The sequence below is a fragment of the Chionomys nivalis genome, chromosome 1 (assembly GCF_950005125.1).
Source record: "Chionomys nivalis chromosome 1, mChiNiv1.1, whole genome shotgun sequence".
Taxonomy (NCBI): domain Eukaryota; kingdom Metazoa; phylum Chordata; class Mammalia; order Rodentia; family Cricetidae; genus Chionomys; species Chionomys nivalis.
The window spans coordinates 79,455,589-79,527,677 of NC_080086.1; the positions used below are offsets into that span (position 1 = coordinate 79,455,589).

The 72,089-nt window shown below is 42.4% G+C and overlaps 2 protein-coding genes across 2 annotated transcripts in view; both read right to left on the minus strand.

Moving 5' to 3' along the window:
• Positions 1 to 445: 445 nt before the first annotated feature.
• On the minus strand, positions 446 to 39,462 carry Chmp3 (charged multivesicular body protein 3). The gene is made up of 6 exons (XM_057788246.1): positions 39,286 to 39,462; positions 27,978 to 28,038; positions 22,550 to 22,729; positions 5,751 to 5,872; positions 2,480 to 2,594; positions 446 to 968 (listed from the first exon to the last, which is right to left on the minus strand). The coding sequence occupies exons 1-6, from the start codon at positions 39,328 to 39,330 to the stop codon at positions 817 to 819; spliced, it is 675 nt and encodes a 224-aa protein (XP_057644229.1). The 5' UTR covers positions 39,331 to 39,462; the 3' UTR covers positions 446 to 816.
• Positions 39,463 to 68,917: 29,455 nt separating this feature from the next.
• Positions 68,918 to 72,089, minus strand: part of Rnf103 (ring finger protein 103) — a 16,564-nt gene continuing 13,392 nt past the window's right edge. Inside the window, exon 4 of the mRNA XM_057788235.1 lies at positions 68,918 to 71,239. Within this exon, the coding sequence (XP_057644218.1) occupies positions 69,673 to 71,239 (1,567 nt within the window). The 3' untranslated portion in view covers positions 68,918 to 69,672. The remainder of the gene's footprint in view (positions 71,240 to 72,089) is intronic.

Sequence of the window (72,089 nt, forward strand, 5' to 3'; positions counted from 1 at the left end):
CGATGTATAACCAAAGCTTCTTGCTGGTTAGTTCTTGGTGTTTATGGTTAGGCTATGTCCCTGTACGCAAGACACTTGGCTCCAAGCAAGAATGGGGTGTAAGAGTCCCGATCCCAGTGCTGTCTGTTCTGCATGACCCTTGCGGTGGGGAGAATGCCTAGCAGCTGCAAAGATTTCCCCATGCATACGCCAGTGTGTGATATGGTCCCCAGCCAACACAGCACATTACCAACATCCATCTGTTAAAGGGATGACAACCGCACAAGCGTGGCCCCCAAACCCTGTCTGTGAAGATTAGGACCAGGCTGCAGAGCAGAAGGCACTTCTGCTGAGCTCCCACGTTCTGATGCCTGGCGATGGCACCTCCTCTTTCCAGGGCCAACACTGGGACATCATCTGGGAGATCAACACCTTGAGTGGACTGCATGTGACATTTACAGTGAGACCAAGAGCTAAAGCAGAAGTTTATTGACATCCACTTAAGTAGTATTCTACACACACCAGCAGAGAGTTGTCAACATTCAATCGACTCCTCTCAGAATTGCTTCATGAGAAAATGGGTTTCTTTGCCCTCCCCCAAGGAAGATACTTCTATTTATGCTCTTGAAAATGATGCGTTTGATCACACCACTTTCATGAAAACAATCCTTAAAGCCTCTGCCGACAGTGAAGATATACTAGCACAGAACCCTCTCCAAAATGCAATGCTTCACCGCAGAGGTGTAGTGCAAGAGATGCAGGAAATGGCGATTCCTCGGAGGCTGTGCCCACACCTAGAGGAGGGCACCAGAGAGTTGAGGCCCCAACTGGGTGGCCCTAGCTTCGGAGTGTGGCCAGCCGGGACTGCATGGCCTCCAGGTCCTCTTCATCTTCCTCATCATCTCCCTCTTCTGAGGCAGCCATCGCTCCTGAAGGTTCAGGCTCAGGAAGGGCATCAGTTACTTTACTGGGCGCCTTGCCCAAGGCTCCTGAAGGGAGAGTGAAGAGCTTAGAACACACCGCGTAAGAACAGTTCCTCGGTCTTCCCAGCCTCCTCTCGTCCCAGGACCGAGGACTGAGGCAGTGGAGCTGCTGTCAGAGTGGGAATTTGCTTCCTCTGACAATGCACATCACAGCTGAGAGCAGGAACTGTGCAGATGGACAGATGGACTTGTTATGTTGCCCTTGAGGGAACCAGCCTCAGACTTCCAAGTAGCTACTACTACAGGAGTTATCCACATCCACCCCAAATCATAAGAATTTTAATTTCTAGAAAATTGGGCATGGTAGTGTAAACTTGAGTCCACATACTTGTTACTTTTGCTCAGGATTTTGAGGCCATCTTAGGCAAAATAGTGGGACCTCATCTCAAAAAAAAAGTAAAAAAGCCATAATTCTGAAGCTCCTAATTTAAATTCCCAAATACTACTGAAAATCTCATTTTTTAATTGTTGAAGCTAGACTGGGTGGCACAGGTCTCAGCTAACTGGGAAACTGAGACAGGACGATAGAAAACAAGTTTACCTACACTACAGAGTAAGTTCAAGGGCAGCACGGGCAACTTAACGAGTCCCTATCTCAGAATGAAGGCTGGGAGTACTGCTCAGCAGTAGAGTGCTTGTTTCATGTGCAGGAGGCCTCAGGACCAGTCCCAGTGCCACAGAAACCAAAGGCAAACAACCACATTGTTAGCCAGGTATGGGGTGCACATCTGTAATCCAGTCCTAGCCAGGTATGGGGTAAACACCTGTAATCCAGTCTTAGCCAGGTGTGGAGTGCACACTTGTAATCAATCCTAGACAGGTGTGAGGTGAACACCTATAATCCAGTCCTAGCCAGGTAGGGGTGAACACCTGTAATCCAGGCCTAGCCAGGTGTGGGGTAAACACCTATAATCCAGTCCTAGCCAGGTGTGGAGTGCACACCTGTAATCCAGTCCTAGCCAGGTGTGGAGCACACCTGTAATCCAGTCCTGGCCAGGTATGGGGTAAACACCTGTAATCCAGTTTTCCAGGTTAGGCAAGAAGAGTGTCTGAGACCACAGTGGATTGTAAAATGAAACACTTCAAACACCAAAACAAATCAAATAAATAAATAAACAAACAAAAATCTAAACCATTTCCAAATTTTCACAAAATACTTTCTCAAAATACCTTCCTTCTCCCAACAATTTAAAGCAAAATAAAAATGAAATCCCACCATTTTATTAGCATAAAATTTAGAAAACTCAGAATTAAAAAGTTATGAAGTTCCTAGAAATAACTATTTTGTTTATCTCTATGTTCAACACAGACATGTTTTATACTAAAGTCAGGTCTATACTAACTCAAATTCCTAGAAGCTGTTTTCAGCTATTGTGAAAATCAGAAACTAAGAATTCTCTGTTCCTTGAAAACTGGACATCCTTTTACTGCACATCCCTCAAGAAGTACCTTGCACATTCCAATAGAGGAAAGATGCAATAGCCAGTGTTGACTACCCGTGGGAGGAAGGCCCATACCTGCTGTGATTTCAAAGAGGATTCTGTCAATCTCCATTTCTGCTGCTTCTTCCATTTCTTCCTGATCATCCATGCTTTCAAACGTATCCTCTAACATCTCCTCTATGATTCCAGCCTGAGTAGACAACAAACCGCCATCTCTCAATGTTACATGTGTCCCAACACCTCTAGACAGCACCAGAGGGAGCTGTAGTCTCGCTGAGTCTAGTCCACCTTTCCCAGGCGACAAGTGAGTCAGCGGAAAGGAAATGCCGGAGGACGGCCTCTCTCAGACAAGGACCCAAAGGGAAACAGTGCTCTCGGTTCACAGGACTGGAGGCCACAGCTACTGGTAGCAGTTCCTGCAGAACCCTGACGATAGCAGCAGGTCTCAGGAGCACACCCTTGAGCTGCCTGGAAAGCACTGCCCTAACACAGCAAATAGGACCTGAAACAGGATGAAACTGGCTGGAGCCACAGGAGACAACAGGATAACAAAGGCATGAGGCGTGAGCAGGGAGGGAGTCCAGAAAAAAAAAAAATCCCAGCGTGGCAGGTCACAGCTGCTGGTAAAGTTAATCTGGTGGGTGGGTGTGCTGAGTATCAATCCGTCACCAAACCCTGATCACCTCTCTTACAGGAAGTCAAGAGTCAGTCATATTACTGGAAGTCTGTGTCTGGCAGCCTGATGCAGCTTTCTTTTTCAGAAAGAAGCAAGGAGGTGTAGAGATGCCTCAGTTGATAAAGAGCCACAAAAGCTTGGGGACCTTTTCAAATGCCCAGCACCCACTTCAAGAGCTAGGCATGGACAGCCCACATCTGTACCCAGCACTGCGGGAAGGGAGGGTGTTTTAGCAGAGGCAGGGTGGTCTCTGAAGCTAACTGGCTGGCCTGATGAGCTTCAAGTTCAGAGAGAGTCTGTCTCAAAAACAAGTGAAACTATAGAGGAAGGTACCCAATGCTAACCTCTGCTTCCACATGCGCACAGCACACATCCATGCAAATGTGTGTATATCATCATGCAACAGTGTTCATACATGTGCATGCACATGCATGCAAACACTTTTTAAAAAGAAAATAGCAAGGGAGCACTGTGAGGCACAAACAAAAGGCTCTCCAAAGCCCTGAAATTGTCCTGCTTAACAGTGTCCCCAACTCCAGAGGAGGCCACTCGGTGTCTGTTAGCAGAGCAAAGGGTCAGAAAAGCACCTTCCCATGTCAGAAAGGGGTCCCAGACAAAAGGCCAGAAAGGAACCCTAGTATTCTACAAACCAAGAGGCACAGCTCTTTTACACAGCCTGGAGCAGGCGGCAGTGACAGCTGGCCTCTGCTCCTGTCCCAGCTAATCACTTACCTTGTGCTTCCCGACCTGAGGTGACTCTCCATGACACAGATCTACTAGTGCCTAGTCCAATTTGAGCCCCTTTCCCTACCCTATGAACAAGCTCATATCATGGTCATCAAGGTGGAGCCCTATAGCCTAGGTAACTGAAGTTATTTCGATGCTGGAGTCTACTGTTCAACAAACAGCACTTGGCAGGCTGAAGCATGACGACTGTTTGTCTCAACCAAAAGAAAACCCCACAGACTAAGGAAAACCAAACACTCAAACAAAAAGAGGATCAATAAATAATTGCTGATTGGTTAAAAGGACATGTAACAGCCCTCCTCCTTCTGGAGAGAGGGTATCATCTATCTATTGGTTCATTCAGTCATTCATCTAATTCCTGACACAGCCAACAGAGCAAGGTACTGGGGACAAATGCAAAGTCTAAGAACATGTGCCCACTCTTTCAGAGCTGGGTCACCATGGGCAGCCTCAATATACACCCGACCATGCATCACTATTGGCACTCAGTCCCTAGCATCTACAATACACAAGCTTCCTTCAAAACAAACTTTAATGTTCATAAGCCACTGTGAAAGGAGCTTACAGGATTTTTTGTTTTACTAATTCATTCACTCAAATTTTGGTGGCCACCTAAGTTAAAATGTGCAGGTCTGGTGCCCACATCCACCTCTAATCTCCAGTCTGAGTACACACCAGATATAAAGGGCACACTTGACCCTGGTAACTGCTACCGACCAAGATTTTCTTTCTTTTTCTTTTGGTTTTTCTGTGGCTTTGGAGCCTGTCCTGGAACTAGCTCTTGTAGACCAGGCTGGTCTCGAACTCACAGAGATCCGCCTGCCTCTGCCTCCCGAGTGCTGGGATTAAAGGCGTGCGCCACCACCGCCCGGCCAAGATTTTCTTTCTAAAGAGCTGGGCTCTGGACTTTTACGATATTTTCCTACTGTTCTTCTCCAGCCCGTCTGCACACCCCTTCTGGCTACTCCCAGCGCCCAGTGTATGGTTCATGTTCACAGATAAGACACTCTGGTAGGTAGGAGGAGAGCCACACACAGGATTTGAGTTGCATACTCTTGGTTATCAGAACTAAGAAACAACACTCATACAAGATGTCAGCTCAGATGATGAGGGCAGACACACCTGTGGTCCAGCTCCAGATTTACTTATAATCCAAGAGATCTTGGGTTGCCTGGTAGCTTTAAAACTCAATGTCCTGTGTAAAATACCCCAAGAGAGGGCACCTGGAGAACAAGACAGGCGAAAATGCTACGTGCTATCAGCTGTGGTTCAGTAGCAATCCATCCTCGGATCCCTGGCCCTGTCTGGAGACCCCTAGTGCAGTTCCTGCCACACCCTCATCCCAGGGTGGCAGGTGTCTATATATTTTCCATTTGGTTCTCAGTCTCTCCTTTTTTGTGGTTAAAATAGGCATAAATAACTGCAGTCTGTAGGCCAGATCTGGTGTTTCATAAACAAAGGATTTGGGTCACAGTTACTTTGTTTAAATGCTATCTAGGGCTGCTTTTACAATGACAGGCAAAGTTGAGAGGTTACAAGAATGACCATCAAAGTGTAACATGCATTTTGCTATCTAACACTGTAAGAATGAAATCACTTTCCTTGCCAGCTTCACTAGTGCCTTCAGAGCAGACAGTGAAAAGGCGTTTGTCTCTTCCCTCCTGCTGAAGCCCACAGACCCCATCACTGGATGGATCCCTTCTGGAGATCTAGGCAAGCTGTGCTTCTTCCCAACACTTACGATTCCACCCAGCCTCTGCTATGCTTGCACAAAAATGGTTTCAAGCAGATAACAACATCTGTTCCTTTTCTCAGAACACTTGTGGGAGCAGTTGCTCTCTCTCCAGTCCCATCCATGCAGTCCCAGCCCCAGCTCAGAGGACTCTCAAGGGTTTGGAGACAAAGCAGAACCAGCACAATCACCTTCATCATCTCTTTGGACAGCTCCCGCATGGTGGCCTGGATTTCTGGGATCTTCACAAGACTCTGCATAGCCTTCATCACTTCTGTGCTCTTCTGCAGGGAACCAGCTACTCTCAGAACCGCTGAAAAGGAAAGGCTGCATCAGCCAGGACTGCTCAAAAGACAGAATGTGGAATGAGAGCGCCCAGCTCAGAGCTGCTCTAGTGGGTCGACTACCAAACTCACTGCCATGTCTTTATGGTATATCACTGTGCTAGATGGCTGAGAGGTCATTCTTTGAAACTAAGTCCCACCTGGGTGTGCTGGATAGTTTCATGTCATCTTGACACAAGCTAGAGTCATCTGAGATGAAGGATCCTCAATTAAGAAAACACCTCGCTAAACCAGGCTGTACACAGCCTGTAGGACATTTTCTTAATTAGTGATTGATGGGAGAGTGCCCAGCCCATTGTGTTGGTGCCATCCCAGGACTAGTGGTCCTTGGTTCTATAAGAAAGCAAGCTGAGTAAGCCATGATGAGCCAGTCAGTAAGCAGCATCCCTCCATGGTCTCTGCATCACATCCTGCCTCCATGTTCCTGCTTGAGTTCCTGCCCTGACTTCCTTTGATAATGAACTATGATGTGGAATAATCATAAGCTAAATAAACCCCTTCCCCAACTTGTTTTTTGTTGGGGGGGGTGTTTAATCGCAACAACAGAAACCCAAACTAAGACAAGGATATTATGGTGTGAACTCTCTGAGCAGGCACACCAATGGGCCACTGTGGAGAGTGACCTGAAGGTCTGCGTGCAGCTGACCATCAGGGAGGGGGACTTAGTATGACACCTGGAGACAGCTGCAAATGAGAGGCAGGGTTCTAGACTAAGGTTAGAACCACAGTGGAAAACAGAAGGCTTCCAGCTACCCAGGTAGACTCTCCCACCCACTAGATGATGGACAGTGCCTGCTCTGTGAAGAGCCTGTTGCTGGTCCTCAGAAAAGTGAGATAAACAGAGTTAAAACTGAGTAAGTTTATATGGGTCAACACACAGCTACAGTCCCTTGCTAGGGAAAAGCCTTCTGTGATCTCATACTATATACATCTTCTTTCCAAGAAACTGCCAAAGAAGCAAATGGCCATTCCCCTCTCTGTGTTCATCGTTAACATGTCAAGTAAAGGGTGAGTAACCTGATTTAAACTTCCTAGAATCACCTCTCACTATAAAGCAAGCAATTCACTGAAAGTTCTACACACTCTTCCTGCACTGCAACACCTGGCTAAGCCAGGAGGCAATAAAAACTTAACTTTGGCAGAATCCAGACTATAGGAACCTTTCACTACTAACAGAAAACATGAGTGAGCAGGAAAATGCCTGTCTAACATACACTGAGGATATGTGAGGTGAGGGAGGTGCTAGGGGCAGAGAGTTCTTCAGTTCTCTGGCACTGGAAAAGGAAAGTCAAACATTAATTTATGACAAGTAGAATCTGAGGAAGGGTCAAGAATCTATGAGGGCTGAAACAAGCAACAAAGTACCCACACCATTTTAAATGTATATAAAAAGACAGGAGGGTCTCTGGGGCTTGCTGGCCACCAGCCTAGCTCCAAGATCAGCGAAACCCTGTCTCAAATAAGGTGAAACAGCAGGATACCCAACATCTTCCTCCGAACTCTGCACACTCCCAGGTGTGTGCTCCTGCACACATGCACATACACTCACACACATACCCAAATACACAAAAATAAATAAATTGCTAAAGTTACTGTTGATCATTGTTCAAGTGCATACAAAGAAAAAGAAGATAAAAGGCAAATCCCATGTGTCTCTGAGTTATGAAAACATGTTGTCTGTGCGGCCTGTGTCTTACTTCTGCAGCAGAGTACACTAGCACTTCTGCTCAGTGATCACTCAGTTGAAATGCAAATAGCAGATTGCTGGCTCAGGCAGTACAGTGCTTGGTGAGGTGACGGTCTAGGAGTACACAGGACCACAGGGAATGGGACCATGGAAGTGTGTGCTGGTCTCACAAAGTGCGTTAGTTCTTCGTTCTCTAAAAGGTGCAGTCCTGGCTCCTGAGCCTCCCCATGAAATTTTTCTCACACATGCTGCTGTTAATGAAGTCACTCATCATGATGCCTTCACAGGCACCAAAATGATGAGACTTCTAGATACCAAAACTGCCAAGTACAAAATCATCTTTATCAAGTACCCACCTCAGGGATTCTGTTATAGAAACAGAGAGTGGACTAGGATACATATAAAAATAGTGTAAAATAGCTGAGGCCAGATGGGTCAGCAGACAGACACTTACCACCACGCCCAATGGCCTGAGTTTGATCCCTGAAAGTCACACGACCAAGGGAAGCACTAATTCCTATGATCTGTCCTCTGACCTCCACATGCACACTTATGTATACAGACACAAACTAATACAACAATAATTTTCAAAATTAGTACGATTAGAAATGTCAACTGAGATATAGATCATTATTGGTTCTTCTCTGACATTTACAAGGCTCTGGGTTCCAACCCCAGCACCACAAGAAAAACCAAGAGACATGGCGGGTAGTGGCTTGGAACTCGCTGTGTAGGCCAGGTTGGCCTCAGGCTCACACATCCTCTGCCTCTGCACCCCAGCACTGGGTCTGGAATACTGGCTGCCAGCTATTACATGGTGCATGTGCTCATTGAGAACAAGCTAGTGAGTCTGCGCTAAATAAAAATGAAATAAATAATATAAGTGTAAAATAAATAATAAAAATGAAATAAATGAGTGTTTTTTGAGAAAGTTATGATTAGTTATAAAGAAGAGAAGAAACCTGGTGCAGTAGGAGGGAATAAGAGGTGATCTTGGAAATAAAACATAAAAAGACAACTTTAAAAACCAAAGCAGACCAGAAAAGCTGCTTTCTTCATTTGTTTTTAATTACGTGTATGGATGTATAGATGTGAATCTGTGCATATGAGTGAGGCTGTCTGGTATATGAGGAGATCAGAAGAGGGCATTAGACCTCCTGAAGCTGGAGGTGCCACTGAGGAGAACTCAATTTAACTTTTATTTAGAGCAGACTCACTAACTTGTTCTCTAGTTTGGTTATGTGTCAAGTGAGTCTCATGTCTGTCTTCCTATTGGCTGCTTCAGCTTCATCAGTGAAATGTCAGTTTTCTGAAACCAGCACTAGGGCGCAGAGGCAGAAGATGTGGGAGCCTGCGGTCAGTCTGGCCTAGGTAGTGAGTTCCAAGCCACTACCCACCACGTCTCTCAGGGGAATTGGTATTTTTTATTTGTGGTGCTGGGTGTGGAACCCAAAGCCTTGTACACACCAGACAAGCACCAACAATGATCGCTATCTTCAGTCCAAAGAGCACGAGTAGAGGTCAGCAGAGAGCAACTCTCAGGAGTTGGGTCTCTCCTTCATAGTGGGTTCTGGGGATGGACTCAGGTCACCAAGCTGTGCAGCAAACACTGAGCATGCTTGACAGCCGTGGTGTTGGCTCTTGAATAGCTGACACCACTGGAAAACAAGCAGGAAAGAAGTACCTATCCATACCTCCTGTGTGCTTCGCATCCAGAAATCCAGAGAAACAATACATTCCTAGACATGTTGTAGAATGTTATTTGACCGAGGCAAAAATGTGTTACATTTGTTTCTGCTGCAGAATATGACTTTAACTATGTGAAGGTGTGTCACATTATTTCCGTCGCCTTTGTTAACCACGTAAAGATGTGCTACATTTGTTTGTATTGCATTTGTTTAATTGTTTACTCATGTGAAGATGTGTTGCATTTGTTTCACTTTGCCTACCTAAGGCACCCAACTGATCTAATAAAAAGCTGAAGAGCCAATAGTTACGCAAGAGAGGGACAGGCGGGGCTGGCGGGCAGGAGAGAATGAGAGGAACAAGCCCAGGGTCAGAAGTCAGGCAGTCACCAGTCATCCAGACTTGAGAAGCAGAAAAGATACAGAAAAAAAAGAAAGATTAAAAAGCCCTGAGACAAAATGTAGATGAAGAGAAACAGGTTAAGTTCTAGGAGCTAGTAGAGATGAACCTAACCTAAGGCAGAGCACTCATAACTAATAATAAGTCTCTGTGTCATGATCTGGGATCTGGTCGGAGGCTCAGAAGAAAGCCTGCTACAGACGCACATTACCTACTGAGGAGATTCAGTCAGTAATAAAATGTCTCCCACTAATGAAACACACAGGACTGGGCAGCTTAATTCCTAAATTCTACAAAAGGGTTAGGTGGATTAATTATTCTCAAACTTCCATAAAATTAAAGTGAATATCTCCAAACAAATTTCTGAGATTAACATTATCCTGGTACCAAAATCAGACTAGGGACCTACATGAAAAATAAAAGCTAATGTCACTAAGTGAACAGAAATGCAAGATTTCTCAACAAAATATTGTAAATAAAAGTCAAGCATATATGAGCCAGAGGAAGAAGGGGGGAAGGAAGGGAAAGTGATTACTAATAATTCACCGTGATCAAATGGAATTTATCCTTGGGATGGAAAGATAACTCAACATACACAAAATAGTATGACACCATTTTAATAAAATGAAGGGTAAAAGTGGACTTATTTTAACAGATAAAACAAAAAACCCCACATCCTTCCATAGTAAAAACAGTGATGGAGGAGTTACAGTTACTTTCATTTAATAAAGAAACTGCCATGGCCCATTTATAGGCCAGCCCTTAGGTGGGTGGAGTAAACAGACAGAATGCTGGGAGAAAGAAGCCGAGTAAGGGAGTCGCCATGATTGTCTCACTCCAGACAGACACAGGTTAAGATCTTTCCTGGTAAGCCAGCTCGTGGTACTACACAGAATATTAGAAATGGGTTAGATCAATATGTAAGAGCTAGCCAATAAGAGGCTGGAACTAATGGGCCAGGCAGTGATTAAAAGAATACAGTTTCCGTGTAATTATTTCGGGGCATAAGGTAGCCATGCGGGCGGCTGGGTGCCGGGGACGCAGCCCCGCCGCTCATATTACAACAAAACAGCCTGGAAGAGATTAGGTAGAGAAGGGACATATCTGTAATAAAGGTCACGTGTAGCAAACTTGTAGAGAAAGGAGATGGCAAGACCAGTTAGGGATAAGCAGGCCCACTCTTCCCACTTAGTTTCTCCTCGCCCCACCTAGGTAGGGAGACAAACTGAAACTAGAGCTTCAGATGCCAGGCCAGGGTTCTGCTCCTGAGCTATAGCTGTAGCCCAAAAATACTTTGGAGGGGAGGGGGGACTTTTGTTTATAGACAGAGTTTTACTATGTAGCTCAGACTAGCCTAGGACTCACTTTGAACTCATGGCAACCCTCTGCCTTAGGCTCCCAGGTATCAGAATTACAAGCATGAGCCACCATGCCCACCTACTTCTTTCTAGCACAGTACTGGCGATCCTAGTCATCACAACTACTCAGGAAGAATAAAAGGCATCCCAAGAGGAAAGAAAGAAGTGAAATTTCTGTATGCTGTTCATCATATACAGAGAAATTCTTAACTCAAAGAAACTATTATATAATTAACAAATCCAGTAAACTTACAATTAAAAAAAAATTCAACAGAGCCTACTCAGGGCCATGAAGAGTGGGAGACAAAGACCCAAATGCCCACCCAGGGCTCACTTACTATAAATATAAAGCAAGTTGTCTGCTGAAAGTCAGACCTGCCCTGTACTACAGTACCTGGTTAAGGCGGGAGGCCCTAAAAATTTAACTTTGGCAGAATTCATATCCTAGGAAGCTTTTACAGCTGCATAGGGTGGAGAGCTTGCCCTGGTAATGAGGACGAGGGAGAGCTTGCAGGCTGACCAACCAACTCAGCAACCACCAGGCCCAGAACCAACACCCATCAATTATCTGCTGGAGCATAAGAAGGGGCTAGTCCTGCAGATCCAAAGTTGCAGGACCTCCATGACACAGAACAACAGGATATCCAAAAATCAGTAGCAGTTCTTTTTCTTTACTTCCTGGCTTCTTACCAGCGTTTATCTCACCCAAAGCTCAAAGCAACAGGGCCAAGTAACCAAGGATGAAACCTCCAGAACCATGAGTCTGGAGTAAAACAAATTTTGTTTCTATGAACAAATAATGAATCACCCAGAAAGGAAACAAAATAATCTTATCTATCTTATCTAATAGAATATGAAAATTTAAGTACTTAAGAACTTTTATCATAAGAATATAAATTAGTGGCCGGGCGGTGGTGGCGCACGCCTTTAATCCCAGCACTCAGGAGGCAGAGGTAGGCGGATCTTTGTGAGTTCGAGGCCAGCCTGGTCTACAAGAGCTAGTTCCAGGACAGGAACCAAAAGCTACGGAGAAACCCTATCTCGAAAAAGCCAAAAAAAAAAAAAAAAAAAAAAAGAATATAAATTAGTATAACTATTACACAAAATATAAAGGCTATTCCTGCTGACGCATACTATAATTCCAGCAATTGGGAGAGAAACAGAAGGACCACCCTAAGCTTGAAGCCAGCCTAAATTTACATAGAGTCCTAGGCCACTTAGGCTACATAATAGCTAGGCTATAATGCAAAACTGTCTTTGTTAGGATTACTACTGCGGGGAAGAACACCAGGACCAAAGGCAACTTGGGGAGGAGTCTATTTGACTTGAATCATAATAGTCCACTAAGGGAAGCCAACAAAGGAACTCAGGCAGGACAGGAACCGGGGGTGGGGGTCGGAGGCAGGAGCTGGTGAAGAGGCCATGGAGAGCAGTGTTACTTATTGGCTTGCTCAGCCTGCTTTCTTATAGTGCCCACAATGGGCTGGCCCTCCCCCATCAATCACTCATTAAAAAATGTCTTACAGGCTCGCTTACAGCCTAGTCTTACAAAGGCGTTTTCTTAATTGAGGTCCCTCCTCTTGGGTGGCTGTAGCTTGTGTGAAGCTGACATGAAACTAGGTGACACAAAGAGTCAACAACAACAACACAAAAATACAATGAAATGGTATAAAGATTCTTAAAAACTACGAAGTATGTGATCTAGTAAGCCCACTTCTAGGTATACAGAAAAATTAGTGAAATGAGAATGTCAAAAGGGCATCTCATTTCTCATGCTCACTGCAGCCTCACAATAACCAAGATACTGAAACAAACTCACCCGCTCATCAACATATGAATGATAAAGAAAATCTATAAACTTGTTAGGTTTAAACCTCAAGTGTTGTATGCCCCAGCTCCAATCTGCTTTGGCTCAGTTAGCATCAGTCTAACGATGCCTAGTAGCGGCACTATTTGGGAGTATCTGGAAACTTTGGGAACTGGAGTCTGCCTGGCAGAAGTGGGTACTATGAGAGATCCTCCGTAAGTTAGATCCAGCCCCTGCTTCCCGTCTTGCTCTCTGTAACCTCTTCACTCCAATGTGCTCTGCTCTGCTCTGCTCTGCCCTCCCTACCTTAATGGACCAAAGAGTCAAAATAAACCTGTCATCCTAGGTCAGGTATGTTGGCTACAGTGGCACCAAACTAACATAACATAGTAGAAAACTACACTCCGCCTTAAAGGGGGAGAAAGTCCTTGTCACTCATAACAATAAGGATGAATCTGAAAAACATAATTAGTCAGTGGAGTAAGGCAGACATGAAAAACAGAAAATACACATACCACCTACATGGACATGCTAATAAGCTAAGATTACAGAAGCAGAGAACAATGGTTCTATCTCATGGTTTCCAAAGGATGCCAGCCAGGAGGAACTTTGAAGGGGATAAACGAGTACTGCTGACCAAAAGGTAGGAATTGCTTTTGAAATGCATTTTTCACAGTGAGTAACTATAATCATAATAACATATATTTCAAAGTAACATAGAGTGGGGCTAGAGGCACAACCCAGTGGCTGAGGGCCTGCTTAGCATATGCGCAGCCTGGGGCTCAACCCTTAGCACTGTAACAATGAAAACAATCCAGGCAAGAGAGAAGATGAATATGCTAACTGACCTAGCAGGTGAAAACCACATTTTATCCTAGAAATGTTTACAATTTCGGTCTGTTGATAAGGAAAGTAAGAACCCCAGCGACGTCACAGAGAACAACGTCCTGGCACGCGGTGACACAGCTGTGACCACTCACAGCAGGTAGACAACAGCGGCATCTATTTCAGAGCCTCACAGGAAATGGAGACGCTGACTTCCCAGAACGACCCATGCCACAGGTAGAGCCACAATGAGACAGTGATCTTCCACACACAGGTCATCTTCCAGGGCCAAGGATACCATGAACTTATACTATGTGCACGCTGACCAAGAATGTCACACAGATGGACAGAGTGGCCCTATCCTCCTCTGCAACAATTGAAGATTCTGTATTTAGAGAAAGTGGAGTTGATTTCCAAGCAAGGTATAACATACCATTTTATAAATGTCTGCTGCATTTTTAAATAATTAGCCAAACTCTAGGTACTTGGAGATCCAACCTTTGTTAGGAGGTGTGTTTAAGGCTCATCTATTGTAGCATATATCAGAGTTCTCTCCCCTTTTAAGAATGAGTATTCGAAAAACCAAAAAAAAAAAAAAAAAAAGCCGGGCGGTGGTGGCGCACGCCTTTAATCCCAGCACTTGGGAGGCAGAGGCAGGCGGATCTCTGTGAGTTCGAGACCAGCCTGGTCTACAAGAGCTAGTTCCAGGACAGGCTCCAAAGCTACAGAGAAACCCTGTCTCGAAAAACCAAAAAAAAAAAAAAAAGAATGAGTATTATTTTGTATGTTCACGGTGTATGTTCACAAGTATGCTCGAGTTTGCATAGCTTGTACATGAAGAGGTCAGACACTGGGTTTTGTCTTCTATTGCTACTTACTTTATTTTTTGAGACAGGGTCTCTCTCTGAACATGAAGCTTCCTATTTTGCTGAGCTGGCTGGCCAGCCAAAATAGTTCCTAGGATCTGCGTATCTGTTAACGCCCTGAGGCTGCATGCATGAGTGGCCATGCTCAGCTATTAATGATTGCTGGAAATTCAAACTCATGCCCTCTTGTTTGCACAGCAAGCATTTTTACCCACTGGGCCATCTTCACAGCCCCAAGCTGAATAATATTTTAACATGTGTAGGAAACATTTTATCTCTCCATCCACTAATGGGCACTTGTGTTGCTTCCACCCTTTGGCTACTACAAATCACTAGGGACATGATGGTACACACATCTGAGCCTCTGCTTCCAATTCTTGAGTACACACCTAGAAGCAGAATTGCCAGATCATATGGTAATTGTGCTCCTGCCCCACCTTTGAACCTCTTCCTTAACTCTTGCCCCCATCAAAACATGCTCATCATCTGTCTTTTTCTGCAAGCAGCTGCTGTCAGAAAGCTGTTGCTTGCCAAGTAACTAATCACGACAATATATTAATAGCTGACAAGGTTTAACATCACTCACCTGGAGACAGGTACATTTTAATAGGAGAACAGTCTAAGAAAAAAAAAGATCACTTCTGAACAGTCACAGGCTGGGGCTGGGATGCAGGACACTGGGGCCAAAACTGACAAACAGTGCCTGGGAGTGCTGGTTATACTATTTCCTTTTTTCCACTCCCAGAACAAAGACTTCCCTTTGCCTCCTTCTTGGGTTCCATCCTGTTACCCCTCAGCTGTATTAAACCTCCTGGCATACAACCCTCCACCACAGCCACTGATATCATGGAGCTAGCCCGCTCAGTTCCAAGTGGAACCTTCCTGTCATAGGCAAGTTCTTCTGAGTTCTCAGTGTCCTTCATTACTGGCTCCACAGTCTTGCCAGGGTCACAACACCTCCCTCTGGCTTTCACTCTCTCCAGATTCGCCCTTCCACTCTGGAGATCCACTGACTCAGACCCCAGTACACTACATGTCCTCTCAGGCCGTAAGCCGCATCTTCAGCTTCAGGTGTCCATGCACTGACAACAGCCCAGAGGAGTTCTCCGTACCCACAAAATGAAGTTATAATCCCTCAAGCTGAGGACTCTGACTTCAACCTTCCTTCCCAGCCCCACTTTCCAACTTTCTCCTTAGTGCACTCCTGTCAAATTGTCTCCTGAACACAGCCTGAGATGTTTCAGCTGTCTTTGTGCACTTAATCCTTCCACTCAAATACCTCCCTCGATCTCCCCAAAATATCTCGCCTTCTAACTCCCACTGCCCTTTATCTGTACTGTCACTACAACAGGCAGCACTTTGAGCTGTCTTTTAAAACTGGTTTCCTAAGCTGTAAATACTCTGCACCTCATTGCCCCTTCTTTCCCGACACCTCACCCTTTGCTCAGCATCCCAACCTCCCAGGTCCCCTTTAGTGTTACCAAACACTGTTCTCTGACTCCTCCAGTCCTCTCAGTTTGGAATACCCACCCCCCCACATGCACTCAGCCTCATACCCTGCTTCAGACCTTTCAGGGCCTGAAAGACACCTCCTTGACTCTTAGTTCCCCTTTACAGCTTTCCAGTGTCTAGCAGTTTGCAATTATAAACATATATTGATTTGATCAAGCTTATTGTTTAAATTTATTTGAATTACTTGCTTTCTATTTTATTCCTAAAATAATTGTCTGTACCATTCATATTTTAATCCATATATATTCCATATATAGAGATATAAATAAATATAGATAGATAGATTATCTATCTATATATATATGGATTATATATATGGAATCAGGTAAGTGGCTCCATGTGCAAAGACACCTACTGACAAATCTGATGACCTGAATTCTATTCCTGAGATCCACATGATAGGAGAAAACTGACTCCCAAAAGCTGTTCTCTGACCTTCACACGTGTGTTGTGGCGGGTACGCTCTCAACACATGCAGAGTAAATATATATACATATATTGTGTAACCCCACCCCCCCCTTTTTTTTTTTTACTGTTCTTCAACAGAAAGAGGACTGAGAGCCAGGTGGCCGGGTGGTGGTGGCGCACGCCTTTAATCCCAGCACTTGGGAGACAGAGGCAGGTGGATCTCTGTAAGGTGGAGGCCATCCTGGTCTACAAGAGTGAGTTCCAGGACAGGTTCCAAAGCTACAGAGAAACCTTGTCTTGAAGAAAAAAAGAAAAAAAATAAATAAGACTGGACAGATGGCTCAGCAATTAAGAGCACTTGCTGCTCTTAAAGAGGAAATGGATTTGGTTCCCAGTACCTACAGGGCAGCTCACAATTGTCTTCAACTCTAGTTCTAAGGGATCAGATATTCTCCTCTGGTTCCCATGGCACCAGGCATGCCATGGTGCACACAAATACATACAGGCAGGCAAGACATTTATGCATAAAAGAAAAGGAAAGGAGGAAATAGAGAAAGAAAGGAAGAAAGAAAGAATGAATTTTGCTTTTCAGTCCATCTGCATGAAAAGACTGAGCAGGGGACAGATGGAGCCCACACTTACCCAGCCTGAGCCATCTCTCCCACCTCTGCCTCCCACTCCTCACCTATTTCTTTTTATTTATTTTTGTGTTTGCTTGTTTATTTATTTATTTGAGAAGGATCTCTCTATGTAGTCCTAGCTGTCCTGGGACTCTGAGACCAGGCTGGCCTCGAAGTCACAGAGATCTTCCTGCCTCTGCCTCCCAAGTAGTGGGAACATTTACACAGTAGTTTGGACTTCACTATAAACAGAGGTTTCTTTGTCCCATCCTGTCCTGCCGCTGCTTCTAAATAATCACTCAGAGGCTTAATATTAATTACAAACTGTTTGGCCTATAGTTCAGGCTTATTACTAAGTAGCTCTTACATTTAAAATAACCTATTTCTATTAATCTATTAATCTATGTATTGCCACATGGCCATGGCTTTTACCAGTCTTCTGGCATCTTGTTTCTTGGGTAGCTGGCTTGCATCAATCCCAACTTCGCCCTTTCTTCTCCCTCAACTCAGTTTGACTTTTCTTCCTAGCCTTATTCTGCCTGGCTATAGCTTTTATTATCAACCAATGAGAGCGTACAGAAGGGTTTTCAAACAGTATTTTCCCCCTTTCGGTCTAATAAAAAAAAAGCTGTGGGATGATCTTTCTGTACACTAATATGTGTTGCTCTCACTGGTTGATAAATAAAGCTGCTTTTGCCTATGGCAAAGCAGGATAGAGCGGGGGGGGGGGGGGGGGGGGTGTTCCAAGCAGAGATATAGGAGAAGAAAGCACTGAGAAAGCAAGACATGTAAAAAATGAGGTGGTAAGCCACAAACCATAAGGCAAAGCATAGTTTTAAAAAATATGGGTTAACTTAAATTTAAGAGCTAGCTAGTAACAAGTCTGAGCCACTGGCCAAGCATTTATAAGTAATAATGAGCCTCTGAGTCGTTGTTTGGGAGCTGGTGGGCAGGAGAGAACCTCTGATAACACTCCACTTTTTTTATACTATTTTGAAATAGGGTCTAACTATGTAGCCTTGGCTATCCTGGAACTGGCTATATAGACCAGGAGGCCTCCAATTCCAACTGAGATTCACCTGCCTCTGCCTCTGAAGTGCAGGATTAAAGGTATACACTGTCATGTCCGACCTGTACTTGTTCTTTTCACATTACACCGCCATGATTAAATTCAACACCAAGTCAGAAATGCAAATAAGAAAATTAAAAATCTCATGAAAGCAAATGACCATAACATGACCTACAGATACATATGTCAGGTATATAAAAAATATAAAAGATGACTTAAAATTTGTTTATTCTCAAAGAAAAGTCACACAAAATAGAATATATTATTTGACTCCTTTGGAAAATCTTCTAGAAGAAAATGGCTAACTGCTGCAAATGATGGTAAATGCATGTGATCCCAGCACTTGGGGGGCAGACATAGGCAGATTCCTGTGAGTTTGAGGCAAGCCTAGTCTACATAGTGAGTTCCAGGACAGCCAGAGCTACATTGTGAAACCCTGCCTTAAAATAAAAAACAAGAAAAAGAAAAAAATAAGGAAAAGAAAAAAAGAGAAGAAAGAATAAAAGAAAACAGCTGGCCTTAAACTCACTAATTTGTTTTTTCCTCCCAAGTACTGAGATTATAGGCACTATACCAAAATATTCAATTACCAATTCCAAATATTTATTGGCAGGGGGGCAAGCACGCCATGGTGTGTGTGTGCGAACTCTAGAGGGTAACTTGCAGGAGCCAGTTGTCTCCTTCCACCACGGGTCCTGGTCCTGGAGACCAAACGTGGGTTGTCAGGCAGCAAGCACCTTTATGCTGAGAGCCATCTTACACCCCCAAAAACCTATACTTTACCCTCTGACAGAATGTGATCATCTCATTCCAAAGTACATTTGGGGGTTAGGGATACAGATCAGTTTGTATGGTATTTGCTGAGGATGCATGAAACTCTGGGTTCAATTTCCCAGCATCATAAAACCAGGTTCAGAGACCCACGTTTTCTGACCCTAGTATTTGAGAGGAAGTAGAGACAGGAAGAACAGAGGTACCAAGTCATCTTCTACATAGGATGTTCAAGGCCAGCTTGATCTACATAAGATTCTGTAACAAAATAGCATAGTTTGAATTTTTATTGGGATTGAGAATTTTTATATATCCATTTACTCTCCTTTGTCTCTTATAATTTTTTAAAATGGTTTTCAAAAGGCTTTTGATTAAGCTATCAATTTTTTGCATAATACAATTGCTTAGTCACTCTTTCTTTTGGATTTATGGGGAATACTTTTTAACTTGTTCATTATCAACCTTTTCCTTTATAAGATTTTTTATTTGACCCTGAAAAGATTTTTTCATTTCAGCTTCTTGCGTTTTAAACATATTTTCTTCTGGTGTTTTTGTGAATTTATTTTCAATGTTTGATCTACTCGTATAGATTCCTAAAGTAGACTCAAATGCAGAATATAATTTCCTGAGTCAAAACTCAAAGTAAAAAGTTTCATGTGCTATTTCTGAGTATGAGAGTCTGTTAGCTGCTAAGTATTAGAATTTCTAAGATGACTACAATTGGCAAAAAAAAAAAAAAAAAAAAAAAAAAAAAACACTTGAAAACCAGAAGCAAATGTACTGAATTGAAACAAAAGAAATATAGTCAAGGAGAGTGAGGCAGGAAAACCATGATTTCCAGGCCTGGCTATAAGACTCTGTCTCAAAAACAACCACCACTAACAAGAGCCCCACGCAACACACACAAAATGATGCATTCCATAATGAGTCTAATGAGTTTTGACGTAACAAAAGAAGGGACCTAGGTTCCAAAGGTACTGTTCAAGACAGCAACCTTCAGTTAATATAGGAATAGCACACTATTGCTGAAAAATCTTACAAATGCCTAAAAATAAGCAGCCAAGGTGTATAAGAAGCATGACAAAAATAGGCAGTAAAGATGCCTGAACCTGGATGAGTTCTGCAAGTTTTACCTGGAAACAGAGTCAGTACAGAATACTTAGACCCAGACACCTGCTACATAAGGGATCTAGATTGAGATATCACGTCATCTGCATGTGCTGAGGGGCTTCCTGAGATCTGAAGTTCTAAGATCAAAACTGGAATGTGGAAAAGAGGAAGAAAAAAGAAAAGGGGGAAAAAGCTATAAAAACTAGCTGGATTGGGCAACTGAGGAGAGGGAACCTGAAATGACCCTATCCTATACTGATGAATATCTTACATATCACCTTAGAACCTTCATCTGGCGATGGATTGAGGTAGAGACAGAGACTCAATTTGGAGCAACGGTCTGAGCTCTTAAGGTCCAAATGAGGAGCAGAAGGAGGGAGAACTTGAGCAAGGAAATCAGGACCACGAGGGATGCACCCACCCACTGTGACAGTGGAACTGATTTATTGGGAGCCCACCAAGGCCAGCTGGTCTGGGACTGAATAAGCATGGGTTGAAACTGGACTCTCTGAGCATGGCGGACAATGAAGGCTGATGAGAAGCCAAGGACAATGGCACTAGGTTTCGATCCTAATACATGAACTGGCTTTGTGGGAGCTTAGCCTGTTTAGACGCTCACCTTCCTGGACGTAGATAGAAGACCTTCGTCTTCCCGCAGGGCAGGGAATTTGGACTGCTCTTCAGTATCGAGAGGGAGGGGGAATGGTATGGGGGGGAGGAGAAGAGGAGTGGGGATAGGGGGAGGGGAGTGGGGGGAGGGGGCAATATTTGGGAGGAGGGGAGGGAAATGGGAAACGGGGAGCAGGTGGAAATTTTAATTAAAAAAGAATAAAAAAAAAGACAGAAAAAAAACTAGCTGGAAAAAATTAAATAATAAATACAGCTATAGAGATGGTTCGTTCAGTGGTTCAGAGCATCTGCTGCTCTTGCAAAAGACAGGATCTCAGTTTCCATCACCTACATCAGTTGGCTGACAGCCACCTGTAACTGCAGCTCCTGGGAGATCTGATGCCCTCTTCTGGCCTTTGCAAGCACCAAAAAGCATGTGCACAGACATATACATGAATACACATAAATAAAAGTAAGATAAAAGAGATGAATATATGGCTTAGTGGTTAAGGGCACTGGCTGCAATTCTAGAGGACCTGGGCTCAATTCTCAGTACATACATGGCCACTAACAATCGTATATAATTCCAGTTCCACTGGATCTGATGCTCTCTTCTGCAGGTACTACACACACATGGTACTCAGATACACATGCAGGCAAAACACTCATATACAAAAAAGAAAACTAAATAAATAAAAATTTTAATAATACATAATAAAAGTATCTAAAAATTGAATTAATGAATAAAGAATTCTGTTACATGTTTAATATTAAGAATATATATGAAAAACAACTATATACACAGAGAAACAGTCACTAGCACTTGACTATGTTGTGGGAGTGCTCTTCATAGATATTCCATGACCACACACTCTTCTAAGCTGGAGATATACCCATGGGCTAGACAGACTAGGATTCTAGCTCTAATAAGGGGACACAACATCTACATTAAGAACAAATGAATGCTGGTCATGTAGTGCTCACCTTTAATCAGCACTCAGGAAGCAGAGGCAAAGGGATCTATGTGTTCCAGGGCTGCACACTGAGATTCAAAAAATTTAAATGAACAGAAAAGAACTGGAGATATAGTCAGGGGTATATCAAACAAGTTAATTTCATTAGAAATTAGTACTTAGAAGAAGCCAGGCTTGGAGGCACAAGCCTTTAATCCCAGTACTTAGGCAGAGGCAGGTGGATCTTTGTGACTTTGAGCCAGCCTGGTCTACATAGTAAGTTCCAGGAGAGCCAGGGCTGTTACACAGAGAAACCCTGTTTCAAAAGAAAAAAAAAAAAGGAGAAAAGAATTATAAAGAAATTAAAGACACTGTCATGTGCTGTTGAGAGAAGCTTTAGAAAAGGCTTTACTGTATGCCTAACATCTGAACTGAGACCTGAAGGACAATGACCAGTGTGTACTTGCAGAGAGATCTCCAAATGTAAAGGTTCTAAGATAAGAATAAGCTGGTTCCAGTCCAGGAAGAGAAAGAGCAGTACAGAAGAATGCAGAGGAGACAAGGAGATGAGGTCAGAGCACATAGGACCTCCGAGATCAAACTGAGAATGTGGACTTTAACCAAATGCAATGAGAAGGCATGGCATTTTAAACAGACTACTCAAGAGCCATGTTCATTTTATAAAGAGCATTCAAGTGTCAGGTGGAGTACAGACTGCAGCTAAGCATATACATTCAATATATCCTAACTTCTAAACAAAGACAGCAACGTAGAATCTACTTCAAAAACACTGGCAAAAAATAATAAATCAATAGTGACAATTATATTTTACATTTATACAGTACCTAGTTAGAACAGTGTAAAAAGTAAAAACCAGACTTGAACCTATTCTTCCTATGCAAGGAAACCAGTGCTGACAGTAACAATAACAGCATTATTGGGGAATGTAAGGTACCTGGGCCTTACCAAGCTGGTTCTTCATCCCCATGAGCACAGAGTTCATGTGTGCTTTGGATGCATAGAGCTTGCTCACAGCCTTCCTTGACCTGATCATTTCCTTGGCCAGAACCACACAGACATCCTTCTGGCCCTTCTTGGCTGCATCTTTCACAGACCGTTTTACTTTCTCTTCTTCTCTTTGGATATCTAAATTTAGAATAGAGCATTAAAAACCATGAGTAGGGGCTGGAGAGATGTTTCTGCAGTTTAAGTACTTGCTTCTCAATCTTGAAACCAGAGTTCAGAGCCCAGGACCCACAGTGGGGCTCTCAGAATGCCTCTAACTTCGACTCCAAGGAATCTGACACCCTCTTCTGGAGTCTTCGGCCACCTACATACATGTATGCAAACATACATACATACAGACACACACACACAAGGGGGGAAGGACAAATCAGGCTTGGCGGCACTCAAACTGTTTTTTATTATAATGTAAATGTATCTGTAAGAAGAAAATTATCACATAATATAAATGAAATAAAAATAATGTATGGCTATTTATTTTTTCCTGGAATAAGACTAACATAGTTTGACAATAAACAGTAGTATAATCCTGTTGTACCTAAAAAACTTTTGTGAGCACACTCTTACATTGCTTGGTACCTATCTATACTAAGGAGTGTAATGCAGTATGCATGCATCCAAGAGCTAATTCTGACAATTAGTCTGCAGCTTTCTTACAAGTATGAGAATACAATCTCTGAACAGTAATTGTTACAAAAATCTACAACATGAGGAAAATTTGAGCACACGAGAACACTGTATCAGCATCGACTAGAGTTTAGACAAGTCTGTATATGCTTTATAATGAGTAAAAACCTTTGAACTTTAAAAACTTGACAACATACACATTAACATTATTTACCATCTTAACCATTCTCAATTGTACAATTAAATAATGATCTGAATCAAGCAGGTCATTCTTTAAAGACTGAGTCCTGAGAGAAAAGACCGGGAGATCAGAAGATAAAGACAAAGAGAGAAGATAATAAAGTTTGTGATCAGGACATCTTACACAAGCTGTGTCTTAAGCCAAGCAAGCTTGAAGTACAGCATCTTACATACTATTTTTAGGAAAGAAGTGAAATAAGAGTCAGCAGAACTACCATACAGTGGGACTAGTCAGCAAGAAGCTAATCAGACAATGTTACACAAAGGGAACATGGGGTATCTTAAGAACATTACAGAGTACACACTGGCCTTGGAAACAATAACTATAGCTCCTTGCTGTGGGAAGAACTAGGTCCTCAAGATCTCAAACCAAGGTCCCCCAAGGTCCCAGTCCCAAGCCATTATCAGCTCTGCCACTTCCTGGTTTTAGAGAAGTAGCTACTTTCCTCTCTATATACCAGGGTCTCAGAGAAAAATCTCCCAAAGGCCCTGGCCCCAGGCTATTATTGGCTGGGCCAAGCACGTTCCTGGTTTTGAAAAGGAGCTGTGTTCCTTTTTCAGGCTTATCAGGGCCTCTGGGAAAGCCTCAGCTCATCAGCTCAGCTCTAGTATAAGCACATTCATAAGGCTATACAACCATCACTACCTTCCATCCTTAGGACACAAAGTCTAAGTCTAAAAACATCTATTACCAGAAATCCTACATTCTCCACTCTCCCCAGTCCCTGGCAAGTAGCATTCTACTGTCTTATAGAGTGATTATTTTTAGCTACCTTGTGCATGTGGAATAGAGCAACATTAGTTCTTTTTTAATATTGCTTAGCATATGTTCTCTTTATCCACAATATAGCATGTAACTATTTTCTGTTATATAACATGCTTATTTTTTTTTTTACTCTTATAAAAACTTCAGCTAGTATGACTAATTCTGTCAGGGATATTTATTTACAAACATCTCTTCAAGACCTGGCCTTCAGTTGTTTGTATATATACATAAAGGAGAATTGTTGGATCATATGGTATTTCTTTTTTGGGAGGGTTGGGGGAGACAGGGTCTCTCTAAGTAGCCCTAGCTATCTATTCTGAACTCTCTAAATAGGCTCCCGTAGATCCTAAGTGCTTGGACCTTGATGCCAGACCTGATAATTCTATTTTTAATTTCCTCAGGAGCTACTCTATATTGTCCAAAGTGGTTGCACTTGTTTTATGTTCCTATTCATGGTACACAAGAATTCTAATTTCAGCAAATTCTTACCAACCAACATTTGCTATCTTGTGGTCTGGGGTTCTTGTTTTGTTTTGATAACAGTTACCCGTTAGGTATGCAGCAGTATCCACTGTGGTTGCCTTACAGTTCCTTAATGATGAATACCTTGAATGGTTTCTCACTGGTATAGTCTCGTTGGAGAAATGTCTCTTCAAGAACTTCTCCTATTTCTGAATAGTTTTAGGAGTTCTCTGTGTGCTCTTAGGGATATATGACTTACAAATATTTTCTCCCATTGTACAAGGTACTTATTTTTATTTTTGTTGTTGCTGTTTGAGACAAGGTCTTTCTACATAGTCCTGGCTATTCTAGAACTCACTATGTAAACACAGGTCATAGGAGTTCTATTGGTTTTGTTGTCTTCTTCCTTCCCTCCCTCCTACCCTCCCTCCCTCCCTCCCTCCCTTTTTCCCTCTCTCCCTCCCTCCCTCCCTCCTCCTTCTTCCTTCCTTCCTTCTTTCTTTCTTTGGTAGCACAGTTTGCAATCTTCACTTTCTTTGGCTTCATTTTTATAGAGTTCAATCTGCTGCTGTGTCCATTTAGTGTTGTCCTTTATCTTACGAGTTACAATTTCTTTTCCACATCTTCTAGTTAGGCCATTTTGTTGACTGGCTTTGTTTTAAATTCTTTAGTATATTTCCTATCCTTTTATAGTTAATTGCTTTTTTGATCTATTTTTATTGTCTACCTTATTTATTTTACTCATATGGGCCATTTTCTACTCCCCTGAAGGGGCCTTTTCACTGCATTCCTGTCACTGAGAATGCCTCAGTGCTGGATGTCATAATTCTGCAGCCCTTTAAAGAGCACTACGTTTTATTTGGACTGGAGCTAAGTCACTGTTCATAAGCTTCCCTCAGTTGGTGCATTTATTCTTACCTTAATACTAAATGTGGTCCTTCTCCAGTCTATATTAAGCATTTAAACAACATCTCTTTACTGTCTTTACTCCTAACCCTATTAGCTTAGGATTGTTCCGCTTAAAATTTCCTGGTAGTTGTTCGGTTCCCATTAATCATTTTTTGTCTGGCCTCTGCAAATACCACTCTAAGTATGCACAGGTCAGTGTTCTGCCACAACGCAGATCACATGGAGATCTCTGGAGTTCTTTCCTTGGTTATATTCCTTTTTTCTGTTACTCTGCACCACGTATTTTAGCCTTGCTCACCCCTGATCTCCAAGTCTTCAACTCAGATAGACTATCATGTTCTTTCTGGAATCCCTCCCATGTGCCACATTCAGGAAAGTATCTCGAGACAGAAAGACAGGACTGTTTCTTTTCCCAATATACACAGCCACCTGTCCAGTGGAAAGTGGTTGTTTCATAGTCGCCTTGTTCAAACTTTCATTGACAACTCAAGTAGAAGTGTAAGATTAAAATCAATTATTGCAGCTGAATAGAATTCTCATCTCTAATTCTTTTTTAAAGTCTTGATAGTGTAATACTGGGACACTTTCCTGGTTTCAATCTTTTCTATTATGAAGGTGTTTTTTAAAAACCCTGTAAGAAGGAAGAGGATAGTAGAACCCCTATGGTATAAAAATAGAGGCAGGGGAATATTGGAGGCTTAAGAAAGGATAGAGTAGAACCAAGGAGAAGTAGAGTGCAGGGATTAGCCTAAACTAAGGCTCTAAAAACCCTTAGAAACCCACTACTTTGTAAACTAATCAGGCAGGGCGTGGTGGCCCATGCCTTTTATCCTAACACTTGGGAGGCAGAGGCAGGCAGATCTGTGAGTTCAAGGCCAGCCAGGACTATACAGAGAAACCCCGGTCTTAAAACACAACAACAAATTTTAAGGCTTTTAAATGCAGACAGAAGGCATGGATGAACAATTCTTCTCCCAGAAGACATGAATTAGGAATTAAAAATGTCAGTGCTAGGCTTGCTTTTGGTAATAGGAGGACCCCAGAGGCACTAAAAATAACAGAAGCTACCTTTTGGCTGCCTGCCGGAACTAGATGGTAAGACCTTACTGCTGAAACATGACACATATTTTGCTTACAAGACATAGCGGAATCAAGCTAGAATTGACCTGAAAATTTCCTCCCTACTGGTTAGCTTCAAGTGCTAGAAAGTGCTAAGCAGGCCACTGTGGGGTGGGAAGGAAGCCACCAATATCATCATCCAGCAGCAGACCCTGCATACTACAGTACTGACACAGTCACTAGTTTAACGGTGGCATGAAGGATACTGGGGCAACCAATAGCTTTTGGGTTGATCTGACATCTGATTCATAGGAGGAAATTCTTATCTGATACTTTAAACACTGTCAAAGGTCCATGACTTAGGATGTCTAGGCCCTACTATGTAGCCTCCTACTGACAGCTTTGCTAAATGATCATGTTGACAGATTAATGCTGTCCTCTACCTGGGCCTTATAACTTGGGACTCAAAACTAGTCAGTGTGCTGAGAATAAATGACTATTGACTGCTCAGCCCTAAATGGGACAGCTATACCAGCATCCAATCCAAGGCTCAGGAACCATCTCAGAAGGGGTGGAAAAAATGGACGCATGTGGAAGAGTACTGTGAAGTGTTGTCTTCTGACAGGACACGGCCATCACACACATAAACTCACTGCAGCTGTGGAGGCCTACACAGACCTGCACAAGGTCAAGCCAGCAAAGCCAGTCAGCACTCCACCAGATAGTACTAACTGGACTCCATGGATTACAATGGATGTGGGGGTGTGGACATGAATATGAAGTGGGGGAAGATAACATGGGCTGCCTGAAGGAAATGGGAGGGAGATCTGGGGTGGGTATAATGAATATACATTGCTTATATGTATGAAATTGTCAATATATATAAATATATATAAAACTTAAAAAAAAACTTAGTTTAAACATTACCATTTCTTGGCCACTCACCTTAATTTCAAGTAACTTTTATTTAGAAATGTATTGTTCCCAATTTAAAGTTATGTTGAAATATGCAGAGAAAAGAGATACTGAAATTGCATTGTTTTCTTATGCACAATTTATTTAATTAAAATTCATTAGACTTTTGTTTGCAAGCACCAAGGGCTTTCTTTTGCTCTTACTATATAGTTTATTTCAATCATTACCCTTTCTATACTAAGTATAGAATTAGAAAACAAAAGATTGAGAATATCTACACATAATTAATGATAGTAAAGTGTGTCTTATAATGTATAAATAAGTTTACTGTTATGCACTGAAATGAAAAATAGCATTAGAGTATAAAAAAGGAAACATAAAGTAGCAATTTACCTCTTATTTGCCTGTCAACAACTCTCATTTCCTTTCTGATCTTCAATGACCATTCATTGACCTGAGGAAAATTTTAGATAGGGAATTATCAGAGAAGCAAACACTCCTAGCAAGCTTTGCGCATTTTTAGGAATTCTACACTGAGTTTAGACACAATTTTCTGGTTTTTAATTTGGAAGAAACACCTTTAGGTTTACTTTTTTTTTCCTTTTTGAACCAACTCTATTATTTACAGTACATAGATGCTGGGGATCTTGGCTCCTCACTCTGCTCCATTCCGAACCCCACACAAATGTTCAACTGGAACTGAGCCTCACTCCTCCCAACCCAGACCCCAGCCCTCAGAAAGTCTGCCAAGGCTCAGCTCCTCCCCAGGAGCTGCGGAAGACCACGCCTATAGGGTATTTAAAACATGTGCCCTCTCCTATCTTCCCAAGAGACACCTGGGAGTTGCTTCGCTCTGCCCTGCTTATTAAATCTGAATTTATTAATTCAATCTTATTTGGCTTATTACATGGCAGGGACCGAGATCACTTTACAGAAGACTTAGGCACACAAGGCTTCTTATGGTACATGGCAAGTACAGTCTCAGGTCATCTGAAGATTTTCATCTTTTACATGAAATTATTTTAAAAACTTTTGCTTATGTACTGGGAACTCATCTTTTTATATGTTAATTTTCTTCCTATCAGGTTAAAACCTCTGAGGCACCAAATGTAGCCAACTGGAGATAGGAGTGTATATAATGCTAATAACTAACACATTTTCATGCAAGTGAACTGTTTTCCAATTCTTCAAGTTTACTCAAAAATACTGAAGGGAAATCTGAGGTGTCAGATTTAAATAATTAAAAACATTTAAAAATAAATTAAAAATAATTTATATTAACTTACAGTGTGCTTTTTGGCAGAAGAACTGAGTGACACTGCTCTGTCCTTCCAGCATCAGCTACTTACTAAAAGGGTTTTCAGCACTTAAGTCTAATCAAAAAATTCTATATTAATTCTAGAGCAATAGAACATTGAGCCCTGTTACATTCACCCACAGATACATGAATTAAAATGAGTCTGAAATTTCCTGTCATTAGAAGATGTATTTTCATTAAATTTCAACTTTAACATTTAATAATTACCAAAATCTGCAAAATATTCACATCAACAATGACGCAACCAAAAGAAATGTTTCAACACTGAAGAGCCAGGCATGACCATGAGTGCTTGTAACCCCAATGTTGGGGGACAGAGGTAACTGGATCCCTGGAGTTCACCAGCCAAGCCAACCTAGCCAAATGGTGGGCTTCAGGTTTAATGAGCTTTTAGGGTTAGTCTCCAGGCAGAAAGTGACAAAAAAGGACACTTGATATCCTCTTTTGCCATATGCACAGGTATGGCATCTACACACACACACACACACACACACTAAAAATATAAATAACCCTGTTTCAAAAAACCAAAAAAAAAACCCATAAATAAAATAAAACTTCAATGTAACACAATTTTTAAATTATTAATCAGGCTAGGTTTATGTACACTTTAAGTGAAATTCATATAATATGTAACTAATCATACTCAAGTATATGATTGACTATGAAACTTAGTGCAACTTGCCATCAACCTTTAAAATGTTTTATTGCTTTGGAACACAGTATGACCTTAAATAATCCCTTAAATCTCCCCATCCACCAATTCCTTGGCAACCAATAATTTGCTTTGTCTTTACAGAATTGATTATTCTGAATATTTTATATAAAAGTACTCATACAATGTGTGACCTATGGCTCCAGACCTTTCATTTCATAGCTTGTTTTCAAGGTTCACCCATGATGTGGCATGTATGAGTATGTCGATCTTTTTATGTCTGACTTTCATCCCATTATATGTACATACCACAACCTTGCTTCTCTCTTCATCTATTGATGGTTATCTGAGTTTGCTGTTACCTATGACTATTGTAAATATTTATGTATAAATAAAAAATACCAATGTAACCGGACTAAGCCAGCCCAAATGACACTCAGCATTTTACATGTATCCAGATGATTCCAATGTTCTTTTAGGGGTTAAGAAACATAGTCCAAGACCAGGAGCTCAATAAAATGTTACAAACATGTCTCATGACTGTAAAGATACAGTAGAGAAAATTCAAAACAGATAATAATATAATAAGTGAAAGAGAACATACGGAATGCAGCTACAGAAATTTTAAAATCAATCAGTAAGTTAAACTGTGCTGTGAAAACCATAAGGAACCTACAGAAAGTTTCAGACAAGTGCTTTATTCAAATCTTTTACTGAGTCTATTATCTGCCAGACACAAGCTAGGTGAAGGAAACTGAAACCAGCAAGAAGGCATCACCTACAACCAGTGCTGAGACAAACGGCACACAGAAACCAATAGTCCAAACTCCTATTCCACCAATCCCTGAAGCTAATTCCTGGTGGATTGAAAACAAATATGAAGGCTGAAGAGATGGCTCAGCGGTTAAGAGCACTTGCTCTTCCACAGGACCTGAGATCAATTTCCAGCACCCACATGGCAGTTCACAACCACTTATAATGGGATCCAATGCCCTGTTCTGGCCTGCAGGCATTCATGCGGACAGAGCCCTCGTATACATAAAATAAATAAAAAATCTTAAAAAAAGAAAACACAAATATGAAATGAAAAATTGTTACACCGGACAAACAGAAGGCTGGAGATGCAGCCCAGTGGTAGAAGGCTTGCCTGTTACACACCATGAGTTACACACCATGAGTTACACACCATGAGTTACACACCATGAGTTACACACCATGAGCCCTCTCTTCAAGTCTCAGGTCTACAGAAGGAGGAAAATACACTCATGATATCAAGTTAGAGGACTCCTTAAAACACAAACAGGACTGGAGAGTTGGTCCAGCAGTTAGGACTCTGGAATTCCCAGCACCCATGTTCTAGGAGACCCAATGCGTCAGGCAACTGGCTCACATGTATACACCCACAACCAGACACATACAACCCTTAACTTCAAAATAAAAGAAATCTTTAAAGTTAAGTTTTAAAAGACACAAGCAATAATCAGGAAGGAAAAGGGTTGACACTTTCACTTAAACTGAAACTACAAATTTTTATTTTGCTAAGTCTGTAAATTAAAAAAAATACCACAAATGGGAAGATACTTATAACCATACCAAAAATAAATAAAACCATTTAACTTTTGAAAAATACTTAAATATTATATGTATATATATATATATGTTTTGCCTACATGTCTATGTACCATATATATGCCTGGTTACCAAGGAGTTTGGATAAGGGCATCAGATCCCCTGGACCCAGAGTTAAGGATGGTTGTGAGCTTACCATGTGAGAAATGGGAACTGAACAAAGATATATTTTTAATATAATTTTCTTTTCTTTTCCTCTTTTATTAAAAATAATTTTTCCATATACAATATATTCTAATTACAATTTCCCCTCCCTCTACTCTTCTCAGCCCTTTTCCACTTCCTCTCTAATCAGGATCCATTCCCTTACTGCCTCTCATTAGAAAAGAATGGAAGTTCATACCTAAATATAATAAAAGCTATATACAGCAAGCTGACAGCTAACATCAAATTAAATGGAGAGAAACTCACAGCCATTCCACTAAAATCAGGACCAAGACAAGGCTGTCCACTCTCTCCATACCTCTTCAATATAGTGCTTGAAGTTCTAGCAATAGCAATAAGACAACATAAGGGGATCAAAGGGATTCAAATTGGAAAGGAAGAAGTTAAACTTTCGTTATTTGCAGATGATATGATAGTGTACATAAGCGACCCCAAAAACTCCAGCAAAGAACTCCTACAGCTGATAAACACCTTTAGTAGCGTGGCAGGATACAAGATCAATTCCAAAAAATCAGTTGCTCTACTATACACAAAGGACAAGGAAGCAGAGAGGGAAATCAGAGAAGCATCACCCTTCATGATAGCCACAAATAGCATAAAATATCTTGGGGTAACTCTAACCAAGGAAGTGAAGGACCTATTTGACAAGAACTTTAAGTCTTTGAAGAAAGAAATTGAAGAGGATACCAGAAAATGGAAGGATCTCCCTTGCTCTTGGACTGGGAGGATCAACATAGTAAAAATGGCAATTCTACCAAGAGCAATCTATAGATTCAACGCAATCCCCATCAAAATCCCAACAAAATTCTTCACAGACCTTGAGAGAACAATAATCAACTTTATATGGAAAAAAAAAAACAAACCAGGATAGCCAAAACAATCCTATACTTCTGGAGGCATTACCATCCCTGACTTCAAACTCTATTACAGAGCTACAGTAATGAAAACAGCTTGGTATTGGCATAAATACAGAGATGCTGACCAATGGAATCGAATCGAAGACCCGGATATTAACCCACAAATCTATGAACACCTGATTTTCGACAAAGGAGCTAAAATTATACAATGGAAGGAAGAAAGCATCTTTAACAAATGGTGCTGGCATAACTGGATTTCAACATGTAGAAGAATGAAAATAGATCCATATCTATCACCATGCACAAAACTCAAGTCCATATGGATTAAAGACCTCAATATAAATCTAACCACGCTAAACCTGATAAACAAGAAAGTGGGAAGTAGTCTGCAACACATGGGCACAGGAGACCAATTCCTATGTATAACTCCAGTAGCACAGACAATAAGAGCAACAATGAATAAGTGGGTCCTCCTGAAACTGAGAAGCTTCTGTAAAGCAAAGGACACTGTCATTAAGATAAAAAGGCATCCTACTGAATGGGAGAAGATCTTCACCAACCCCACATCAGACAAAGGTCTGATCTCCAAAAATATATAAAGAACTCAAGAAACTAGACAATAAAACTCTCATTAACCCAATTAAAAAATGGGGTACTGAACTGAACAGAGAATTCTCAACAGAAGAAGTTCAAATGGCCAAAAGACACTTAAGGTCATGCTCAACCTCCTTAGTAATGAGGGAAATGCAAATCAAAACAACTTTGAGATACCATCTTACACCTGTCAGAATGGCTAAAATCAAAAACACCAATGATAGCCTATGCTGGAGAGGTTGTGGAGTAAGGGGAACACTCATCCATTGTTGGTGGGAATGCAAACTTGTGCAACCACTTTGGAAATCAGTGTGGCAGTTTCTCAGGAAACTGGGAGTCAACCTACCTCAGGATCCAGCAATTCCACTCTTGGGAATATACCCAAGAGATGCCCAATTATACTACAAAAGCATTTGTTCAACTATGTTCATAGCAGCACTATTTGTAATAGCCATAACCCGGAAACAACCTAGGTGCCCCTCAATGGAAGAATGGATGACGAAGGTGTGGCACATATATACTTTAGAGTTCTACTAAGCGGTAAAAAACAGTGACATCTTGAACTTTGCATGCAAATGGATGGAAATAGAAAACACTTTACTGAGTAAGATAACCCAGACCCAAAAAGAGGAATATGGTATGTACTCACTCAACTCATAAGTGGATTCTAGCCATAAACAAAGGACATTGAGCCTATAGTTCGTGATCCTAGAGAAGGTAAATAAGAAGGTGAACCCGAAGAAAAAACATATAGTTATCCTCCTGGATATTGGAAGATGACAAGATCGCTGGGCAAAAGTTGGGAGCAGGGGGGTGGGGGTGGGGTGGGGATAAGGGGAGATGGGGAGAGAGAAGGGAGAAGTGGAGGATTGGGGAGAGCTTGGGGGAATGGGATGGTTGAGATGGAGAAAGGGTGGATATGGGAGCAGGGAAGAAGTTATCCTAACCAAGGGAGCCATTTGAGGGTTGGCTAGAATCTTGGCTTTAGAGGGGTTCCCAGGTGTCCAAGGGGATTTCCCCAACTAGTTCCGTGGGCAGCAGAGGAGAGGGTGCCTGAACTGGTCTTATAACATAGACACACTGATGAATATCTTGCATATCACCATAGAACCTTCATCTGGTGATGGATGGAGATAGAGACATAGACCCACATTGGAGCACTGGACTGAGCTCTCAAGGTTCAAATGAGGAGCAGAAGGAGGGAGAACATGAGCAAGGAAGTCAGGACTGTGAGGGGTGAGTCCACCCACTGAGACAGTGGGACTGATCTAATGGGAGCTCACCAAGGCCAGCTGGACTGGGACTGATGGAGCATGTGATCAAATGGACTCTCTGAATGTGGCTGACCGTGGAGGCTGACTGAGAAGCCAAGGACAATGGCACTGGGTTTTGATCCTACTGCATGGACTGGCCTTGTGGGAGCCTAGGCTGTTTGGATGCTCACCTTCCTAGACCTGGATGGAGGGGGGAGGACTTTGGACTTCCCACAGGACAGGAAACCCTGACTACTCTTAGGACTGGAGAGGGAGGAGGAGGGGGAAGAGGGAAGGGAAGGGAAATGGGAGGAGGTGGAAATTTTTAATAAATAAATAAAATAAAGAAAGAATGGGCTTCTAAGAGATAACAAAATAAAATAAAACAAAAGCCATCACATCGAAGTCAGACAAGGTAAACCAATAGAAGGAAAAGAAGAGCCATAAGAGAAGGCCTAAGAATCAGAGATCCCCTTGCTCACACACTCACGAGTCCCAAAAAAACACTTAACTTAAAGCTAAAATATATGTGCAGAGAACTGGTGCAGGCCCGTTTAGGCCCACTGCATGCTGTTTCAGTCTCTGTAAGTTCATATGAGCTTTGCTCAATTGATTTAGAGGACCTTTTTCTCCTGGTGTCCTCCATTCCCTTTGGCTGTCACATTCCTTCTGCCTCCTCTTTCACAAGGTTCCCTGGGCTTTGATGAAAATATCCCCGTCGCAAGCTTCCTCACTGGACTTTCTTGGATCGCCAACTCACAAATAACTATACAGAGATTTAATAACCATAAAAGCTTGGCCATTAGCTTAAGCTGGTCCCACTAGCTCTTATAACTCAAGTTAACCTGTTTCTATTAACCTATGTTCTACTATGTGGCTCAGTTACCTCTGCTCTGTAGTTTAAGTCCAACTTCTTCACAGTCACCGGCATCACCACGTGCCTAGATTTCTCCCTCTCTCTGCCCAGAAATCTCACCTAAACCTCCTACCTAGCTATTGACCATTCATTTTTTATTACACCAATCATAGGAATACATCTGCATACAGTGTACAAATATCCCACGACACAATCCACTTAGAACTGTGTGCTAAACAAGTCCCCCCAAAAATGTATAAAGACTTTGTATCCAGGATATATGAAGGTCTCCTACTCATAAAGTCTTCTTTTTAAAAAATCAATTCTGAACATTATGTGAGAATCTGCAGGATAATTTAAGTCTCTGAATGTGACCTTATCTTCTTCCACAGAAAACTTACATTTATTTCTGCCAAACATCTAACTTGGGTAATTGGTTCTCAGTTAATCTGTTGAAGTCAGTGACTGTCTGCAATTAGCTTCAGTATTTGTGAGTGCCACCTGTTTCCAGTCACATACTCCTAAGATCTTTTTTTTTAGCGTTATATGCCAGAAACCGTTCCCTTTGGTGCATCACACAATCCAGTTAGGGTGCTCTTGTAGCCACAGGCTTTAGTCAACTGGCCTGCTCAGGTTCTGAGTTTCTTGGCAAATGCACTGAGCATTAGTGAGCTCCTATAACTGAGCATTGCAGTTCTTTGGGATCTTGACTGTGATATCCCACTGCATTGGCATCTACAGTGGTTTCAAACTGTTGTACTTTTTGTTTACCTCTGCTTTTTTTGGCAAAGGGTTGGTTTGATACAATTTACAGTCACCATCACAATTTTTAATTTAATATACACTCTTCTCATGTTTCATTAAAAGGCCTGGAACTGAATGCATTCCAATAGAAAGAAACAGCACATGCAGCCACACTTTGGGTCCTAAACAACACTGCCATTATAAGAGAAATGATGGATTTGGGGTGCTAGGATGGGAATATATATATCAAGATAATATTATACTAGAAAGCAAGCAAGCACTTCAAGACCATTAAGATTATAGCAAAAAGTGACAGAAACTGTTTACACCACTGACTTGTATTTCAACACCACATAAAATAATGATGAAAAGTGACTGTGACATACAACACGTCTTAAAATCCACTAGACTAAAATGGCACTGGACAGAAAAAGTATTTCACATCTCTGGAAACCATTATGCCAATCCCTTATTCTAAACATCAGTAATTAAAGAAAAAGCAACTAGGCACGTACTTCTCCTGCCTTTTTAGTAGAAAATACATGTCCAGGTAACCAAACATGCCTAACTAAAGGAAGATCTTTATTGAAGACTGTCAGCCAACAACTAAGACAGGAATGATAAAATTAGAAAACAAATCATCAATCAGAAAACCATTCAAATTCATTAAGCATTAAGGCACTGAAGAGAAAGGGTTAAGGAAACTGCATAGCAATCCATGTAACTCCAAGGTAGCACCTGTCATGTTACACTCCTAAGGCTAACCAAGAGTTTATTAGAGCAAAGCAAAACAAAACCTAGTCATAAATCAGGTAACATCCAGAACCAGAGCAAGTTCTGAGAAATCCAAACAGCAATAATGATAAGATGGCATTTAGAGAAAATGGAAGAAAGCCAGAAAGCAAGACAAGTACTATAGCTTCGTTAACTAGTCAACAGGTTACCACTTTGCTAATTAATTGGTTGCAACATTTCTTACAACTAGTCAAACTGTGATTAAATTATATTGGTTTGGTAGACTACAGGTCAATCCAAGCATACAGCCTCCCATAAGACTGTACTGAATGGCAGCAAAAGGAAAACAGTAACACAGATTGTCTGGCATGGCCTGACGCAGGCGGCCACAGTTAGCAGCCAAGCATGGCAGTACACATCTGGGATACCACCAGCATTTAGAAGGATCACCAGCCTGGGCTACACGGTGTCTTAGTTTGGTTTCTACTGCCATGATAAACACCATGAACAAAAGCAACTTGGGAAGGACAGGGTACACTTCAGCTTATAGTTGTAGTGTGCCATGAGGAGAAGTCAAGGAACCTGGAAGCAGGAACTTAAACAGAGGTCGTGGAGGACCATTCAGTACCACCTGCCTAGGGGTGGTACAGCTCAGAGAGCTAGGCTCTCCCATACCCATCATTAATCAAGACAACACCACACAGACTTGCCTACAGATATTCCCCAACTACAATTCCCTCCCCCCAGATATGTCTAGGCTGTGTGAAGCTGACAAAACCACCCAGCACATACAGCAAGACCCTGTTTACAAACAAAATGAGACTATTCATCATAAGCCTTCTGGTGTAATATATACAAATAGTGAGTCTATCTATCATATACTTATAAAAACATGTCTTTTCTCATAAAAACTTATGTTTACAAGGAATTAAGATCTTTTCATCTTCCCCACCTTGTAAGTCTTTTATACAAATGTTTGAAACCACCACACACACACACCAGGTAAAATTTTTGTTTTCAATGTTTTTTCTTTCTTTTTTTTTTTTTTGCGAGACAGGTTTCTCTGCAGCTTTGGAGCCTGACCTCGAACTACTAGCTCTTGTAGCTCAGGCTGGCCTGGAACTCACTCACAGAGATCGCTTGCTTCTGCCACCCGAGTGCTGGGATTAAAGGCGTGCATCACCACCACCCAGCTATAGTGTTTTTTTTTTTTTAATGCAGGGATTAAATTTAAAAAATAAATGCACGGGACTGGAGAGATGGCTCAGTGGTTAAGAGCATTGCCTATTCTTCCAAAGGTCCTGAGTTCAATTTCCAGCAACCACATGGTGGCTCACAACCATCTGTAATGAGGTCTGGTACCCTCTTGTGGCCTACAGACATACACATAGACAGAATATTGTGTAATAAATAAATATATAAAATGTTAAAAATAAATAAATAAATGCACGGTAATGACTCATAAACTCTACAACACCCAGACTTTTCCCTAAAATCTTTGCTTTCTGAGTAACTGCCCGGCCTAGCCTCAAAATCTTGCCTTCGGGAATATTTCCTTCCCCGGCCTCCCACATAACTAAACTATAAGCCTGCCCCACTCACCTCTTAAAACCCTTTTGTTAAGAGCACTCACCTGTTACCTTTTTCTCAGTGGTATAAACTGAGTTTGTGGAGCTTAAATTAGATAAGTACCCGTTTTCCCTTTAGACCATTATGCAGATGCCTATTCTGTGGTACTTGTGTACTCTTAGTGTGCGGGCAGTCTAAAGAAAACAGTCTCAGGACTACCTAAATTTGTGCCCGATGTGTGCATTACTCATATAACACTTTCGTTTTTTAAAATAAGCTAAAAACACGACGTCAATTTCTATCCCAATAGAGTAACCGCGTAAGAAATAGAAAACACACCGGAAAATGGCAGAGTTTATGAATGAGACTGGCTAGACAGCTGAAGTCACCTACGAAAGGATTTGAGGGACAAGTGTGAGTGCTGTAGAAACTCTGCTTCTCGAACATTAGGGCACATACTAACCATGGCAGAATTCAAAATCTGATTCCGCAGGTCTGTAATGGACCCCCACAAGTCTAAACTGCGCGGGTGCTGCCACTGCTGCTGCGGCTGGCGGTCTGGGTGGGAGTACCAGGGCGGGGATGTAAAGAGCACACCTCCACTATGACCCGCTCAAGCTTTTCACCTCTGGGTGGTAAGTTACTGCACCAGCTCTGACAGGTGAGGAGGAAGCTCGGACAAGTCTCTCGGGGTCACAGACCCAATGTGTCTGAAAGTAGGACTCAAAAGAGAGGCTGATTCTTGGTTTCCAGAACAACTCAATTTATGGGCAGATCTACGAGTTCCGAGCAGATCCGAAAATACAGGAGCTTTCTGATGGGTTGGGTCCTGGTAGAACTACTGCGCCTCTGAAGTAAACACAAGTCGGGCTTCCGTCCACAGAGGTGAGCGAAGAAGGCACCACAGGTGCCTGGACCTTCTGAGGTCGCTGACCCGTCCAACGCCCCCAACCTTCCGGTCCGGGACTTGGGGGGGTTGGGGGAACCGGTGGTCCGCAGCCCGGCGCGGGGGCGGGGCCTGCGCGTGAGAAAGGTTCCGGGCGGCCCGTACCACCGCGCACGGGGGGGGAGTGGTTTCTCAGGACCAGGCTGTGTGACGCCTTAGTGCCGGGTGGGGGCGAGGCCAAGGCGCCCCGAAACTGGCCCTTCGCACCTTGCTCGGACGCCGGGGAGCAAGGGCCCGTTCTTCCTCACAGCACTCTCCTAAACTCTTCCCTCGGCCCCTAGACCGAGTGGAAGGCCCCGGAAATATGGGCCAGCCTGAGAGCGCGGCCGGCCGGCCCCCAACTCCGCTGCCCAGCGCGCGGCCTCTCGGTCGCTCGCCCTTACCAGCTCTTTGGGAGGCCTCTCCTGGGTTTTTCCAAACAGCCCCATGACGAACTGGACTCCTCTTACCCCTTCCGACTTCCCGTTCCCTGCACCCAGGCAGGTCACGGGCAGCCGCCTGGGCGGGGCCGCAAGGAAGGGAGGCCAGACGCCCTGAGAAGGGCGCGGCGGCAGCAGGGGTAGTACGCACGCGCGCTGCGCAGGCGCAGAGTTGAGTTGGGTGCGGTTTTCAGTCCCGGTGACGCCATTGCGTCAGTTAAGGATGGTTAGATGAAGTATAGAAGTAACTATATTTATTGACTACGTTTAAAACCTGTCACTTAGCCGGGCGGTGGTGGCGCACGCCTTTAATCCCAGCACTCGGGAGGCAGAGGCAGGCGGATCTCTGGGAGTTCAAGGCCAGCCTGGTCTACAAGAGATAGTTCCGGGAGAGGCACCAAAGCTACAGAGAAACCCTGTCTCGAAAAACAAAAAAAATAAATAAATAAAATAAAAAAAATAAAAATAAAACCTGTCACTTATTCCAGAAATCTATATCTCAACGATGTTACGTATATTTATTCCCAGATATCTGTGGGTGGCTTCCTCTGTGTCCGGGAGTCTCCTCACAGGCTACAAACCTTCATCCTCCTCTTAGCACCTCACTTAAACTTGTTCATCGTCCTCGTTCCCCTTTTAGGAAGTCTCAAAAGTTCTAACTTTTCATCGAGTCAAAACTTCAGCCCTCTCATTGCATCCCGACTGTGGAAGCGTTTCTTCAGGCTGCCACCAGTTTCGGATCCGTAGCACCATGCCTGAACTACTTTTTTGAGTTCTTTATATATTCTTATGCAGAAATAGCAAAGAGTTTCCCCCGTTGTATAGGCTATCTCTTCAGTCTTTGTTATACAAAACCTTTTTCATTTCATGCAATTTCATTTGTCAGTTATTACAATTATTTCCTATGTGTTTGTAGTCCTTTTCAGAAAGACTTTGACTATTCCCATAGTTTGAAGTTTTTCCCTATATTTTCCTCTAGAAAGTTCAAAGTTTCAAGTCTTATAAGGTTCTTGATCCATTTTGAATTTAATTTTGTTAAAGGCAACATATGGGAATCCAGTTTTTCTCTTCTGCATGTGGTTACCCAGCTCCTCAGCAGTATTTGTTAGTAAGAGGTGGTCTTTTACCAAAGTGTGCTTTGGGCATCAGGTAACTGTCGCTGTGTGTGTAGACTTCCTTCTGGGTTCTCTATTGTAGTCCATTGCTCTATATGCTTGTTTTTGTCCCCATGCAAGGCCAATTTTAGTCCTATGCATCTTCAAAACCCTCCAGCTTTGCTTTTTTATTCAGAATAACCTTAACTAATTCCATGTCCAAAATATGTTAGGTAACGGCCTCCTCCCATATTGAAACAATCCATTCTGCTGGGAAGCTCCTTTAACAGAAAGGTAAACAAGTCAAAATAGCTTCAGGAAGTCCCCAAAACTAACCAGATTCACTTAGCCTCTTTCTGCCTGAGAGAGCAGTAAAAGTTGCAAAGAAAACTCTCAGACAAGCGGAATTGTAAAGAAAACTCACAGACAAGACTAGCTGCATAGAAGAAGTAGAAACCAGCCAAGCTGCCTAGAAGAGGTTTAGACCAACTCAGACATCTGAAAACACTCCACCCTCTTGAGCTGCTACAGGCTGTGCTCCAGGTTCCCAACTTTGTGAACTGTCACTAATGTGGGTGGAGGTGGGCTTGGTAATGCAGCTAGCTGTCTGAATCATTTCTGAAGAGGACCCCTGCACAGCAGGGGCTTCCTCCTGGACCCCAGATTAGGCATAAACCTCATCAAAACACACACAGAGAGATCCTTTATTAAGTGGGGAAGAAAAGTTAAAGTGGCAGCTTTCAGGCAGAAAAAAAAACAGCAGCAAATGGCCTTGCAGGAATAATTTTAAGAGGAGAAAAAGGAGAGATCTATGTTAGAATGGATTAGGATGCAGGAGATAGGGGACAAGGGAGAAGAGGAAGGGAAAAGGGAAAGAGTGGAAGGGGTATTTGTCCCAGAGAGACAAAAGTCTGCCTCTGGATAGAGAGGAGACAGACATGGCACATAGGAAAATGGTAGTTTATAAAGGTAAAGGAGGAAACCCCGTGTCAGGGTGAGCTGTTCAATTTTAAATTGGATGTGTTAATTGGGTGAACCAAAGGGGACTTTTGAGTACAGAACATTAGTAACTAGCTTCTGGAAGAGAAAGTGACCAAATAACAGGATAGGCCTTGGTGGCTAGCTTCAGGAATGTAATCTATGTTTTTTGCAAGGCAGAGGGAACTGGGGAGAAGGGCAAGGCCTGCCAGAGCCACATGCTCAAGTGGGCTTGTGTCCCTTCAGTTTTTGCTCCTAAAGTAATCCCTGACCCATATTATTGGGTCAATAAAACTCTGATTCACCAAGTTAGGCTTTGGTGGTATCAATACTTTGGTCTGTGGCAGTCTTCCCGTCTGGGGTGGGTAGGTGTGTGTGTTTTATCTCCCCAGCAAAACTTTTGTCACACAACACAAATTTTAGGATTGATCTTCCTAGTTCTGTGAACAATGTCACTGTAATTGTGGTAGGAATTGGACCTATCATTTGAAGTAACCTCCATTTTCACAACGTCAATTCTGCAGACTCATGAGCATGAAGGTTTTTCCATCTTTGGTCTCTCTAATTGTCTTCAGGGTTTTAAAACTTTTGTAGCACAGGTTTCATTTCATTGAATAATGTCTTAGTTATTGTTGTAATGTTGTGATGAGACATCGTGACCAAGGCAGCTTCTAGAAGAAAGCATTTAACTCGGTGCCTGATTAGTTTCGGAGGGTTAGTCTGTGACCATCACAGTAGGGAGCATCAAAGCACAGACAGGCGTGGTGCTGGGTGGTAGCTGAGAGCTGTAGGCAGAGAACAAGCTAGACTGGGCCTTCTGTGCACTTTTGAAACCTCAAAGTCTACCCCAGTAACACACCTCCTCTAACAAGGCCACACCTCTTAATTCTTCCCAAACAGTTCCACTAACTGGGGTCCATATAGTCAAACATGAGCCTATGAGAGCCATTCTCATTCAAACCATAGGATTATTTCTGGGTGTTTTTCTTTTTCTTTTTTTAAAAATGAAAAAAAAGCTATTTTTTTCATTATACATACCCAATCCAAGTTCCCACTCCCTCCCCCTCTTCCCATTCCCTCTACTTAACTCCCTACCCCACCACCCATCCACTCCTCAGAGAGGGTAAGGTACATTTCTTTGGAGAAGGTCCAAGGCCATCCCTACTATATCTAGGCTGAGCAAGGTATCCATCCAAAGATAATAGGTTCCCAAAAAGCCAGTGCAAGCAGTAGAGATAAATCTGGGTGCCAATTCCAGTGGCCTCTCAGTCTGCCCCAGCCATGCAACTGTCAACCACATTCAGAGGGACTGGGTTCATGTTATGGCTGGTGTTGGTGAGCTCCCATTAGCTCAGGTAGACTGTTTCAGTGGGTGTACCCATCATGGTCTTAAACTCGGCTCATATTCTCATTCCTTCCACTCTTCAACTGCACTTTGGGAACTCAGTCCAGTGCTCTGATGCAGGTCTCTGCCTCTGTTTTGTTTGTGGGAGGTTATCTGTTTCCTGTATTTTTATGGATGCAGTTAGCTTCCTTGAGTTGGAATTTTCCTTCTAGTACTTTCTGTATGACTGGGTTTGTGGATACATATAGTTTAAATCTGGTTTTGTCATGGAATATCTTGTTTTCTCCATTGATGGTGATTGAAAGCTTTGTTGGGTATAGTAGTCTGAGCTTGCATGCATGGTCTTTTAGTGTCTGCAGCACATCTGTCCAGGACCTTCTGGCTGTCATGGTTTCCATTGAGAAGTAGGGTGTAATTCTGATAGGTTTACCTTTATATGTTACTTGACCTTTTTCCTTTTCAGTTCTTAATATTCTTTCTTTATTCTGTATGTTTTGCCTTTTGATTATTATATGGTGAGGGGACATTTCTTTTTTGATCCAGTCATTTTTGGTGTTCTGTAAGCTTCTTGTACCTTCATAGGGATATCCTTCTTTAGGTTGGGAAAGTTTTTTTCTAGGATTTTGTTGAATATATTTTCTGTGCCTTTGAGCTGGAGATATTCTCCTTCATTTATCCCTATTATTCTTAGGTTTGGTCTTTTCATGGTGTCCCAGATTTCCTAAATGTTTTGTTTTAAGAATTTGTTAAATTTAATGAGTTTTTTTTGACCAATGAATCTATTTCCTCTATAGTATCCAACACTTGAGATTCTGTCTTCCATCTCTTATATTCTGTTGGTTATACTTGCCCCTGTAGTTCCTGTTCATTTACCCAGATTTTCCATATCCAGAATTCCCTCGGTTTGTGTTTGTTTAATTGCCTCTATTTCAGTCTTCAAGTCTTGAGCTGTTTGCTTCACCTGTTTGATTGTTTTTTCTTAGTTTTCTTGGTTTTCTTTGAGGGATTTATTATTTCTTCCAATTTTTGTCTTTTCCTCCATTTCTTTAAGGAAGTTTTTCATGTGCTCTTTAAAGATCTCCATCATCTTCATAAAGTTATGTTTAAAATCGTTTTCTTCTGCTTCTTCTGAGTTAGGATGATGGAGTCTTCCTGTTGTGTGACCACTGGGTTCTGATGTTACCATGTTGTTTTTTAGGATGTTAGATGAATTCTTGCATTGGTGCCTACCCATCTCTTCCTTCAGTTGATGCTGGCAGTGTCTTTGTATCTTGGCCCAATATTTGCAGTGGCAGTCTGAGTGTTTGGGAATTGTTCTTTGTAGTAAGAGGCCACTGGTTTGTTCCCGGCGGCTACATGGCATCCCACTGGCTCTGCCTTCTTTCTCCTAGCATTCGGTTTAGTTTTCCCTGCCTACTTCTGTTCTGCCCTGCTATAGGTCCAAAGCATTTTGTTTATTAACCAATTGTATTCACAGCATACAGAGGGGAATATCACATCAGTTCTTAGTCTGCTGTGTACTGTCCATGTCTGTGCCTCAGAGAGCCACTGACATCTCTCTTAGCTTGCTCTCTTGGTCTTCTCTCCTGGTTTGCTCTCTTGGTCCACTCTGTGCAGTCACAGCTTGTGCGTTGAGTTCCTCTTTTGGTCTTCTCTCTTGGTCCTCTCAGCAGGAAACTCTCCTGCTGGCTGGCTACAGAAACTGAGGCAGGTGGGGGAGGACCCGGGGTTTTGCCCCACTATGGAGGTCCTAGAGGGTGTGGTGTCCCACGGGGTGGCTGCTCACTCACCCCTTGGTCCTCTCTGTATTGTAGCAAGTTGTGTTTCAGAGTTCCACCGAGGTTGCCGGAGGATAGGCAAGTTTGCGTTTTTTATTTTTCTTAAACTCTTGTCAAGTGGAACAATTTTCCCTTAAGATATTTCTCAGCATGCTCATTATTAGTATATAATAAAGGTACTAATGTTTTGGATGTTATTTTATATCTTCTGATATTCTGAAAGTGATAGCCAGATATAAAGGGGTTTTTTTATATATTCTTAGAGCCTTTTAAGTATAAGATGCTATTACCATCAGCAAATAGGGATAATTTGATCTTTTTCTTATTTGTGTCCTTTTTGTTGCTTTCTCCTGCTTATTGCTCTGCCTAAGTCTTCAAGTACCATATGGAGTATGAACAGAAAAAAACACTTTCCTTGTTGCTGGCTTTAGATGAAAGGCTTTCACCTTTCTCCCGTTTAGTATAATATTGGCTACAGCTTTGCCATGTTTAGCCTTCATTATGTTCCTGATTTCTTATGAAGAGATGCTAGCCTTTGCCGAAGGCATTGTCTACATCAATTGAAATGACCATGTGACCAGTCTATGTACTCTGAGACTCTAACTGATTTGATATGTTGAAATTTTCTTGTATCCCTGGACTGAAACCAATTTGATCATGGCATACCTTTTATCTGTTGTTGAATTTGGTTTCCAAGTATCAGCTGGGGAAATTTTGCATCTACATTCATCAGGGAAGTTGGTTTATAGTTTTTTTTTTTTTTTTCTGTTCTTATCTGAATTTGTTACCAGGGTAGCGCTTGCTTTGTAGAATGAATTCCGTGATAATCATTCTCTTTCTATTTTATGAAGTAGGAAGTAGCATGAATGTTAATTCTTTGTTAAAGGCCAAGTAGAATTTGACACTGAATCCATCTGGTTTGGGCTTATCTTGGTTGGGGAATTGTTAATTATTGCTTCCGTCTTCGCTTTCATTATCAATCTATTTAAGTTGTTGACATTCTCTTGATTCAATTTTGCCTGGGTGTTTAGGAATTTACTAATTTCTTTTAGCTTTTCCAGTTGACTTGGGGAGGAATATACATTTTCATTGTATTCTCTAATAATGACCTGCTAGATTTCTCTTTCTTTTTCAGGTTTATTCTGATTCTGTGTGTTTGAGAAGGGCAATTCATGTGAGTGCAAATGCCATTGGAGGCCAGAAAAGGTGTGAGATTTGGAGCTAGAGTTACAGCTGCCCAGTGTGGGTGTTGGGAACCAAGTTCAGGTCCTCTGCAAGAGGACCACTGAGTCATCTCTCTAATGCAGACCCTCTGCATTCCCTTGCTATGTTATTATGTCCTGTTTTATTTATAATTTTATCAGTTTGGATCTTTTTCTATTACTTTTGGTTGTTTTGGATACAAATTTGTTGGTCTTGTTCATCTCTTCAGAGAACTAGCTCTTTGCTTCTATGATTTCTTATATTGTTCTTTTATTTTCCATTTCATCGTTTTCTGACCAAATGTTTGTTATTTTTTTCTATCTCCTGCTATTGGATTGGTCTTGTTTAGGGTTTTCTAAGACTTTGAAGTGCATTATAAGTTGTTTCTTGGTAGTCTGTCTGATTTTTATATGTAAACACTCAAATATATCAACTTCCCTCATAGAATCCTACCTTCTGTATCTCAAAGTTTCTGATAAGCTATGTTTTCATTTTCATCTATGAATTCTAAAACTCTCTCCTATGTGTTTTGTATGACCTGCTGATCATTCAAGATGTGTTGTTCATGATCTAGGTTTTGGGTAGTCTCTTTTGTTAGTGATTTCTAATTTTAAAGAACTCAGTTTAACTATGTGCGTGTCTGTGTCTGTGTGTGTGTGTGTGTGTGTGTGTGTGTGTGTGTATGTGCATATGAATACATGTGCCCTTGGAAGTCAGAGAAGGGCATCAGATCACTTGGACCTGGGGTTAGAGGCCTTTGTGAACTGGCCAACATGGATGCTGGGAACCAAACTCAGGCCCTCCGCAAGAGCAGTACATGTTCTTGACTGCTAAGCCATTTCTCCAGCCCCAATTTCTAGTTTTATCCTTGTACCTGGTAAGATACAACATATCACTTCATAAATTTAAAAATTTGTTAAGACTGTTTTGTGGCCTGAAATATGCTTCATTTTTCAAGAAAGTTTCATGGGATGCTGAGTAGATTGTGTACCCTAAAGCTTTTGGATGAAATATTCTGTGGATGTTTGTTAAACTTATTTGATCTATAGGACAGTTTAACATTTCTCTGTTGATGTTTTTTAAAAGGTTAATTAGTGTGTGTATCTGTGTGTGTATATGTGCCCATGGAGGCCAGAAGAGGGCACTGTGTCTATTGGAGTTAGAACATTTGTGAGCTACCAGATACAGATGCTGGGATATGAATTCTGGTCCTCGGATGGAGCAGTAGGTGTTCTTAACTGCTTAGTAATCTCTATCCCCTCAGGGTTAATTGTTTTTATGTGAATTGTCTAGCTGTTGATGAGAGTGTGGTGTTGAAATCACCCACTACTATTGTATTTGGACCTCTCTGTCCCTGTATGTGCAATAGTGTTTATTGAAATTGGATATACCATTGTTTGGTGCTGGTATTTTTATAATTATTATAACTTATTGAAGGGCTTTTCTCTCTGTTAACATGCAGTGGCCTTCTTTGTTTTTTCAGACTAAATTTGGCTTGAAGTCTACTATGTCAGACGTGGGCATTGTCTTCCATTTACCTGCTGTATCAACTTACATTTTTTTTTCCCTGAGACAGGATTTCTCTGTAGCTTTGGCACCTGTCCTGGAACTCACTCTGTAGACCAGGTTGCTCACAGAGATGTGCCTGTCTCTGCCTCCCGAGTGCTGGGATTAAAGGCGTGTGCCACCACCACTAGGCTTCAATTTACGTTATTTCAGCTGTATGTTGGTTGACCCATGTACATGTTTCCTGAAGACAACAAACATTTGAATCTTTTCTTTTAATCCAAGCAGTAGCCTGTAACTTTTAATTAGAAAGTTGAAACCATTTACATTTAGACTTATTAACCTAGTTATAAATTATGTTAATTTACCTAATAAAATAAAAACCTGTAAGCCATTTACTTTTAGGTTATTTAGAAGTATTTGCTGGTTCTGGTCATTTTGGTTGTTTTCCTGGTTGGCTGAATATTACTTGTTCTGTCCATACTATTGGTGGTTTGCTGGACAGGCATTAATTTATTTATCTGTGTCTCCTATGAGGTTTGCTCTTTCCTGAGCTCTAGTGTTTGGGTTTTCTTCCTCCACTGTGTGTAGGAATCCTTCAAGTATCTTCTGTAACTGGGCGTATGGGTTGTTTCAGTTTATCCTTATCTTGTGTGCTGGTAAAGATATAGAGACCACTCAGCATAACCAAAATTCAAACTGAGAGTCTGTATTAAGCTATCCAGTGACTGCTTGAAGAAAAACACTCCTCACAGAGCAGCCCAGATGGAGATTACAGGGAGTTTTTTTTTTTTTTTGAGTTGCAAATTTTTTTTTATTCTTTTTTAATTAAAATTTCCAACTGCTCCCCGTTTCCCATTTCCCTCCCCCTCCTCCCACACATTGCCCCCTCCCCCCACTCCTCTCCCCCATCCCCACTCCTCTTCTCCTCCCCCCAGTCCATTCCCCCTCCCTCTCGATACTGAAGAGCAGTCCAAATTCCCTGCCCTACAGGAAGACCAAGGTCCTCCCATGATGGAGAAAGGTCATTGACTAATAAAGAAACTGCTTTGGCCCATTTGATAGGTCAGCCTTTAGGTGGGTGGAGTAAACAGAATAGAATGCTGGGAGGAAGAGGAAGTGAGCTCAGACTCGACAGCTCTGCTCTCTGGAGCAGACGCCATGCTCTCCTCTCCAGAGCAGACGCGATGAAGCTCTGACCCAGGATGGACGTAGGCTAGAATCTTCCTGGTAAGCGCATCTTGGGGTGCTACATGCATGAACAGAAATGGGCCAAGCAGTGTTTAAAATAATAGAGTTTGTGTGTCGTTATTTTGGGCCATAAGCTAGCCAGGCAACCATGAGCCGGGCTGTGGGAAGAGGCCCGCAGCTCCCTACTAAACTCCCACTTCCATCCAGGCCCAGGAAGGTGAGCATCCAAACAGGCTAAGCTCCCACAAAGCCAGTTCATGTATTAGGATCAAAACCTAGTGCCATTGTCCTTGGCTTCTCATCAGCCTTCATTGTCCGCCATGTTCAGAGAGTCCAGTTTCAACCCATGCTTATTCAGTCCCAGTCCAGCTGGCCTTGGAGAGCTCCCAATAGATCAGTTCCACTGTCACAGTGGGTGGGTGCACGCCTCATGGTCCTGATTTCCTTGCTCATGTTCTCCCTCCTTCTGCTCCTCATTTGGACCTTAAGAGCTCAGACCGTTGCTCCAAATTGGGTCTCTGTCTCTCTCTTGATCTATCGCCAGATGAAAGTTCCTGTGCCATTCTCCTTGGCCTCTCGTCAGCTCTCATTGTCCGCCACATTCAGAGAGTCCGGTTTTATCCCATGTTTTTTCAGTAGCAGTCCAGCTGGCCTTGGTGAGCTCCCAATAGATCGGCCCCACTGTCTCAGTGGTTGGGTGCACCCCTCATGGTCCTGACTTCCTTGTTCATGTTCTCTCTCCTTCTGCTCCTCATTATAACCTTGGGAGCTCAGTCCGGTGCTCCAGTGTGGGTCTCTGGCTCTATCTCCATCCATCGCTAGATGAAGGTTCTATGGCGATATGCAAGATATTCATCAGTATGATTATAGGATAGGTTCATTTCAGGTTCCCTATCCTCAGGTGCCCCAATGAACTAACTGGGGACATTGCCCTGGGCATCTGGTAGCCATTCCAAGTTCAAGTCTCTTGCCAACCCTTAGGTGGCTCCCTTACCTAAGGTATGAGTTTCCCTGCTCCCCTATCCAACCTTCCTTTATCCCCAATCACCCCGATTCCCCCAGTTCCCCTCATCTTCTCCTTCACACTTTTCTCTCCCCATCACCCCTCATCCCCATCCCACCCCACCCCCAAGATTCCAATTTTTTGCCCATCAGTCATGTCTATTTCCCATAGCTGGGAGGATATCTATATGTTTTTCCTTGGGTTTACCCTCTTGTTTAGCTTCTTTAGGATCACAAATTATAGACTCAGTGGCCCCTATCCATGGCTAGAAACCAATTATGAGTGAGTAAATCCCATGTTCTTCTTTTTGGGTCTGGGTTACCTCACTCAGGATCGTATTTTCTATTTCCATCCATTTGCATGCAAAATTCGAGAAGTCACTGTTTTTTACCGCAGAGTAGTACTCTAATGTGTATATATTCCACACTTTCTTCATCCATTCTTCCATTGAAGGGCATCTAGGTTGCTTCCAGGTTCTGGCTATTACAAATAATGCTGCTATGAACATAGTTGGACAAATACTTTTGCCATATGATAGGGCATCTATTGGGTATATTCCCAAGAGTGGTATTGCTGGGTCCAGGGGTAGGTTGATCCCAATTTTTCTGAGAAACCGCCACACTGATTTCCAAAGTGGTTGCACAAGTTTGCAGTCCCACCAGCAATGGATGAGGGTACCCCTTTCTCCACAACCTCTCCAGCAAAGGCTATCCTTGGTGTTTTTGATTTTAGCCATTCTGACAGGTGTAAGATGATATCTCAAAGTTATTACAGGGAGTTTTTAAAGACAAAGAACCTCCTGGTTGGCAGTTGCAGCGGTGAGGTGGGGGGTGTCAATCAAGCAGTTCAGCAAAAGCCAAGAACCTGCCTTGAGTTCCTGCCCTGGTTTCCCTGGATGATGGAATAAACCCTTTCTCTTTAAATTGCTTTCAGTCATGGTATTTTATCACAGCAATATAAACCATAACTAAGATATCCTAGAAGGTTTTTATTTCTTCATGGACTTAAAAAGATAACTTTGCTAAATATGATCATTTTTGGCAGTTATCTTATGAGCTTGAAATATATCATCCCATGCATTCCTTGTATTTAGAGTTTCTCCTAAAAGATCTGGTATTATTTTCATGAGTTTACCACTGTGAGTTGGTGTTTTCAACACCACCTACTACAGCTTTTAATATCACTTCTCTGCTCTTATTCTTAGCATTTTTATTTTATCTTGTATTTTGTTTTATGTGGTTACTGGGCAGTATTCTCTAGAGCCTTGCACATGCTAGTAAAGTAGTCTATCAATGAGCTGCTTTCTTACCATTTTTTAATTTTATTTTAGGACACAGTATCACTCTGTAGCCCAAACTGACCTTAAAGTTGAGGTCCTCTCATCTCCTGAGTTGCTGAGATTATGGGCCAGCACCACCACACCCTGCATTGTGTGTGTGTGTGTGTGTGTAGACAGGGCCTCTCTATGTAAGTCTGACTGTCCTGGAATTACAAGGCTGGCATGGAATTTACAAAGATCTGCCTGCCTCTGCCTTTTGAGTGTTGGGATTAAGGGTGTGCGCCACCATGTCCCGCTGCTTAAACCCAGCATTCTTAATATTTAGCTACAGTGTGTTCTAGAGAGGTTCTTTTTTGGTTGTGTCTATCTGTGGTTCTAAATGCTTCTTGTGATTGAGTGTCCATCTTTCCCTAGATTGGAGGAATTTTCTGCTATAATTTCAGCTAATAGATTTTTTAATTTTTTATTTTATTTTTGTTTTTTTGAGACAGGGTTTCTCTGTAGCTTGGAGCCTGTCCTAGTACTCACTCTGTAGACCAGGCTGGCCTCGAACTCACAGATATCCACCTGTCTCAACTTCCTGAGTGCTGGGATTAAAGGTGTGCGCCACCACCACCCAGCTCGATTTTTTTTTATTTTTGAGACAGGCTCTCATGTGGTTTCTTCTGTTCTTATTTGAGTCTTCTTAGAAACAGGCCTTCTCTTGAGGAGCAAGTCCTAAAAATGAACCAGAGAGGAGAAAATAGACTACTGCAAAAGCAACACAGCCAAAAAAACTAGGCACAGAAACACAGCCAAAAACACTTAAAGCCTCTGCTATATCACCAATGCCTCTGGAGGAAAAGTGTCACAAGTAATATAGAGTAAAATGCTGAAATTAAATGAATTAAATTTATGAAATTAAAATGCAATCAAGAAAAAGCAATGACAATAAACTATAATTTTTAAATCTGTGACTGTGTAACTCCTTCTCCATTCTCTTCTAAGCCTATGTAATATTCCTCAATAGAATGTAACCTCTTAGAGGCATTTTTGTCTGAATCTGTCCTTATTGCATAGCCTCAATCTTTTTTTGACCACATGAGACTTTAAAGCTAAGTCTTTGATGGAGTTGAAGACTAGATAATTATAGTTATAGTTTTTCTTAGTTATGATAAAAGATAAATTAGATATAAAACATTAAACTCACCAAGATAGAATAGATGTTTAAATATTTTCTCTAATTTTATCAAATACAAATAGGCTACATATTATAACTGTAATTCTTACTTGATAACTGTTTTGTTGTATGTAATTTTACTATGTTAAAGTTAAAGCCTTCCATTTTGATTAGACAGAAAAGGGGAAATGCTGTGGGATGATCTTACTATACATTTTAAATATGTATTCTTGTCATTGGTTAATAATAAAAGCTGTTTGACCAATAGCCAAGCAAGATAAGTTTAGGCAGAACAATCAAACTGAAAACAGATGAGGAGAGGTGGAGTTGAAGACATTCCAGTCAGCCTCTAAACAAGCAGGATATATAGAAAATGATGTAACAAACCTTGAGTCATGTGGCAAATCATAAATAAAAATATGGGTTAATTTAAATGTAAGAGTTAGCTAGTAATAAGCCTGAGCTATTAGTTAAGCATTAACAATTAATATATGGTGTAGGAGCTCCTTCTGTTTGTATGTCGCTTTCATTGGTTAATGAATAAAGAAACTGCCAGAACTTAGGTAGGCGGGAAAGACAGAACTGAATGCTGGGAGGAAGAAAGGTGGAGTAAGAGAAAGACGCCATGGATCCTCTTGCCTGAGACAGACGCTAGTTAGAATATTTCCCAGTAAGCTATTGCCACCTGGCAATATACAGATTAATAGAAATGGGTTAAACCAAGATGTGAGAGTTAGCCAATAAGAGGCTAGAGCTAACGGGCCAAGTAGTAATTTGATTAATACAGTTTCTGTGTGGTTATTTTGGGGCTAAGCTAGCTTGACAGCTGGGACGAACAAGCGGGCCCCCTCCTTGCAACAAATATAAGCCTCTGAGTAATTATTTAGAAGCAGCTGTGGAACAGGGTGGGACAGAAAGACCTCTGTTTATAGTTTTTATTTGTTTTTATAGAGAATGGTGTTTATGTCACCAGCACACAACAAGGTACAATTAAGTTCTTCATTAATTTGTCTTCAAATTTTACACATGTACATAATGCAGACTGACCACTCTCAGCCCCCTCCCATCTTCCTAGGACCCCTCAAACCTCTCACATTCATTGTTTCTTATCCACTGAACTTAACCAGAACCATTGTGTGACCATGGGTTTGGAGCTGTCTGCTGGAACCTGATGGGATCAGCAGTAAATACACAACTGAAGACAATGAGTCCCCTCCCAAGTCTGTCAATAGCCAATAATTCAGCAGTAAGGGAGAGTAAGGCCTTATGAGATCTTTCCTTCCCCATGACTGACAGTTGACAGGTCCAGTATTTTTCAGGGCCAGTGCAGGTAACCACAGATGTTGTGATTTCAGTGGTGTGTCATTGAGTCTTGAGTACCACACCCAGTTCTGGAGCATGCCAGAAGTCACAGTCACTTCAGAGACTTCCCAGTTTGTGTACCCTGAGGTGGCTAACATCCAAGGCAAGAGAACTGGGAAAGCAAACCAAATCCTGCATTCCCTACTTGGGGACCAGTCTCATGTATGTAATACAGATCCTGTTCAGCAGGGAAGCATCCTGAAAGAGAGAGGAAGCTGAATTTCAAGTGCTGTCAGTCCCACAGGCAGTTATCTAGGCAACTGGGAGGCAGCTTGAGAGACTGAGTAGTATACTGGCTGTGGGCTCTGCTATAGTCTGTCTCCATAGTTACCCTCTGGTAATGGGCCCTGCACTATCATCAGTTTCCATAGTTACCCTCTGGTAATGGGCCCTGCACTATCATCAGTTTCCATAGTTACCCTCTGGTAATGGGCCCTGCACTATCATCAGTTTCCATAGTTACCCTCTGGTAATGGGCCCTGCACTATCATCAGTTTCCATAGTTACCCTCTGGTCTTGAGCCTGCACTATCATCAGTCTCCATAGTTACCTTCCAGTGATGGGCCTGCACTATCATCAGTCTCCATAGTTACCCTCTGGTAATGGGCCCTGCACTATCATCAGTCTCCATAGTTACCCTCTGGCCATGAGCCTGCACTATCATCAGTCTCCATAGTTACCTTCCAGTGATGGACCCTGCACTATCATCCATCTTCATAGTTACCCTCCATCTCCATAGTTACCGTCTGGTCTTGGGCCTACACTATCATCCATCTCCATAGTTACCCTCTGGTAATGGGCCCTACACTATCATTAGTCTCCATAGTTACCCTCTGGTCATGGGCCCGCACTATCATCAGTCTCCATAGTTACCCTCCAGTGATGGACCCTGCACTATCATCAGTCTCCATAGTTACCCTCCAGTGATGGACCCTGCACTATCATCAGTCTCCATAGTTACCCTCCAGTGATGGATCCTGCACTATCATTAGTCTCCATAGTTACCCTCCAGTGATGGACCCTGCACTATCATCAGTCTCCATAGTTACCTTCCAGTGATGGACCCTGCACTATCATTAGTCTCTATAGTTACCTTCTAGTGATGGGCCCTGCACTATCATCCATCTCCATAGTTACCCTCTGGCCATGGGCCCTGCACTATCATCAGTCTCCATAGTTACCCTCTGGTGATAGGGCTCTGCTGCTTGCCACTGGGCCACCAACCACTGTGTCCTTTACAGTCCTAGCTTTTGTGTTGACTACACTCAGCATGTTGATGTCCAAACTTCTTCCTCCACTCCCTTGTGTGACTGTCTGCCCCTTAGTCCCTCTAGCAGCATCCCCAGGCTTCCACCTTGCAACTGTCCCTTGTCTTCAGGTCTTCAGAATACACAAGGCTCTAACAGTTGGCCCCCTCAAGCAGGATACCAGGAGTGCCATGCTGTCGAATGTCACTTTAGCTCTTCTGTATTGTTTGAGGTCAAATATTGTAATGCCTCCAGTTGTGTTTTCTGCTTAGTGTTTCTTTGACTGTGTATGGCCTTTTGTATTTCCAAATGAATTTTGATGAGAGTTTCATTAACTCTGTATATGACTTTTGGTAATATACCCATTTTCAAAATATTAATTCTGCCAATGTAAGTATAGGAAGTCCACCATCTGGGGTCTTCTTTAATTTATTTTTTCAGTGACAATAGATATTTCTTATGTTTGATATTATTTTTCCATATAGAACTCAGGTTAGAATTTAGTTCCTGTTGTGAAGTACTATGAAGTACCTTGGGAGATGATTGGGATTAAGTAAGATCCTTATTGTGGAGGTTCCATGATTGAATATGGAATTCAATCCATAAGAATTTCTTATGCTGTAAGAATTTCTTCCCTTGGAGACATAAATAACACTTGTTGCTTTTCCAAGGTATATTTCTGCCTCTTTTGTCAAATACTAAGTGTCCATAGCTTTGTTGTTTTATTGCTGGGCTCTTTGTTCTATTCTGTTGGTCTGCCTGTTTTTATGGCGGCACTAGGCTGTCTCTATCCCGAGAGCTCTGAGGTAGGACTTGAGGCTGGATGTTGTAATGCCTCCAGCAGTGTTCCTGCTCCTTATTTTGGCCATTTGTGCTCCTTTTAGTGTGTATGCATTCCTGTATTTTTTTTTCTAGGCCTGTGAAATATACCATCAAATTTTTGATAGTTACTGCATTAAATCTTGTAAATTAATTTTAGTATTCATTTTCACAGTATTAATTCTGCCAATTCAGGATCATGAGAAAAGGTCTTTTCATCATCTAGTGTCTGCTAATATCTTCTGCGGCTTCCTCCTTCAGTGTCTTGATGTTTTCACTGTAGAGCCCTTTCTCTTCTTGGATTAGATATGTTCCTAAACACTTAACATTTTGAAGGTATTCTCAATAGGATATTGTTTCTAATTTCTTTTTCTGCTAAGTATCTTGGCAATCTTAAAAATAACCAGAGAGAAAATAAATACATAGGGCCACAATCAGAAGGACAACAACCTGGAAACTGCAAGAAGGAAAAAGATGCCTTTGAAGCGCTGTGGAAAACGCAAAGAATGGCTTATTCATGGCTATGCACCCTGCCGAATGGCCATCTGTTCAGCTGTGGTGACAGCCACTGTGACTGTCGCTCAGAGTAACCCTGGCCAGCTTCTTCCCCGGTTATTTCCAAGTCTGTTATAAGCACATGCAGCCAGCAGACTAATCTGTGAAGGTTTAGCAAGGATTCCTGGGGTTGGAGTGCCTAGGCAGTTCGGTGGTAATTTGAGAAGGACCAGTAGCTCAGCAAAAGCTACTTTTGTCTAGGCCACATTAAGCTCTCTTCTTCCAACCAAGTCTCAGGGATGCCTCTGCTCCGGCGCCACCAGGACATTGTTCTCTGTGAGATCCCAGACCTGTCTGATCTTCTTCAGTTTCTTAACACCCTAGGCTGGTTCTAACACACCAGAATTGAGTCATTCTGGAAAACTCTATCCAAATGACTGATGATGGGAATAAAATGTTTGTGAGAGAAAACCTAACAAGATACCAAAAGAATCCCATAAACCACAGATCAATACTAAATGAAATCCCAAAGAATGTGCCTTAAAAATAGTAACAATCCTTTAAAAATAGTAGCAATCCATATAACAACGGAACAGCCACCTGAAGCCACGCTGATGGCCACGTTGGGCTTGGTGGTCCTACTGCAGCCTGGAGCCGTGATGTCCATGGGCCGTGCAGCTGCCAGAGGCCATGTTGAAGTGGGTGGCCTGTGCTGCCGCCTGAAGACATGTTGGGGTCTGTGGTCCCACTGCAGCCTGAAGCCACGGTGATGTCCATTGGCTGAACTGCCACCAAGGGCCACGATGGTGTTCATGGCCTATGTTTCAGCAGAGGGCTGCATTGATGTCTGTGGTCTGTACTGCCAGAGGAGGCTGTGCTGAGGTCCGTCGCACGTCGCCTGGGCCATATGCATGTCCATGGTCTGTGTTGTCTCCAGTAACCATGTAGAAGTCTATGGTCCATTCTCTAGCTGACTGTAAGGGACAAAGAAGCTACTTCGCAGTGGCACCGATGACTTCAGACTCACAGCTGAGAAAGAGTCATAGACGGCTTCTAAGAACCCCCACCCCCGGGAAGTTGTCACAAAGAACTCTTAAAAATTATGATAAGGATGCTGGAATGCAGCTCTCCATACTCGATGGATTCTTGAAAGGACGCACGTGGGAAAGGACCCGGTTTTCTTTAAGGGGATGGCCACCGGGAGTTTGACCATGCTCCGGTGAGTATGTGGGCAACACAAATTGGACTTGTGTCTTTTGTTTGTTTGATTGATTTATTGTTGTTTTGTTTCTTCTTTTTTGAGGGGAGAGGTCACAAGAGGGGTAGACCTGGGAAGACTGGGGAGTGAGTCTGGGGGTTCATTATGCAAAATTCCCAAATAATAAAAGTATTATGTTGAAAAAATAGTCATAATGATCTCAAAAAGAGGGCTCTGTACACATGTCCTTGCTTAGCCTTCACTGCCCCCCTAGACACCTGCTGGCCAAATACAGTTATAGTAGGAGCTGTAATCTCCACTATTACAGAGAGAAAACCTAAGAGCTTTCTTCTGATACTTGATGGATTAGGAAGACACATATAAAGTATATGATACCTACTGATCTGTCATGTTTTGTGCACGCAGATAGGAAGTTGTCACACATGAAACACAAGCTAACTGTGTACACGGCACACTGTATGACCACATTTCAGTAGGGCTAGATATCAGCACCCCGGGCTTATGGTGTTTGCCCATTCTGAAGATTAGATGTTCCAGGTTTATCCTTTGCTGCAGAATGACTTAGAGACCAGCCTGTCTGAGACAGAGACGAGAGAGAGAGAGAGAGAGAGAGAGAGAGAGAGAGAGAGAGAGAGAGAGAGATCAATGTCTTCAGGTATTGTGGCTCATCCCTGCAATTCCAGCACTTGGGAGGCTGAGGCAGGAGGATCCTGTACTGAGTGCACTGAGGTCAGTTTAGCTACATAGAGAGACCGTTTAAACAAAACCAGACAAAACAAACACCCCTCCTCACCCAAAGAAATCAGTGATTAAGAAGAGAAAACAATGAAAATGAAAGAACCTGTTTCCAAACTGCAATGGCCCACTACTTACCCACAGGGTGGGTGCCCAAAGCCCTGATAGGAGCTGAGCCTGCACGGAGCGAACCCTGCACATAATGTCTTATAACCTGTGTGCTCATCTGATAGGAGCTGAGCCTGCATGGAGCGAGCCCTGCACATAATGTCTTATAACCTGTGCGCTCATCTGATAGGAGCTGAACCTGCACAGAGAGAGCCCTGCACATACTGTCTTTTAGCCTGTGTGCTCATCTGATAGGAGCTGAGCCTGCATGGAGCGAGCCCTGCACATAATGTCTTATAACCTGTGCGCTCATCTGATAGGAGCTGAGCCTGCACGGAGCGAACCCTGCACATAATGTCTTATAACCTGTGCGCTCATCTGATAGGAGCTGAACCTGCATGGAGCGAGCCCTGCACAGACTGTCTATAGCCTGTGTGCTCGTCTGATAGGAGCTGAACCTGCACAGAGCGAGTTCTGCACATACTGTCTTATAGCCTCTGCACTCATCTGAGCCTGCACGGAGCGAGCCGTGCACATGCTGTCTTATAGCCTCTGCACTCATCTGAGCCTGCACGGAGCGAGCCGTGCACATGCTGTCTTATAGCCTGTGCACTCATCTGAGCCTGCACGGAGCGAGCCATGCACATACTGTCTTATAGCCTGTGCACTCATCTGAGCCTGCACGGAGCGAGCCGTGCACATACTGTCTTATAGCCTGTGCACTCATATTCCTTTAGCTGTGGTTTCACTCTCTACACAGTTTCAGTCAACTGCTGCCAATGGCAAGCTGAAAATATAAAATGGAATATCTTAAAAATAAGCATTCATTGTTTTAAGTTCCACCCCATTCAGGGTACATTGATGAAATCTTTTACCATCCTGCCCAGAACAGGAATTGTCCTTTTGTCCAGTGTGCACACTGCGAATGTCACGTGCTGTCTTGGTTATCAGCTTGTCTTATCAGTTTCAAGTAACACTTGTTTCTGGAGTGATGGCCCTGGACACAGGTGGTGATGCCATGGCTTGTGGCTGCCCTAAGCTAAGCTACAGTGGATTTTCTCACAGCAGTCAACAGTTGATGCAGAGACTCACAACCGGTACAAGTACTGAGAGTAGGGATCTATTGAGTGACTTGTTGGAGGTGCCGGGAGGGGGGTGGTGGAGGGAAGAAGTCTGGGTGCATATGAGCAAGGTGTTTGGAATTGTCAAAGAACAAATAAAAAAAGTTACTTTAAAAAAAATAATGATTTTAGTAATTTGGAAATGCCAAGAGAAAATCATAAAATGTCTCCTATAAATGAAAAAACAAGACCTTGAGGGAGAATATTAACATAATTTATAATCATTCTTTTTATTGTTTATTGTTAATCACTTGCTGTACCTAATTTGTAAATTGAAATTTATCATAAATATGTATGGGAAAAATAAATGATCACTGGGTTTGGTATTATCTGAGGCCTCAGATATCTGCTGGGTCTTGTAGTAAGACTTCAGACAGTGTCTGCCAAAACTGGGCATAGGGAAACTCAGTAATCCAGAAATCCCACTCTAAATCATATATGAGAATATTCATAGCCTCACTATGTGTCATTGCCAAGCACTAGAAATAAGCTGTATGTCCATCATGGTGGAATGCATAATTAAATTGTGTACATTCATTCAAAATACAGTCATGTGCCAAGAAATGACACATCAGTCAGTGATGGACGACATGTACAATGATGTTCCCATAAAATTATACTGCCATCTTAGTTTGCACAAATATTCTGGGAAATTACCTAACAGTGCTTATCAAAATGTACCCACACACACTTTAAAAATTTGTTTTAAGACAGGACTTCATTATGTTGCCTTGGTTGGCTAGAACACACTATGAAGAGCATTCTGGTCTTAAACTCATAGACATTCACCTGCCTCTGCCTCCTAAGTATTTTGCCTGCATATAGGTCTGAGCATCACATGCATGCCTGGGACCCAGAGAGGTCAGAAAGGGGCACCAGATCTCCTGGGACTACAGTGACGGACAGTTGTGAGCCATCATGTGGGTGCTGAGAATCAAACTCAGGTCTTTCGGAAGAACAGCTCTTAGCTCCTGCACCTTCTCTTCAGCCCCACTACATATATTTTTATTCTGAGCATGGTTCACTAGTTACTAGTTATTTTTAATAATCTTGTTTGTGGTCTTGATTTAGGCATGGACTATAATGTCTGTGTGTAACTGCTACATAGGGCAGTCTCCAGTGATCTAGGCTGAAACTCTGGCAAACAGGAGACAGACATATCAAGCTTAGGGAGCGAAAGGCTCTTATCCTTTCCCACATCCGCCTAACATCTCCTGTCTTTGCATCGCACCTTGGTACTGATGGGGAAGGAACCAGAAAGAGGCTTCTGGGTGTTAAAACCATTCTCTTTCTAATCTGGTTAAATGAATGGTTTGACTTTATAATAAATTAAAGATTTGTATATTTGATATTCATATTTTTAAGATTTATTTTTAGTTATGTGTATGTATGTGTGTCTATGTGTGGATTTGTACAAGTGAGTGCAAGTTGTCTACAGAAGCCAGAGGAGGGTGTTGCATCTCCTGAGCTGAAGTTGCAGGCAGTTGTGAGCCTCTGACACGGCTGCTGGGAATGGGACTGGATCTTCTGGAAGAGCAGTGTAATATGTACTCCTAATTGCTGGGTCATTGCCATCTCTCCAGACCCCCACTTCTCTATTTCTGTGGAAACACATCGTCTTTCAAAGGAATAACTAAAGAGAGAAAATGAATGTATTTTCCTTCCTTTTTGGAGCAGGAGTGGTGTGGGTTTTGTTCTGGTGTGTGTCTGTGTGTCTGTGTGTCTATACAGGCAAACATGACTGTGGTGGTTGGAATGAAAATGATCCCCATAGACCCAGAAGTCTTTATGTTTGGTTCCCAGTTGGTAGATTGTTTAGGAAGGATTAGGAGGTGTGGCCTTGTTGGAGGAAGTGTGTCACTGGGGATGGGCTCTGAGGTTTCAAAAGCCCACACCAGGCCATCTTGCTGTCTTTCTGTCTGCTGCTTGTGGGTGAGATCTAAGTTCTCAGCTACTGTGTAGTGTTATGCCTGCCTGCCGCCATGCTCTGTGTGGGTAGTCATGGACTACCCAGCTAACACTGGAAGCAAGCCCTCAATTGATGCTTTCTTTTATATGTTGCCTTGGTCATGGTGCCTCTTCACAGAAATGGAACAGTAGCTAAGAAACATACCATAGTGCATGTTGGGAACCAGGGCATGGTCAGAGGTCAGTTTTCACTCTTGGCTTTCTCTGAGGCTGGGTCTCTTTTGTTTCTGTGTGTACTGTAGTTTGCTGACCCATGGGCTTCAGGATTATAGGAATGTGGGGATCACAAATGGGCAACTGGCTGTTATGTGGGCTCTCCACATCCAAACCCGGGTTGTCTTTCTTAACCTGCCTTTACCCACCAAGTCATCCCCTCGGCCCTATATTTCCTTTTCATGTCTGGAAGTGGTTAAATAGAATGACATCAAGAACATTGTGTGTTTGTTCCATCCTTGTCCCATCTCTCTTGTTAGGTGATGAATATATTGTACAAAGCAACAAAAACCATTCCCACTTCCCACCCGTAGTTCTTCCTCTAGGAACATTATTTCTGAAAACGCTAGTGTTGCCCTCAGATTGTGGAATCAGCCTCAGGTAAACAATGTAATTTATACTTACTATGACCTCCTCTGCTGAAAACTAATGTTCTCCAACTCCACGCCTTTCCTTAGGAGAGGCGTGCAAGTCAGTGGTCCCTGTGTGCTTTTCTAGTCCCTAGAAAACGGCACTGTCCCATCTGCGCAACTCCATCTGGTGCATATTGGGCTACAAACTGCCTTTTGTTTCGGCACATTATCCTCGGTTCTTTGCACGGCCATGAGAACACAGCAGAACCTACAGATCTGCCCTCCCACAGTGAACAGCAGGACCTGCCTGCCTAGAATGAGGAGCTGGTCCTGTGGCCCCTGTCCCCCCTTTTGGAGATGATCGGGGTGAAGGGAGGAGTTTGACGCTGAAAGCACAGGAAGGCGCTCATGGGGCTCTCTTGAAATAAAGATTCTGGTGAAACGGGTGCTGTTTTGATGAGTGACAGAAACTCATTTCCAGGAGAGCAGATTATATTTTTCTGCATTTTTCAAAAGACAAACTCTGACTCACTTTTCTTCCCAAAGATGTTTGCGTGGGAAGCGTCCAATGAGGTGGTTCATCTTCAACACCACAGGCCACAGAGCTGCCAGCTACCCCATGCTTCTCTAGGAGTCCTGGCAGGCGGGGTGTTTACAGATTTTGGAAGGTATGGTGTCTTTTGTTAGATGACGAGCGTGCCAGGTATAACAAGGCCATCAGTAACCTAAATTAAGGCAGAAGATTGGACTAAGTGGCCATCACATACGATTCTGACATTCAGGTTCTATGGTGTTAAATAGGAAAACAGTAAAGAGTCACACCCTATTTTACCCCTCATCGAACAATGGTGGGTGGATTCAAAATAAGGCAGTGTCCATTGAGCTAGGTCACAGGGCACCACTTCCTTCACTGAGATGGGTCGCAGGGCACCACTGCGTTCACTGAGATGGGTCGCAGGGCACTGTATCCAGTACTAGGAAATGAACTGAGCAACACAGTTTTAAAAGTCCAGGATATTACTATTTGGCGTTTGAGATGTTCCGCCTACCCAGGTCTCTGGCAACAAAGGCAGGAATCAGCTTGCTGGGTTTTGTTTCAGAAACCTACTGTTTGGCCGCTTGGCTCAGGACTGAAGTGAAAACAAACCAGAGCATATGGAAGACAAATAGGAGCCTCCTGAAGATACAAGTGTTCTGACTGCTCTTCGCTGTAAAACATTCTACCAGTTGTTCTCAAAGAAAAAAAAATCACAAAACTCAAGTAAGCTACCCATATAGAAATGTCACCAGTCCTTGATTTGTCTACAAAATAGGCATTCTGAAAAATAAGCCCCCAAATGAGTTTGCAGAACTTTGCAAAAGCAAGGATACGAATACGCTATAGACACTATCTTTCTGTGAAATTTATGAATTTTATATCACCAGGCTTATAGATAAACTGGGCGAGTGCAGGATTGTGTGTGTGTGTGTGAGTGACATGCAGAGGCCACTGGACAATCTCAGAAGTAGTTTCTCAGGTACCTCCCATTTTTCTTTTTCTAGCCTGGGTTCCTCACTGGCCTCTACAAGTAGGCTACAGTTGGCTGGCCAGTCAGTTCCAGGGATCCACTTCTGACTTCCAGGAATCCTTCTGTTTGTCTCTCTCTGGAATAACAAGGACAGAATTCCTTGTCCAGCATGTTTTACAAGGGTTCTGGAGAAAAGTAAGGTCTTTGTGCTTGCAAAGCACACACATTACTGGCTGAGATAGTCATGAATTATCCTACAGTCATGTGTGTGTGTGTGTGTGTGTGTGTGTGTGTGTGTGTGTGTGCGCGTGTGCGCGCAGGTGCCTGAAGAGGCCAGAGGACTCAGATCCTCTGGAGCTGGAGTTACAGGGGATTGTTGAACCACCTGGTATGGTGCTGGGACTCAAACCCTGGTACTCTTTCCTCTGAGCCATCTCTCCAGTCACATTAGCATCTTTTACAGGACTCCAGGCACAAACTCTGTCTTCTCACGGCATCATCTTCCAAATAACTTGTCCAGAAAATAGAAACATTTTCTTTTGTCAGATTCAGTGACATCTTCGCAATGTTAGGACTCGGTTTTTAGTGCTGAATCAGCTCGAACTCCTCTCCCCTCTTGTTCGTCCGGGAGAGAAAAGGTGCCGTCTTTGGTACAGCTGTCTCTGGCCTTCACCCACAGACTCCATGTGCATATTTCCTGCTACAGGGACTAGGACGCTAGGTTATCAAATTCATTCAAAACCTACATAGAGTAGAACTAAGTTCCTAGAGAATGTCTGGGAGGGGGGCTTCATTGGTTCAGCAGATACTAAAAAATGAGACACAAATGCCGGCCAGGCATGGTGACACCTAACTTTAGTCTCAGCATTCGGGAGGCAGAGGCAGGTGGATATACATGAGTTTGAGGCCAGCCTGGTCTACAAAGCAAGTTCCACTTGTCAGCCAGGGCTATACAGAGAAACACTGTCTCCACCCACCTTCCCATGCCTAATTTTAACATATCTTTAGGTGCTAATCTTAAGGTTACCTTTGCTGTTCATTATACGTAGGCCACACAGTTAGTCAAGTATTCTCCATATCGATACTGAACAGGTTTTAAAGGTTTATTTTTATTTTAGATTATGTATATATGGTGGAGAATATATGCACGTGAGTATGTCAGATCCCCTTAGAGCTGGAGTTAATGGTGGGCTGCCCAACAGGGATGCTGGGAGTTGAAGCTGGCCTTTTGCAAGAACAGTAGGTGTTCTTAACTACTGAGCCATCTCTTAGGCGCCTGAGTATGTTTTAAGACAGACTATCAATAAGAGCCTTTAGCTGGGCGGTGGTGGCGCACGCCTTTAATCCCAGCACTTGGGAGGCAGAGGCAGGTGGATCTCTGTGAGTTCGAGACCAGCCTGGTCTACAAGAGCTAGTTCCAGGACAGGCTCCAAAACCACAGAAAAACCCTGTCTCGAAAAGCCAAAATAAATAAATAAATAATAAATAAACAAATAAACAAACAAATAAATAAATAAATAAAAATAAGAGCCTTTAGAGGCTGGTGATGGAGGTCAGTGGTAGAGCTTGCCTAACATGCACAGAGCCCTGCGTCTGGTCTCTAGCACCAAGGAACAAGATATGCACATCTTTAATCCCAGCACTTGGGAAGCAGAAGCAGTTGGATTCCTGTTAGTTTGAGGCTCATAGTGAGCTCCAGGCCAGCTAGAGCTACACAGTAAGACCCTGTCTAAAACAACAATAACAACAACAGGCCCTCAAAACAATAAGGCGTATTCAAGCACCATTTTAACATGTAAAGAGATCATTCTCCCATCATACCCAAACTAAGAGGACTTGACAATAATCAATATGAAATTTTGTACTAGCATAAAGGATTTTAACAACAACAAGCAAAGATGTGTTTTTGAGTGTGGGAACAATACCACCAGGTAGAGGGGATGATAGCAAAATACCCCCCGGAGAAAAATTTTAGCAATGGAGGTAAAGGCGTGGACCACCAATGGAAGTAAACCAGGAATGTGTGACAAGGGCGCTGCTGGCCAATGCTAAGATTCCTTATCTGGGCCTCAACGTCTTAAAACTGTGGCTTGTGACCCCATATGGGGGTCCAGTAAATGAATGTGGGGGTCTGGATAAATTTGATAACAGTCAAGGTTTCCTGAATTTGCAAAAGGTCAAAGGGTATTACAAAATCACAGATGATGAATCTGAGGTGTTTCTGACATTCACCTGTGCTGCACAGGGTGGCTTCACCAGAGCGTTGTCCTGAACACACACAGGCTGCACTGTATGTCAGCGATACCACACAGTGCCAACACATATGGCCTGAAACATCTCGGCTCAGACTCAGGGCCATTATATGTGACTAATTGAAGAGTTTCTAGTACATACACACATTCTGCTCTTACAGAACATACTGGGTTAGCCATAGGAAGCAAAGACTTTAAATATTTTCCTTATTTCTCAGCATGTAATTACCAATATCAGTATACTAGTGAAATTACTAAATATCTTTGGGTTGGATTGCATCAGATTGTTTGATTTTAAGAATTGCTAGTTGCTGACTCAGTTTTATTAAAAATTGTTGAATTTTGACATAGGATTAGATAGAATAATTTTCAGAATAATTTCTGAAATGGTTCTAAACATATTTCTGCTTTTCATTTTATATTACATATTTATGCAAAGTGGCATCTTCTGCACTGACAATCATAAAAATAAAAATGCTGATTATTTCTAAAGGATGAAGATGTGGTAAGCTAGATCAACATAATATATTCAGCCAAGATTTAATTATGTAAAACTAAGCACACCTACCTATCTCACTAGTGTGAAAAATTGCCTTCCTCTTTAGTGAACAGTAAAGCTGTATGCATAATAAAGGTTTGTTTTTAAATGAGTTTATGATTTTATTGCCAGTAAACATCTGATTTGTACAGCTATTTTATATACCTATACATCCAAGGTTATTTTCTTGGGTGAAAGGGATCATGAATGAAAAAGATTTAAAAGACCTGTTCTAGAGCCATGGTATCCAAAATACGGTGTGCTCTGGAAAGCTGGAGAAATTTAGTCTCAACATTTCTACACTTTCATGTACATTTTTTCTCTCTCACACACATTCTTCCCCATCTCCATTAACTGAGATTGAAACTTTAAGAGGGTGACTGGGGATGAAGAAGACAACTGAACACTATAGCTCATGGAAAGAATCCAGAGCCAGGGCATGGCAGTGTAGAACACAGGATGATTATGAATTCAAGGTCAACCCAAGCTCCATGAAACCCTGTTCCCCCAAAAAACAAGGGCTGAGGATGGAGCTCAGTGGCAGAGTGCTTGCCTGACATGCCCAGGAAGACCTGGGTAGAACAAACAACACCCAGGAGGAGCTGTCCAGCAGGTAGCTGTGTATAAAACTGGCGATGCGGGAAGGGCCTTTGAGGAACAGGTAGGCTGGAGCCATCTACTAGAGTATGAGCAGAAAGAGGTGAGCAATGGTGTAACCCTTCTACAAGAAATGAGTGCAGCTTTTGTTCAGTAGCATACAGTACTGGCTGCTGCTACTTTAAACTCTCAAATTTATGAAATACAAATTCCATAGCTACTAGGTCTTACTACTAGGTAGCTGCCTACTCTTGATTTTTTTTCAGACTTCTCATGTTGCTCAAGCCTTGAACTTGCTATGTAACTAAGGATGCCACTAGGCTCCTGACTCCACCTCTGAGTGCTGGGATTACACCATTCCCAATTTATATGATGCTGGGGACCAACTAAGGGCTTCATGAATTCTATCTAGGCAAGCACTTTCCTGGCTGAGCTGTGGCCCCAGATCCCTATTTATGATGTTTGATTTCTTGATTTTTATGACAATGAAAAAGAAGTCTATCTCTTTAGAGAAATGAGTTGAAATTTTGAGCATTTCCTAACCTAGAAAAGTAAGGTATTCTGGATGGGGCATCGAGCTGGAACTGCCAGTCAAAGGGTCTTGAAGGGGAGACAACTGACATTCTTCTACAGTGTACTGTGTTGGTAGTTTAGACTTGGAAATCCAATTTTTACTTGTGATTCTTTCAATTCATGGTGGATTTATCATGACATAATCCCACAAACAGTGGGAAAGCATCTATTTTCTATTAGTATTTGAAAGTAAGGCACAATTTATCATAAAAAAGATGTTAGTACTGGGAGCAATTTAGTATGAGGGTTTTTTCTTACCATTTGAACTGAAGTTAACTAAGGATTTTAGAGGTGCCTATTGTGACGATGTATTAGTGTACATTGGTGTAATAAAAAGCAGAATGGCCAATAGCTAGGCAGGAGGCATAGGCGGGACTTCTGGGGAGAGAGGGACATTGTTTGAGCACCAAAAATGTTTTTTAAGTATGTGTGTGGGCGGCCTTGCTTGTGTGCCATTACATTCAATGCCTGCAGAGGCAGAAAGGAACTGAATCCCCTGAAACAGTAGTTACGGAGAGAAGTGGTGAACTGCCACATGGATGCTAGGAACTGAACCCAGGACTCCTGTAAGAGCAGCCGGTGCGCGCAACCACTAAGCATTCTTCTAACACCTGAGTTTTTTTTTTTTTTTTTTTTTTTTTTTGATTTTTGAGACAGGGTTTCTCCGTAGCTTTTTGGTTCCTGTCCTGGAACTAGCTCTTGTAGACCAGGCTGGCCTCGAACTCACAGAGATACGCCTGCCTCTGCCTCCCGAGTGCTGGGGCCTGCCTCTGCCTCCCGAGTGCTGGGGTTAAAGGCGTGTGCCACCACCGCCCGGCCACCTGAGGTTTTAGTACACTGAAAACAAAAACCCTGAGTTCAGTGATATTCAAAACATGGAAGAAAAATGGAAAGTCTTGCTCTCTCTGTTCTCCACTCCCCATCTCTGTCTGTCTGTCTGTCTGTCTGTCTGTCTGTCTGTCTGTCTCTCTCTCTCTCTCTCACACACACACACACCTCTAGTTAATAAATGTAGCATTAAGGTGAAATTATAAAGTGCCCACATCGCAACTGTTTGGTAACTGGTTCAGAGAATCGTCACTGGCTGTTCAAGCAACTGGGACGAGGACAAGAACAAGGACTGTATACTCACAGGTTGCTTCTTAAACCACAGAGAGAGTCCCACAAAGGAGACTTGACAGGTAGCACTTTACACAAATTTAGCATCACCAACAATAAAGCTGTACCGCATGCATCCTCACGTGTACATGGGCAACACTCATATCTACCACGAAAGAGAATGAGGAACACTGTGCAACCGGTTCATTTGTACCTTTCCAATATCAGTATCAGAAAGGGCGCCAGACCTGTGGGACAAGCTTGTAATCTTAGCTGCTCCAGAGGCCAAGGCAGGAAGATTGAGTGTAAGGCTTCTTTGAGCCACACTGAGTTCGAGAGCAACCCAGGAAACCTAGTGGGACTTATCTCAAAATTAAAAAATAAAGAGGGTTGAGGTGCAGCTCAGGGTACTTGCCTATTATGCCGAGGTCCTGAGTTCAAGTCTTAGCACCACACAAAACAACAAAACAAAAGGACAGCAGTTTCTCCAGAGGACAGGATGAAAGGAGAGGAGACCAAACCCAATAAATGATTCTTCGCTACAGTCACAAGAAAGATGAAACAAAAAAGACATAGGGAACAAAGGTCATGTATCAGATGTTACTGAGTCAGTATTGTATTTCAGGGGTGTGACAGTGAGGTGGTGACTACAGAGAAAGCCCTTACTTATAGGGGACATACGGTGACAGATCAGGGCTAAAGCAGCACGATGATTCAGTTTATTTTCAACAGGTTCGGGGGGGGGAGAAAAATATTAAAATTGTAATAAAAAAGTGATAAAGTAGATGTAATAAAGTACAAATATGGGACATTAAAGAGAAATGGATATTTATTATATTATCTATAAGCTCAGCTTTCCTCTAGCACTGAAACTGTTTTAAAAGCCAGTTAAACATACAAGGTAGTCCTCGTATGACTAATAAGCCATACTTGCTTTTATTTAGATGGATATGCTAAATAACAAATTGTGACACTTATTTAAACCCCTGTGACGTGCTTTCCTGTCAAAGCTGTCTAGCGGTGAGGTGGACCCACTACGCACAGCCAGCGGCAGCGGCAGGATTCCTGCCGTCTCCTCAAAACTGTTGCACTTCCCCGTGGAACTAACACACCAGCAACACACGACAAAAGCAGTCGCCGTACCACAGCTTAACACTGGAAAACCTATAACCTTCTGGTTTTAAAATAATTTATTTCATAGATCTGCTTTAATTTCATGTCTCAGAGCATACATTATTTAACCAAGAGGTGCTGGACAAAGATTGTAAAAAGGGAGAAAACATTTAGAATAAGAAACCATCTCAGTCCCACTAGATTTGACTCTGCCTTGTAAAGTCTTCCTAGGATAAATTTCTACTATACTTCTTTTGTGCTTACAAAAAACATTAACTTCTGAATTTCCAATGCTGGAAATAAATTTTTACAGTTTAGTATGCATTCAACTGACACACAGGTAACCAGATCAACTCTGCCATCCACATCAGCATAATGTGTACTTCCTGTCACTGCACTAACATTAAACTAAACTTCAAACCACAAAACTTGTGACTAACATTAAAAAGGCAAGCTGTAAGATACTCAAAGCTTATTAAAGACAAATTGCACATGATTACGATGGGACATCATTTGACAACAACTGTTGTGCATATGGCTGCTTTTTCTTATACGAAGGCCAACGGCAAACAGGGCAACAGTGTCGGCCCCCAGCCAACCACATAACAATGCAATTCTGATGAAATACATGACCACAAGGTAACCCCATTAGCAAACATCCATTTTCAAAATTCTCAAGGCAAACAACACATTCAGTACAGTGAAGTGTACCAGCAGGCCAAGTTAACCAGTCCGGTTCCATATCTTCATTAGTGTCATGTGATCCATATGACCTCCCCTTCCTTTCACACGGGCTGGTCTGACAATATTTATTGGCACATGAACAAGCCCCAGCATCACAGTGGCTTGCTCTTCCTGGAGAACTGTGAACCATGCTTTGTTTATCTTCAAATACATTCTTACTACTAAAAGTGTCCATGTTGTCACTATCTGAGTCATGTTCAGTGTCCTGAGAACTCTCTGACATTTCTTCTTCAGACTGTACCCCAAGACATTTAAACCGCCACATTGGTAAGTTTTTAATATAATCAGTTGGTATCAGAGGGTGAAGCCAAAGGTCAGGGAAAGCTAACCGTTCCAAGAATAAGTCAGGGTCTTCGTCCCAGTCAGAGTCTACAGGAAAGTTCTGAAGAGAAGCAATCGGGTGGAAGAGGTAGCTGGTGTACCAGTCCCACAGACTTGATAACCATTCCAAATTATTCGCATTAACTTCATCATTGTTGCTGCGCCGTCTCTTCTTCTCAAAGTAATCAATTAGCAAACCATGTCCAAGGTATGTACTGAGAAACAGGGCTGGGTGTGAAGAGTAAAACATCCAGTCTGCCCTTACCCATGAAGCCAGTGTGGTTGTATTAGAGTATCGCAATAATCTTAAGCTATATTCATAAAAGCTATCTAAGTAAGGGAGCTGTAGAAAGCCCAACACAGGTAGCCAGGAAATAATTAATAGGGAATTGTATGTCCCTAAAGTGCTTATGAGAACCACAAACCGCTTGATGGTTGCTCCTTGTGTAATAAATAAGTCCATCCAAGCCATAAGATTAACTAGAACCAAACTCAAAACAAACAGATCATTTACTTCAGGTTGTAATGAGCGCAAAAATGAATCCATGGCCTGGAGGGATATAAATTCACCTGTGTGGTTACCGTATCTGTAAATTCCTTCAGGAGTTCTAAGAATGTATGATGGCATGTTATAAACACCAATATCTGTCATATAACTTTTGTTGTCCCAATTTTCCACATTAACAAAAATAAACTCAACTCTTCCAGTAAATTTTATACTTAATGCAGAGAAGAAAGCTGGTGGTTGGTCAAGCTTTGCAAATAGGTATATTTTTATCCAGTACTGATCACTTTTATTCCATTCTTCTTTCAAATGTTCAACGCTATATATAGTTTTGATTCGAGAAGCTGCATGGGCAGTTATCCACTTAAAAATGTGTTCTACTTCAATCTTGCGTCCACTATACTCTTTAAGCATGACTTTTCCTTTAGATGTACTTGTCTGTGGGACAGACATAATGAGGGTGGAACGAACCCAGCCTCTTCTCCTGCAGTACCTGTAAGAGAGTAAACTGTAGTCAACAGCTGGGCTACTACACAACTTACATCCTAACAGTTTCTTTAGGGCCTGAAAAGTCCCCTTTTACCCTCTTCTCAGATAACCTTCAAATAACCAGAGAGACCAATACTTGGTAATTGTGTCAGAACAAGCTAGTTTACTATAGTCTGCTCTGAATATCTTTCTAGGAAAAGGTTGTACAAAATAGAGGAATCAGTAAATACTTAGCATCTCTTATGTGCTACTCATTACATAGTTAAGAACCAAAGATAATGGAAAGTAATTTCTGTTCATATAGAATTTAAAAAATCCTGTAAAGGATGCAAAACCAATATGAAAGATCAAAGAAAAGGGATATTAGCAGGGGTTTGAGCATGGGAAGATCTCAAGAAAGGTTTGGGAAATGAAATAAGCTTGAAAGATGGTTGGACATTAAGTAGAGACAGAGAAGGTGAATGCTCCTACAAGCTGGGTGCCTGAGGTGGTGTAGAAAGAAACCCCGCCTTGCGATTTCTTGTAAGTACTACCACACGGCCTGATGCCCACAGAGCAACAGCACTATCGACTACAGAGTGACTGATCTTTCCATAAGCCAATCCAAAAGAATTACTCCAAGTTCCACAGGTAACTTTCTTCTCTCTTTAATGAAGACTTGAAGAAAAGGTTTAACATTTAAGAAGCAAAGACAGTATACAGACAAAGAGATGTGGCCCAAGAAAGAGCCTCGTCTACCAGTGGAATGACCGCAGAAGAGCATAACTGCAATCAGCACTTAAGTTAAGTTTTCTGTAGATGCAGGGGACTCGACTCCTTTTGGTACCCAACAAGTTCTTGTTAGGACGTTTGTC

Excerpts from the sequence above, each read along its gene's own strand:
- Chmp3 (XM_057788246.1), bottom strand. The coding sequence starts at position 39,330 with ATGGGGCTGTTTGGAAAAACCCAGGAGAGGCCTCCCAAAGAGCTG. Across the intron at positions 28,039-39,285 it reads AGAGGCCTCCCAAAGAGCTG|GTCAATGAATGGTCATTGAA; the intron begins GTAAGGGCGAGC and ends AATTTTCCTCAG. Across the intron at positions 5,873-22,549 it reads GGGGATGAAGAACCAGCTTG|CGGTTCTGAGAGTAGCTGGT; the intron begins GTAAGGCCCAGG and ends TTTCCTTTTCAG.